Source organism: Columba livia, chromosome 2 (genome assembly GCF_036013475.1).
Source record: "Columba livia isolate bColLiv1 breed racing homer chromosome 2, bColLiv1.pat.W.v2, whole genome shotgun sequence".
NCBI lineage: Eukaryota > Metazoa > Chordata > Aves > Columbiformes > Columbidae > Columba > Columba livia.
Genome location: NC_088603.1, coordinates 71,278,222 through 71,350,310, shown reverse-complemented (window position 1 = coordinate 71,350,310; position 72,089 = coordinate 71,278,222). Strand labels below are relative to the sequence as shown.

At 37.8% G+C, this 72,089-nt stretch overlaps 1 protein-coding gene across 15 annotated transcripts; it reads right to left on the bottom strand.

The window, feature by feature from the left end:
• Positions 1-29,088: 29,088 nt before the first annotated feature.
• SLC35B3 (solute carrier family 35 member B3) lies at positions 29,089-54,846 on the bottom strand. Of its 15 annotated transcripts, none has more exons than XR_010470276.1 (13): positions 54,667-54,784; positions 53,267-53,366; positions 49,496-49,774; positions 48,003-48,124; positions 45,921-46,075; positions 44,233-44,340; positions 39,357-39,454; positions 36,479-36,571; positions 35,945-36,056; positions 33,583-33,701; positions 31,981-32,075; positions 31,526-31,595; positions 29,678-30,416 (listed from the first exon to the last, which is right to left on the bottom strand). XR_010470276.1 is itself a non-coding variant. In XM_065052439.1 (11 exons), the coding sequence occupies exons 2-11, from the start codon at positions 53,279-53,281 to the stop codon at positions 30,266-30,268; spliced, it is 1,203 nt and encodes a 400-aa protein (XP_064908511.1). In that variant the 5' UTR covers positions 53,282-53,366; positions 54,667-54,776; the 3' UTR covers positions 29,089-30,265. The 15 variants fall into 15 exon arrangements, 9 of the variants coding, with proteins under 9 accessions (XP_064908511.1, XP_064908510.1, XP_064908512.1 ...); XR_010470275.1 differs by lacking the exon at positions 29,678-30,416 and adding an exon at positions 32,790-32,871 and having other exon boundaries at positions 31,525-31,595; positions 54,667-54,785; XR_010470278.1 differs by lacking the exon at positions 33,583-33,701 and having other exon boundaries at positions 29,745-30,416; positions 53,267-53,460; positions 54,667-54,781.
• Positions 54,847-72,089: the final 17,243 nt, after the last annotated feature.

The following is a 72,089-nucleotide window of genomic DNA, read 5'->3' as shown; positions in this document are numbered from 1 at the left end:
TTGTTGAGAAATGAATATTTCTCTTACTTATACTTTGGGTTTTATTCTGATAACAGATAAAATGAGAACAGATTTTGTAAACCATAGTAGTGTCCTGCTGTGATACACATAAAATTAATGAGAAAAAGAATCGTTAATCTAGTTCAGTTCTGTTTTCTCTCTGCCTCTGGATCCCAGCCTCCATTTTCAAAGAACCTTCTTTTGGTCCATAAACCAAAAAGAAATTGGACAAATTACACCACACTGGAAAAAGTCTTTGTCACAAAGAGGTGTTTAAAGCACAGTGGGGTGACAAATACGTTACAACTGGTATATCCAATGTGTCCATGTGCATTCCTGAGATATATATCTATAGAGTTTTTATTATTAATACTAAAAAAGGCAGGGCATGGGTGCAGCAGGCCTTAGTTTCTGTCTTTGGGGACTTTCATCTTTAATATAGTCTCTTAAAAATACATGCATTGCTACATTTTTCATTACCCTTAATTTTTTCATCAATCACGTTAATTTATACAGGGGGCACTTAATAATAGCTAATTAACACTTATGACTTTTTAAATTAAAAGACCTTTGGAGAGATTACTGCTGATTGCGAAAAGGTTTTTGTTCCTCCCATTAAAATGAGAAAGAAAGAGAGACTGAAGACCTGGCTCGGCCATATGAGGGGAACTTCTCTCTTGCTTCACCAATCACACAACAAATGAAAACAGCAAAGGCCTGCACAAAGGCAATACTGCTATTAGCCTACACTCCTGAAAGGTGCCATTATTTTAACTGATTATTAAGCAGCATATATATTATTCAGAGTGACCTTTAAATAGCTGAAAATTAAATTATAATTTACTGGGGAGATATCTAAAACCATGTAGCTATTATTACTAAAAAAAGGACCATGAGCTAGTACAATTGCCTGAAAATATATTTTTATTATTATGAAATGCAGTGCAAAAAAATAAAAAGCATTTTATTCTGACAGTAAGAGGGCTTTCATGGAGGTAAATAATAATTTTTAATAAAAGCTTTATTCTTACAGTGACAAGTCGCCCATGTTTAATTTTTGAATGTGTAAACTTTTGGATTTATCAGGGAGATGTTCGGATTCACAGCACTTTCACTCTCTAATGACAATATGATGTCTTCTTTAAAAAAGTGGATTTCTCATCATTGAGTACCTATGCTAAACACTTTCAGTGTTTGCTAAATCTGTATGATCTGGCCATATAACTTTGTTTTAAAGCAACAGTAAGGGTTGGTTTGTTTTTTTTTTTCTTTTTTTTTGGTGGTTGTTGATATCACTATTACAATAATTATTACTAGAATAATTTTTAATAAGAATAACTAGATGATGATGATGATGGTGATGATGATATCATCTCACCAGCAGATGTCTCCATTTCCTGACAGACTCCACAGAAAATACTCAGCATCCGTAACACCCGCAAGTTCTTACATCAGGCTGGAATCCAGTTTAGAGGGACAATATTCCACACCTGAAATAGCCTCTAACCAATTCCCTTGTGTGTTGCCTCCCTTCAGCTGCTCACGGGCTTGAGGCAACCTGTCCAACCTTTCCAACGCTTCGACCCACATTCACTCAAGGACACGATGCTTCCGCTCTTTAACAATAAGAATATCTTTTCTAGATAATATGAAGTCAAGCTCATGTGGTATAAAAAGACCAACATCACTCCTGTTTCAGAGCTGCTGACTCTTTTTAGGTACACAGCAATGTGCCACCTTGGCAGCAGCATTTTGTAGTCCATATCTCACATTATGCCCTGTGTTTTGCAGGGTTTCCCTATCATGAATTTAAATTATACAGGATAGTTTTCTGCTACACATAATAAAAATTGAGTCGACAAACATACTGATGGGATGGATTAAAAACCCCACATGCATTAAAGAAGTTGATTAAACTTAACCGTCTGTGCTTAATAACCATCTGTGAGTTGTTTTGGGGCATTTTGGTATCATTTCAGCAGTCAGGTACAACTGCACAAGACCATAAACTAAGCAAAGTCCACAGCTAGAGTCAATCTACAGTATTGACAATCACTATTGGCAGAAACAATTAAGAAAATAAAAAATGCACTCATCTTGGACATACAGGTCTTTCTCCACAAAACTAGTAAAAGAGTGATCTTTTTAACTGCAAATGTGAGAACCAACTGAATTTCAAGCTGAAATTGTTTTTTCACTCAGGACATACCTACTTTTACTTTCAAATGAGCACATTGTTTCTATGTAAGAGACTTGTCTTCTGAAAGACCACAGTAGGATGTTTGAACATAGCTTAAATAGCCAATATTGAATCTTAGAGTAATTTACACTGTATTTCATTAAATTATGTAGCAAATTCTGTAACGAAAATCCTAAAAACAAATGGGATAACAGAGAGAATAGTTTCTTTTTCATTGTCTTCCAATCTACAATCATCATTAAACATGGAAATGATCTCACTGATTCTGTAGGACTATTCATGGGTTTAAACTAAAAGTACAGCAAGGGCTAAGTTTATCTCTAATTCTTGAAGAACACATAGCCTTTAAAAGTCGAGTTGTCTGGCTCATAAAGAAGAAAGAGCTGAAACAAGCAGTGGTATATTTTGTTGATGAAATACAATTTATAATTACATTATAAATATAGGTTATATATATGCACATTCTGAAAGAATTCATAGATACAACATTTCAAATAAATTATGTTTTTAATGAGTTCTTTACCCATTTAGAACAAAAGGGTTGACTCTAAAAGCACAATGAACAGGACTCATCTCAAGAGGCACCTTCAAACAATACTAGAATCTTTATAATAAGCGATACTGCTGTATAGCTTCCCCTTTCTCTGAAGCCCGTAGAACTCAGTTTGCATGTAGTGGTCATTTTTCTATCACAAGACTAATGGCTCTTCCAGATGCCTGTGATTTTGGCCAAAGAAGCAAAGTGATGTTAATCTTTGTAATCTTCTGAATACATGGTCAAAATTAAAGAGCATGTCATATTGCATGAGAGCCATACAGGTGAAGTTGAGTAGGTTTGCAATGACTGATGAAGAAGTTGGTAAGTTTTTGTTCTGCCACTGTTTTTCTATTGGCTCCAGAGAACTTTAGATGAGGTCCTACGGGCTGACCATGCCAGCTAACCATGCTAGGTGTGATAGTCACTGCTTACCAGGTACAACTAACAATTGTACTTCTAAGCCCTTTGTGAGGACTTTCTTTCTGCGTCTCTCTTAACTCTTGCAGTTCAAGGTGATGTCTCAGCTCTCTGACAGCTCCAAACTGGAGAAAGAAGGCAGCCCACAGGGGTGCTGGTTCTGAATCTTGCATGCCTATTCTGCCCTTTCAGCTAAGATTTTCTGCAGTAAAGAAATACTGAACCCCTAAACCACACATAGGAAAACTGGTCTCAGAAGTCTAAACAGCCTTAGACAGCAGGAGTTAGGAGCAGTTTTATCGGAGGCTGTATTTGCCAGCATGGCTGTGTGATGGGACTTGAAAAGTAGTGAGGGCATTTGCTCACCTCTCATCAGAGGGAGCAGGCTGGCTCATGTCAGGAATCAAAGCAGTGTTAACAGAAGAAACTCCTTCAAGTGGGTAGAAAGACAGTGTAGTAAGGCTTTGAAATTGCTTAACATCCTGATGAACTGGAGCAGGATTTACATATAAATGATGTCATAAGAGTATATTCTCCATAATGCGCTGCCAGTAAGCACCTCAGTAGTATTCATTTTGATATCACCCCACACTGTGAAAACATGCATGAACCAATAGAGTTTTACTGTGTTCTACAGGGTAGAAAAATAATTATAAATAGAAATAAAAAGGAAATACTCATTATTATATATTGTCAATTTACTTGATAATGACCCACATAGTTACAACCAACATCCCTCATGTCAGAATTTCATGCTACAAGTGCCTCCACAGTTTAAAATAAAACTGCTGTGGTATGCTGTGCTGAATTACCAAATATCTGAATAATAATAATTTTAAGGGCATTTGAAAAAAATAAGCTTCAATTTTCAATGATTTTCAATCAAATATATAAATTCTTAAATCTTCGTCACTCTACAATCCACATTTCCAGAAGGCTCTTGATTTTTTATCTCCCTACCAGCAAACATTTTCACTTTATTACCAGTAACAGCACCAGTGATTCACACTTACTTTGCTTTCTCAGAAGACTCCAAATGCTCTGGAGATTGTAGTATGTGAAATACTGATCCTGCAAATAACAACAGGCAGTGGAAACAGCAGCTCTAAAGATCAGAAAGAGGGGCCCATATTTAATCCCTTGATTTTCTGCTGTGAGAAAGGTCACAGCAATACTTCACATAATTTGAGACAATAAAACTGCAAGGGAAGTTGGAGTTCATGGGAGGAGGTAGTGTTGTATCAGAGAAGAGATTTTTCTCTATAGTATTTTTATAAGTAAACAGCAGAATCATTTTACTAGCTAATTAATCTCCCTGCATATCTATTCAACAATTTTCAATCATCATCCACTGTTTTTCAGATGAAAGAAAGAGAAACTATGAAAGCCCTGGTGGATTTCAGTAAGTCTTTGGCAAGCCTTCCCTTTTTGGGATTTAATGTCTTCTTTGGTTCTTTTGGGAAAGTGGGTGGACATTTAAGGCTCAGAGCGGTAGACAGTTAAGATTCAGAGACTTAAACTGTGCGTATAACTTGAAGTGGAGTTTCTCAGGAGGCTTGACTGTTTTCCCTGGAGACTTCACATCTGTTTGATCTCTACTGGAAGACTGCCCCACTGTGAGATCCCCTTAGTTGAAGATGTCCTCAGCATTTATATGCTACTTCTGGGACTTTGTGAACTGCCTTTTCCCCAGGGAGCACTGCTATCATAGCAGTGCATAAATCAGAACTGGAACTTTGATGTAAATGGTGCTGAATTCACTAATTGCTTTAAAAGTCTTGGTGATTTGCATTGTCCCAGAGGACATGGAGTTATAGTGGTTCAAAGATCATACCATGCTTTGATGTTGCCAGGGCTGGATTCATTATTGCTTGAAACTGTAAGAACAAAGCTTTATGTGGACAGTGGAAATTAGCTGGGAGCCAGCACAGGGGTATGATCTATGCGATTTTCTTCTCCAAGCTTAATAAGCCTTAGAAAACCCCAGTGTTTTCTTGGTTTAGAGAGTTTGTTTTTGGCAGGTGGGGTTGCAATGCTTTGAATGATACCTGAGCTCAGCTGGAGCCAGCTGCTTCATCCTGAAGGTGGCTTCTTGGAGATGTTAGGACATTTCACAAATGCTGAGCTTGAGTATTGCTAGCAGTTTGTCTGTGGAAAAATTGCACATGGCTGCTGTTCTGGTCAAATGACTTCCCAAGCTTAGCAGGCACTACTAGGTATCAAAATTATAGAGGTTCATATTATAATGTCAAGCTCTGTGTCCCACAGGAAAACAGTATTGGACACAGGCCTTCTTGCACTGTTTTGGTTATTGTTATCTGCTGCTTTTCTGGACCATCGGCAACCCGGTTTGTGATGTACCAGGCTAACAGCCACTGCATGAGTCTGTCTTACTGCACACGTGAGGTAGCCTCTCTGTACATCCATCAGTTGTCTCTCTGGAACTGTCAAAGTCTCCATTCAGCTCTTTGGTTGGGGTTTCCAAAATCTTGAGACAGCTTTGGTCATGGAGAGATCCTTGCAACTTCAGAGCTCAAGCCCGTTTATTCAGAAATTACACTCCGACTTCAGAGGACGAAGTTGTAGGGTATGTGCAAATTTTAGTCTAGCTCTATGGATCAGGAAAACAAGTCTATTACCTTCCTAGGATGAAGTTCACTCATTATACTGGTTACAGAGCACACATAGGATGGAAAAATTGGTAACATAATAACAATAATGAGATCAGTAATAATAGTAATTAACAATTCCTTTCCCTTTTCCAGTCCAGGCGAGGAAGAGTTAAAACAGTTTGTACCAATTATTGACTACAAGATCTGCAAATGATTGCATAAAATTTCCAAAATATGCCTGCAAGCTTCTATTATTGATGTTGTGCCCCAGGACATGCACATATGGATTTAATTGTCTAAAGTGTTTTATTAATTAAATTGCTATGATTTACCTCTCCCATGTTAGCATTTACAGTTTATGAAACAGCTCATAATTAGGAAATGACTATACTGATGTTGCTTGTTTACTTTGCAAGCAATACATAACAGTGCCACACTCCTCTTTTAAACCCACCCTCCCAGGCTACCTTTTTTCTAACCCGATTAATAGGCAACTGCTGCTGGTGCGTTAAATTGCTTTTTAGATATGTGTTGGGGGGAAGATAACTGCTAGGGTTACTGCTGCTGATAAAGTGCACAGCAGCATCCTTCTTCCTAGACAAGAAGCTTCATCCAGAGCTCACTGAAGTTAATGGACATCTTCTTACTTGCCTTAGTGTTTTTGTTCTGTCCCAACAAGCAAAAATTAGGATTTTTTTCCCTAAATATAGTATCATGTTGAATGAGGATCCCCCAAAATACCCTAACCAGGCAAATGCTATTTTATTTTCATATACAAGGGTTTGAGTTTTCTTTCCTGACTCTCAGAAAGATTTTCTAGAACACTTATGAATAAATGCCCTGAAGTTGTGCACAACTGGTTTTATTCAAATGAAATAAAGTGTGTAAGTTTTACGCAGAGGAATATTCACCAATGAGTAGACAGCTATTACTGCATCAAAAGGTTACTTAACCCATCTTAATGATAATTCCTCTCTGTCTGAAAGCATTATTAAATCTATAGTTAATCTCCATAGTCCAAATTTTGTACACTTACTTGCTTATTTGGAGAATGTAGACACCATGTAAATAAGTCATACATATATGTGGAGGAAGAGAGAGAAGAAAGGAGTGTTATTACACATGATAGATTTTAAGACTAGAATGGAAGAGTATGATCTCTTGAGTGAAATATGGCACAAAATGTCACTCAGTCATTCCTATAAATATTCTTAATTCCATTCTGCAGCTTTTCACTCTGGGATAAGACCTTACATAGGCACAGCATCTTGCACTCCTACAAATTCCAAGGAGTTTTACAATCTTTGATGATGCCCATCACGTTGGTACTCTGCTCTCCCCAGCTTCTTACTGAGTTCAGTAAGAGTTGGGATGGGCACAGTGCAATCGATGGCAGTGACTCTGCTACTGTCCGTGCTGGCTTGTTTGTGAGGCAGGCTAAAACCTACCTGCCACTTTGGTTGAAAGCTGCATTTTAAAAAACCCAAGTTTTGCAGAGGAAAGCCAATGATATGTGGGATGAGAATCAGGACTTAAGATGTTCACACGGCAACTGGCATTTTCTTCTGAAAGACTGAATTTATTCTTTCCTATGAAACAAAAATTTTGCCCAGCTTAAGACTTGGTTTTGCTGTTCTAGCAACATAGGAAATGTCTGGATAAGTGCCACATCTTACGTTCCTCTGCTTACGCAATGTTTAATAGAGGCCTTTCACTAGACAACAGAAGATAAAGCAATCTTTGGGCTACTACTGTAATTGGTCTTAGCAGCCCTGGACTGTTTTAGTGGTTTTGGTGAAACATAAAGTTGTCTTACAAATCATTCTTGCCCCTGTGGCTTATTGAGAAGTCGTTGCATAGTGAGCTATACTTCAAAGAGGAAAATTAATAATGGATCTCTCTACATGTAAAAGTTCTTTGGGGAGAGATCATTACATGGGATTTACTGACACTGTTGTATTGACTTTGATTCTATTTGATGAATGCGTGAGGTCACATCCATCTTCAGTCTGGTTGATAAGTTGATTTCTTTCTTCTTTTTTGCTTTCTCTGTGCAATAGGAACAGAAAATTTCTGCAAGGTAGAAGTGCACTGTGAGACAGCTAAAATCAATTAAAAGGGAGCTTTCAGATAGGATTCCAGAGCCTTATTTAATGCTTTTAAACAGCTCTCTAGTTTTCCAAAACGTTCATCAAAGCAGTTCTGCTTAGTCCTGTGAAGCCTGCTAGGCAGGCAGCACCTTTGGGTCCTTTCTGCAGGTGCAAAAATATGACCACCTGTAAATGCTAACCAAAACATCATTTTCCCCTCAGAGGCACATTCTCATGTGACACAAGTATTCGTTATCCCAGGCCGAGGTTTTCAAACATAAATACCTTTGGCTTATACTGGTTTACTACTGTAAGTACACTAGTACTTTTATTACTACACTCACACTTATGGAAATAAAGAGTAATTTCATAGGAGTCAGGATAGTTCCGTTTGCATAAAACCAGTGAAAGTGATAAAGAAAAAAAAAGCCTATCCATTTCTACCATTTCCAAAGACACAGTGGACTAAGAGCCTGTACACACCCTGGACTTGTCTCTCCTGAGGAAGTATAACACACTGGCTACCATTCTTCTAATACACTTTCAGGAGTATCCAAGCCACACTGATTAACATTCATCTGTTGTGACCTTTCTTCCTCTTTGATTGACGGAGGGTAACCAGAAGGCAATTTGGAGGAGAAGCCAGATCTGGGTCTAGGTCTTGCTCTGGAGCCCTGGAAAACATCCTGAGCTGGGTAATGGCCACGCTCCATGCCAGCTCTTAACTTCATGGCTTGGTGAAAATCAGCTGCACACCTCTACTTGGTGCTTCAGTTTTCCTAAGAGGGAAACGGGAATGAAGGCAAAGAGAGCCCTGTCACATCTCACAGAGGTCTTTCCATATTGCCACCGCTGCCCCTTGGAGGAAAGATATATTGGAAACATCAGCTTCCCATTCCCGGAGTGGCAAAATTCACTTTCCCTGCAGATGAGAAACTTTGAGTGGCCACTGCCCAAACCACGCCACAGGCTGTAGTCTTTGTGAATGCTAATGGACGAAGGAACTTTCTTTGCCATCATGTGCGTGCTTCAGGCAGCCTGCACCTTCGGAAGGTGATTTCATTAGGATTCCAATTAAAAGCCCCTGAAGAAATATCTCTGTTGCTCTTTTCATGTAAATATTTTAAGTTTTGTTTGCTACTGGAGTTTAGAAGCTGGTATCTGTACAATTAAAATACCAATTATACTGCTTTTCAGTTTCATTTTGTCATTCACTCCTCTACAAACTCCCTCACTATACCTAATAAAACAACAACAACAACAAAACCAAAACAAAAGACAAAAAAAAAAAAAAACAAAACCCAAAAAACACCACACCTAATGAGAAAAAAAAAAAGGAAAAAGAAATGCATGAAATCCTCAAAGATACAATCTTACATTTATAGGACTCAGAAAACCACTCAGTATCAGCACCTGGTGTAATGTTTAGCTCCATGACAGCAATAGCAGTATATCTACTATAATAATGGTTTTGCCTCTTCATAATATTAATTGATTGAATTTAAAATGGCAACATCAGTGTCAGCATGCTGTCTTTAGATCCCTGCCATGATTTTCAGTGTGTGTATGAGGGTTTCTGGCTGGAGCAGCAGGTGGACAGCCCCTGGCTGGTGCAGAGCTCTGTTGGATCGCTGCGCTTGGCTGCAGTAAGCCCTGAAGTGTTTTCCCCTTATGGAACAACTCACCTTTGCTATCATGGACAATGCAACAAGCAGCCAGCACTGAATATGGGTAATGCCGCTGTGCACTCCAGTGCCCTGCTGCGGCTGTTGGCTTCTAAACTAAAAATGACAGAGGAAAATTGATGTAGTATGTATAAAAAGAAGACGGTTTTTAAAGGCATGCATACAAATCTTGCCACCAAACAATGCTCTTCAAGAATAAAATTTAATTTCCTAACTGAGACCTTGGTCCAAGGCCCAACAGAAACAAGAAGAATGTTTTCTGCTGAATTCTTCGGGCTATGGATAAAGTCCTTTGGGCAAAATTCTCTTCTCTCACCCACAATTCATGTAAGTGGGCTGTAGAATTCCTGATTAAAACAATATCCCTTAAGCTGTGCTTTGTAAGAAATAAGGACCATGACTGTTTCCTATGCCTTTTCACAGCTGGAATATACCCAAAGCAGTGAAGTACTGCATGTTGCTGTGGCCCTAAGTGTAAAAAAAGCCCATCTGTTTGAAGGGTCAGATTTTCAGAACCGCTCATCTTGCACAGAAGGACCAAACTGAATATTCAGAGCCATGAGATGAGTCCTCAGACGACATCAATCCTAGCAGTTCTCTGGTGGCGTTAGGGCAGGACACGGTGGCTGTGGATCCATCCCGTGGCTTCCAGTGGCCATCACCACATTAGTCCATATTGACTTAGGGTTCTTTTCTAGGTCACAGCAAAAGGTGGTCATTTCAGGTGCCCAGAAAGTGAAGCTGAAGCCTTCTAGTGAGCCCTCACTTAAAAATTTGACCCCATGGATGCCTCTGTCAAGTTGCTGCAAATGAATACTACGTTAATAGTAAGACTGCAGTACATGTGGAAGCCACACTTTTTCACCCATGAAAAGATAAATTTATGTCATTTTCCTCTTCTATTTTATCTCTTGCAACAGTATTAATCGGCCCCAAGTGACATATTTTATGATGGCCTTTTTTTATTAAGTGCTAAGCAAAACCTGTATTTCTCCAGAGCACTCAGGGGCCACTAGTGTGAATTTGTCATTAACATGCTAAAGAGTTCTGCTCCAAGAATAGTGTGACCTGTTCGTTTGTATGTTAATAGAGCTCGTGTCTAGAAAGATTGGAAGGCAGTCTTCCACTAGGCACAGGCTACTCCGGAGAACAATGCAAAGGGCTCCTATGAAATAATAAATGATAATGATAATAATAATAATAATTTAAAAAATAAAATACTTTTCCACTTCCATAGTGCTTTTCATTCAAACAGCTCCAAGCACCCTGCAAGCTAATCAGGCCTCACAGCAATTCTGGGAAGTAGTATCTCCTACCAATTTGTTGTAGGAACTGAGAAGGTGTAAATGGGAAAAGAGTGGGATTTGCCCTAGACTTCATGTGAAGTCAATGGGAGAGCTGTGGATAGAAGCTGGAGTCCTGATCCATGATATTCTGCAGCCTTAATGTAAGGCAACATTGCTTCAAACAGTGCAAAGAAGCACAGCGGATTTAGAAGATCAAGAAACTTCTCAGTAATAAAATATTAGTATCAGACATTATTTTTTTTTCAGCCTGAGTTCCTGAAATCAGCTTCTGTATAAACAAAGAAATAAAAGTGCCCTGCTTTTCAGTGACACTGAGCATACACAGCTAAATCTTAGTTTAAATCTAGGCATCTTAGTATGCATTTAGATAACTCTGAAACATCTGGTCTTCAACCTGCTGGCAGTTCAGCACCACAGGTAATAGAAAACGTGTATCTGGCTGTTATTTGGTGTAGACTTGATCTGTTTGTGACATGTTTGTGTTACGGCTAACGTGTAACATATCATTGTTAGAATAATAGAATTGTCTCATAGGATGATGTTACATTGCAAAGATATACTGCTGACAGAGAGACAGACTGATAAGAGGAGCTCCTCATCTCATGCAGCTTGAGAGGTGTCACCTGTCACCTGAGCACAGGAGTGACAAAGGTCCACAGAAGCACTTGGAAGTTTTCCTCACACCGACCCAGGAACCCGAATCCTTCTGTAAGCAAAGACTCATGCCCGCAATGTGTGGTAGGAACATCTCTCCCATCCAGCTCAGCCGCTACGGGATTTAAATGGATATATAAATGCATTCCTGACAGTTCTATTAAGTACTTTTGAAATAAATTCAAAAGGCTCACTGGAGAGAATGGAAAAGGTTGTGTCTGCCTTTTACTCTGTCAGTTTCTTCATTACCCAGGTAGAATTAAGGGGAAGGATGCAAAAGTCATTTGCTTCTTCTTGCTGGGTCCAGATTTAAAATACAGTTTCCCAAGAGAGCTGTGAATTGCATGTTCTCGGCTCATTACTTATTCTGGGCAGGTTTTCACATCACACAAACAGTGTAAATAGCCAGAATTAAATTTAGTAGGGCAGGGCAGGATAGCAAAGTTCAACTTGTAGTTTTCCTCTGTCCCTAGATTTGCAGGTTTTGCAGATGAAGATATCCTTAATTCCCCTTGTCAGCCATTCATGTGAACTGATAAATAGGGCAAAGCAGGTGCATGTGTATGGTAGAAACGGTTACATCTTTGATCAGAGTGAGGGTGTTTGGCTCAAATCTGTACCTGCGTTTATTTGTGTATTTACCATTGTGCTCAGAGTGGATGTAGAGCAGACCAGGAAACCAACAGTATCTTTGCCGTGAGGAACATTTAATCTGAGGGTCAAGGCGAAACAATAAAACATTTATATATATATATATATATATATATATATATATATAAAACTATTTTGCCATAAGAATAAGACAGGTTTATCTGGCCAATTGCAAGGAGACTTATTTAAAGGAATAATTTAGGGGAAGAAAACTAACTGCTTTAATGAAATAATGGCAGGTACCTGGCAAGAAATGCATAAAAAGATTAAAAATTATTCAGTAGGCAGGAATCAGAAGAGACCACAAACATGATCCAGGAATTTTCTAACTGCATTCAGATGAAGCCAGAAGTTGGCACTGTGTGTTTACAAGGGTTTTTTTTCCTGTTCTGTTTTGTTTGTTTGTTTTTTAGTTCGTTGGTTTGGTTTGTTTGTTTTTAATTCAGATGGAAAGACAGTAAGTGTTTAAAACTGTTGCATACTCTGCACTTCTGGACCTCATCTAAGCCACAGTTTAGCCATGCTACGTAGAAGTTCTTCCTGTTTTTCTTCAAGGATTTTGTATTTTATGCTAAGGATTAATGTTGTCTGCCACTCAACAATATATCAAATTATGTATTTTACCCAGCAAGGTAAACATCAGACAATGTCCAGAGATATCACTTGATAAACTATCAGAGAGTCAAATAATAGGGGGATTTATGCTAAATAAAAAATTACAAGGAGAAGAATAGAAGGAATACTCAGCAATTTCCCTTGATTCAAGGAATGGGTTGGAGTTTACTTGAATTCAAGGAAGTAAAATTAACCAAATCATACTCTGTGTGGACTGGAAACCATGATGTCTAGCAATAGGGGGAAAGTGTTGAAAACCCAAGAGACATAAAAGAGAAAAGATGCGTAAAAATTTATATTTCTTTTAAAGTAGAATGGAGGAGATCCAAAAGTGAAAACTGGGAGAGAACACATATATTTTGGAGAAGGCTTTGTATAAACGATTTTTTTTGGCATCTTTACTTCCGTATATTTTCATGGGATACAAACTTCATCCAGCCTAAGGACCATGCTCACTGTTGCAACCCAGCTGTAAACAACTGTAACCCAGGATATTTTTAAAGCTCATTTTACTAATTACAATAGTCAGAGTTTCCCATCAGCCACACAAGGCAATGCAACTTTAGGCCATTTGATGTATCTCAGCATAATTGTAAAACTAGAAATCTAATATACTTAACTGATAGAGTCACGTCAAAATCAGCAATGCACTGTTAATTTCAATAACCCAATTTAGAAGTGACGGATCAGCTAAGGAAAGTTAGAATCAGCTCACAAAAGCACTTATGACCTCCTTCCAAAGGCCACCAACAGAGAATTTTGGTAAAAGAATTAATATAAGTTAGATTAGGGTTGCACATCACTCTGGGAATTACCTGTCAGCTAGAAGTAAAAGAGATGATGTCTATCTTACTAAAGTCCAGAGATTAAAATTTTGTTGCAGGTTGCATAAAACTGTTTCTCTAGGTATTTTTTTTTCCTGAGAAACAAATACATTTTTACATTATCTAGATAGCATGTCATTAATTAGCCAGGTTATTGTTTAAAAGGGGAAAAAACACTCCAAATCCCCCTGCCTGTTGTGCTCTCCAGGCTCAGAGGGTGACACAGGAGCACAGTATGTAGAAAAAAAGGGAGAAACAGAGAATGTTTAACATTCAGAATTTGTCCACGGCTGATAATTTATTGGAACTCATCTGTAACAAGGCCTGGCACTGATTTATAAGTTGATCTGAAAAATAAATAAAAGTGATAGAAACCTGCATTCGGTTTTAATGATAGACTGTTGCAGCGTGAAAAGTAAGGATATGAAACATTGCAAGGAAATTAGATATTATGCCCTGAAGACAACTGCAGCTACCAGCCCATTAATTGTTAGATATTTATTATTAAAAATTTCTTTTCATGAGTGACTACAGAATATTTGCACCCTTAAAGTTGTTGAGTTCTGACATGAATGAATCATATGAAGCGCATTTTTACTTCCCTCTGTGTGTGCGTGTGTATGTGTTTGTGGAGCTGACAAGGTAGCTGACCCAAAAATGCGATGAATCTTTCTTGTACATACACAAACACACAAGTGCTGCCTCTGAATCGACCCTGAATAGGATAATTAATGTTGGGAAGTTTGTTACTGTTCTGAATTTCAATAGCAAGGGGCTTGAGGATGCTGGGAAACAAGTTCCTCTGGAATCAAGAGGACCCAGCTCTGTTTCCACTGAGATGAAGAGCATCTCCAAAGAGCTCTGACAATTTGCACAGACATCCTGCAAAGCTGCCAGAGCTTCACTGATTATACACCAAGCGCTGCAGAAAGGAGGAGACAGGTAACTAGTAAAAACCAGCAGTGTATATTTGACAAACCAAAAAGAAAGGAAGTATTATTTTAAGAAGTGCTCTAAAGCTCTTGGCAAATTGAGGCATTATATCATGCCTTAAAAATTCAGAGGAAATTCAACTGAATAAATTCTGAAACAAAAAGAGTTCACAGAAAGGCAAGGCCACCTAACACATCCTCCTGCTTCTCCACTCAGCTTACAAAATAGGCAGAACTGCTGATCTTTGGAGGCAGCAATACCCAAGGGAAAGACCATGCACAGGACCAATGCATGTGAGGCACAGCATGGGGAGCTGTGTGGCTGTGTGTTTATTGCCACATCATTGACTTGCTGAGTGACTGTGTCTGCTGACCTGCCTGTAGAAATACAGCTAATAAAATGTCCTTTCTTTTAAAAACACTTTGAGGACTACTGATGGAAATGGGAAAGAGACTGGAAGATAAAAATATAATGTTTTATTATTACATGGTCATTATATTGCAGTAGTATGTAGAGTTATGAGACATTGCGCAAACACATCAAGAGAAATGGTCCCTATCTCAACCAGCCTATGAAACACCTGTCTCAGATTTTGCTATTAGTTATTAATAGCAGTTATAATAATAAAGTATGAAAATAATGTGGCTACAGAAACTTAATGGAGGCAGATCAGATGTAAAATCCTCACTACTTGGATTGTCTGAGGCAAACGTTACCATCATGAGCTTGCACAGTGTTCGGATCATCAGAGGCAACTCTTGACTCCCCCCTGTCTGGACACCTTCCTGTGTAACCTCATCTAGGTGTTCCTGCTCCAGCAGGGGGATTGGACTAGATGATCTTTCGAGGCCCCTTTCAATCCCTCACATTCTGTGATTCGGTGATTCTGTGACTCTACTACAAGCAAAACAATATCTGCAACCTTGTTCCTCTTTTCCTTTCCAAGTTGTATAAGGCTTGTTTTCCCCAGTTCTCCATCTTCATTTCTCTTAGAAAACCATATCTCTAAGGCAACATGTGCTGTACAAACAAGGTTTTCAAAAGCAGGGATATGTTCAGCTCACAGTAAAAAGTGTCTGGTACTTCATCTGTCCTTGGGATATGAACATTTCTTCCTCCATAATGAAATATAACTTACAGTCTACATTACTGTTATTTCCTTGTAGGTATTAATTTTGTCCTTCTAACAAAGATAAAATCTGTGAGGCCACATACTTTCTTTTCAGAACACAGATTTACAAAGGAAGAACATTTTATGCAGTACAAAGAAGACAGGCAGCTATTAAAGAAGATTCATAGTTATAGGCAAATATATTAATGGTGGGGTTAGCTCCTGAAATGAGAATTTATAACATGCCTTAACCTAATCCCTCATTAAGATAATTTATTCCCACCCTCAAGGTCTCACATCACAGCTAGCACTAGGCAAATAATTAGTAACAAACAATTCATTTGATCAATTTCAACTCCTCTTTTCTAATGAATTGTCAGCCAACGCAGTACAATTTTCTCAAATATATTTATAATTCAACATTATTTGCCAATTTTCGTGACAAATTTGTAGCCTGTTGTTTATCCAGGAGGAGCTGGTAGCAAGTCAAGGAATTTTGAGTTGATGTACGGATCGAGTTTGCTTTGTGAATACTCAGGCTTTCAAGTTTTGAACATTATTTGCCCTAAATAAAGTTGAGCACATGAACATTTTAATCCGTAACACACAGGTGAGGGTGGGAGTTCTTTGCTTTGGGGTTGCTTTGCCAAAGAGCCTCCCAGCTCCCTTTGTACCTTGGTGGGAAAGGGACCTACTTCCGTTTTGCTGCTGTGAGCGAGCATCCTGTCAGAGAGAAGGTTGCAAGCCTGTGTGCTAATTAAGGTCACCTTAGGAAGTTACAGCATCAGGAGCATTTCCTGATGAATCTCCAGCAAGTACCCAAACACTTGCTGAAGTACTGACTAAGCTCTTTGCTCAGCTGCCCTTCTGCCTGCTGAGGGGAAACCTGAGGGAGTCTACTTAGTAAATGCGGCGTCCAGGGGACTGAAAGGCTAGGAAATGAATTGGGGTCTTTGACACAGCCCTATCTGGGCCACCACAGCAGCCCTGGAAGGTATTTTCAAACTACATTTTTAATGTTAGATGAGCCAGAATGAGAGCAGTTATCAAGCTGATGAAATTCTTACTTCTCTGTCAGGTGATGGGAGTAAAGCCACATGATACTGTATCCTGAAACAGCGGCATAAAGCCACTGTCCAAAAGTGCCACCTATAAAACAAAGGAAGAGAAATACAGCAGTTAAGGTACAAGGGCACCACGCTGGGATCCAGCAGGCCCATGCTAAGAGTCTCCCTGCACAGCATGCCTGTGTCAGCCCTCCTCTTGTCTTTTTCTGTGAAACGGGGAGAAAAATTTTGTCACTTTTGACGTGCGGCTGACTGTGTGTTGATTCTGTTCACTTTCCATGAGGAGGATGAACCTCGTACTGCAGGGCTGTTTGGGAGCCAGCAAGGCAGAGCTGGGCAGGCGTCACCCCAACACAAACAGCAATAGCCGGGCAGTTCAAATACTCTCTCTAAACCAAGCACTGTAAATCCAGAAAATTCAATTAAGGTTACACTTACAAGAAAACACAGAACAAAGCAGAGAACATAATTCAAGCTCCCAAACTCACCTGAGCCCTGAAGAGACACAAAACTCTAACGAATCCATGACAGAGAGGCATTTTAGCTCCTCAAAATTAAGCACCTTTAAAACAATGCTACACAGTTTCCTCCAACATTTTATCGCTTGCATGCCTGGATGGAAAGCAGAGAGAAGGTTGATCTGTTGAGGCAGGGAGGGCAAAGTGGCAAACTATGCTGTTCTGGCTGGGGATAGTTACAATTTCCCCATAGAATGTACATTCTGTGCATTATCACACTATCAAAACCTGAACTTATTTTTAATTTAGCTTAAGACTTTCCTTAGAATAAACTATTACAAATATGCCATTACATGAATACCAATTTAGAAACTCAAAGTACTAGCACTCAATATTCCTAATGAAGACACAACTAAAAAATAAAAGCCCATGGTCATGTAGGCCCTTACTCCAAAAAAGTCTCGAGCAAGAGCAAAGATAAGCAAGATAGTATTTTGACATTTTTTCCCCTTTACTTGCTGTTTTAGAGGACCTTCAGAGTGGCCAGATCTCTAAAGGATGGGTCAAACAGACCCCAGTATTTCTCCACATCAAGAATGCACTCTTGACCTCCTGCTAAATGGCCATCTCAGCCTCTCTTTGGAGGAGCAACAGAGATGTAAGGAACAGATTCTCAGGTATTGATGCTCCAGCTACAATACTAGGGAAATATAAAAAATAAAATTGAACAGAATCATTTGTAAATGTGCTGATTCAATTTCATCCCGTAAAACCGGTAAGATACAATGTGGTAAGATACAGAAAAACTATATAGAAGACCTAATTCTATTATTTCACTTCTCTACTGGCTACAAAAATGTCAGTTGTTGTACAATGCCATATGTTGTACAATGCGGTGGGACAGTGTCCCTCCATCTTTCCATCCTCATATTTGAACCTACTCTATTAATTAGCATGATCTCTGGCAACATTACAGCCTTCTCAAGAAAAAGAGAGTGAAAGAGACTCCATTAGCCAAGGCAACTGTTCTAGCTCTTCATTTCTTTTGGCTTTTTAATGGTGTCATTAACTAAAAATGTAACATCTCAGAGTTTTCCATTAAGTGCAAACTGTTGTTCCTTGGCTTTTGTTTTTCTGGAGAAACCTCTGCCTCTCCTACCACCAAAATATTTTCCCTAATGATTAAATCTACCCTCATCCCAAGCCAAGTATTATACACTCAATTGCTTCAGTTTGGCTGTTGAGTTTGAATAAGTTTAAACTGCTGAAACTCAGTCCCAGGGGGGAGCTAGTCAATCTCCTTTTGCAGCAAACTGCATGCTTTTGCTTTTTATGTATTTCTAGAAAACGTATTTTTACCCACAATTTTATTTAAAATTCATCAATTGTTGTTATTCTGCATAAACCCCTAATTTCATACATACTAAACATATGAGTTCAGAGTAGTGCCCTGTCCTTCATTCACAAGGAAAGGTCTCAAATACTTTATTTTTCTTCAGGAAAGATGTTTGGGTTTTGTGGGGTTATTTGTTTGTTGGTTAGTTGGTTTTTTTTTTGGCAGATTAGGAGCACTAGCTCCTCTGTTTCAGCAAGAAATCCCAAAGACATGAGATTCTGCTTTTCTGAGGTTTCTGCTCTCCTCTGAAATGTAAGTAGCAGTTACAGTCTTCTTGCAGTGAAATAACAATACATCTGCAGTCCATGCTGCACATATGTGTCAACAGGCTTTATGGTACATTGTGCAATGCACTGCATTCAATCGAATTTGTATGTATTTGTAGTTATTGCACTATCTATAGATTTTAATAGACAACTGTGTAGAAAAAGGGAGACATGACTGAACAGCACTTTATTAATCCATTGTTTAAAAAATAATCTGCAGTAGTGTCAGCCACAGACTTCTGAGTAACAAATGTTTTTGGATACCAGCATTTCAGAGGCAAAGAGACTAAATTAAGTTAGAGCCATAAGCATCATTTATTCCACACAGTCAAAACGAATCATCAATTGACTACACACATTCATTGAGAGCTAAGGGAGTCAGGATGCAGCTCAAGCATTGAGATGAAATTACACTTGTTAGAGAAATGTGTTGTTTTTATTTATTAGTGTGGTAATATAACAAATATAAACTCACACTTGATATTAAGTGGTTTAGCAGAGAGAGGGTATGTTGACCCCTACGACAGTGTGCAACTCACATGCTACTGGTGTTTTGGTAGTTGGATATTAATAGACTCCACAAGCAATGGGACTTTCCTATGATTTTTCTCCATCTTTTCTTGTAAAGAGAGTTCTGAGGTTCTGAGGTTAAATGTGTATTCAAGGAAGTACGGCTGCATTCCCCTGCTCAGTCCCAGATTTAATCCAGCTTCTTGCAAAATGTAATGGAGTTCATATCACAGACACATGAAACTTAATGCAAGATAGGGAAGAATGTGATCTTACACTCTCAGCTATTCCACAGTAACAACCTATATGCTCAATACATATGAGATAATGTGTGGGTTTTTTTCAGTGAGAAGTATGCGCACATGGGCAGTCTCTGCTGAATGTAGTGTGTGGCAGCTTTCTGAGTCTCACATCACAGAAATTTGTGGGCACAAAACTCTTAGGTGTCTATCATCCATTCAAAGGAGCAAAAGTTTTACATATTTTGGGGGATCTGGTCTTCAATATTTCCAATAATTCAAGACCTTCTTTGAATAAAGAAATACTACACATACCCTTAGGTCAAAAGGATAACAAAAGACTAATCCTGTGAACACTCAATAAGGTCATAGTTGTCAGGGTGAAAGGAATGCAAAATAATAGAAAAATTACTTGAATTATATAAAACTAGTAACTAGGATGCCACGTTTTTAACTGGTATTCTCCAATTAGACTACAGGAATGAAAAAAACCCCAAAACAAGAAACACAAACCCAAAAAGGGTGAGGGCAGAGAAGCAACTACAGAGATAAAACCGTAGGCAATCCACTGTGGATTGCTCTTCTGAACAAAAAGGAACAACCTTCTCCTGAAGGCCCATGTCCTGGTGTATCTGCCTCAACTTTCTTTCTGTTGCTGCCCTACAACATCCACAGGCAGCAAAACTAAGCTTTTCGTGAGAAATAACAGAAGTAATGGATGCACTGCCAGTCCTCCCTGCTGTAGCAATTTGGAGAGGATGATGTGTTATGCACCATCTTATTTGCTGTTGTGATAAGCTTCAGACATGTACCATTATTTACTACATGAGGCTGAGAAAACAACAGAGGTTACCAATTCTGTTGAAGAGAGATTAGAAAAATAGAAAGGAACACAGGGAAGAAGATATGCAGACAGCTCTCACTGTGAGTCTCAATAAATAAACTGCACAAAGAGGACAAAAGGTCAATATTGAAAATTACTTCTGAAGAATCCTCTGTGCCACAGAATATTAATTAGGAAAAATATAAAGAAAACAAAATCAACCGGAACCTCCCCAAGCTGTGCAAAACACAAGTGTCCGCACTTTGAAAAATACACATTTTGATACTAGTCATTACCCAAGAGAGGACAGTGAAAGTGATCCAACAGTCACAGACCTGGGAGAAGAAACCTACCAGACTGAAGAATCACACACTGAATCCCATACAGCTCCCTTCAGCCACCTGCAGATCTGCCAAATGTGGTTTGCTCATTTTCAGTTCGACACAGATGTTCCCAGCTGCAAAGGACCTGCAACAAAGATGACTGACTGAAGCCATCCCATTTCTGACCATGAAGTCTCAGCATAACTAAAAAGAATCGAGGTACACATCTATGATCAGTCTCCACAGTGGATCTCCACAGACAGCAAGGGAAGTTTTGCACAGAGAGAGGCAGCCTGGTGCTCTTCTGTGGTGACTGAATTTGGTGTTTTCAGAACAGTAAAGCAGTTAAGGCTCAACAGGATTTCAACTGTCTTCCATTACTTTGAAAAAATCCCTGTCCTGATTCTTAGTCTGATTACTGAAACCTGCTTCGTATCTGTTGCATCCAACGCTATGTAATGGAAAAACAGGATAGCGAAAAATTAACGCTATTGCTTTTCCGCATGTCTTAATTTCTTTCCTTTATTGACGTCCTTTCCTCGTCCTACCACAGTGCACAGTGCAAAAATACAATCTGATAAAAGACACCACATTGCACATTTCCAATGCATAGCTCCACCTCTTCTCAACACAAACTCTTGGTATGAAAAAATCCAGCTCTCCCAACTAGTGATGTTCCTATTTAGAAGCCAAACATGTATCATTTGTACATAGCCTATGCTTCAACTTCTTGGAAAAAATGAGCTTTTATCTGAGAAAGAATATATTATATCAAAGCTGCCTTGCAATGCAAAATTTACCAAGTCTAAGATGGTCAATTCAAGCTGCCTTTACCTTTGTGCCTGGAGATCCAAAAGCTTTAGGCAATAACTGGTCTCATTCCTGGCAAGTGTGCAAGCGCAATTGCTTAATCTCAGGCTGCTTTAATCCCAAGAAAGACAGAGTTTGCAAACCAAGATTGTACAACCAGGCATGACTTGTTTATTAAGGAGTCCAGGGAAATCAGGTATGACTCCTGCTAAGGATTAGCTACTTTTATAGCAGTTCTTACCTATGTAGTTATGTAGAATTTATTTTCTTTTCTTAAAATGAAGGATGGTGATATCACCAAACAGCAAGGGTACAGTCCTCATCTGAGGAGACCAAGCACTCACATTCAAATGTTACTATTAGCTGCACTGCACAGGATGGTGTAAACTAGGGATAGAAAACCGCCATTAACCTGAACTGCTTATTAAGGTCATTTTTTCATGTATTTCTTACTAAAATGATTTTCCAGTACCAAAATTTGGATAGTACACAAAATAAATAATCCTAACTTTAGGCTAGAACAACAAAAGATTAAAGGCATGTTAAAGCCTAAAGAGCTTAAATTTTGCTTAGTTGCTGCATGAAGCCTATATGAACTCTGCTTTATGCATCAAAGCCTTTTAGGGGCCTCAAATCCTCTTTGTGGACGTGTCCATGCTTGTCCAAATCCTGTGGCTGCAGTGTCTATCTCAAACTGAAACACCCATCAAGTTCAAAATAAATAGCTATACCTTTACCTGTTTGTAAGCATAAGCAGATTTACTGGATTAGGCGTGAGAGCATTAACATAGCAGGCTATGATTTTAGACGCGGTGAGCAGAGAAGCCGTTTCTATCTTTAAACAGCAGTGTTCACCCTTGGATGATGTGGCTCTTCCCTCCCCAGCCACAGCAGTCAGAGCCACGTCTCCCCCTCAGTGCTAGTCTGAAGGGGTACTTTTAACTTTTGAACTACAGGTCCTGAAAGACAAGATGGGGCATTTCCAGTTCCTATCGCTATCACTTTTTTGCTCATGAGGAACAACTATTTAGCTGGACCTGACCATTCAAATTAAGGCTGAGATGAGTTTGAATAACTCATCTACCTGCAAATATGAGTGTCTCAACTTTCTATAGATAGCCTATCACATAATCTGCCCTCCAAGCATTTCTTGTAGCACCCTTAATTTTTTGTGCTGAGGGCTCTTTACCTATAATGTGTAGTCTTGCAAAGCATTGTGATAGTTCTTATGTAACAAAATTAGCACGAGGGCTCACAGCTTTTGAAGTCACAGAGAAGCACGCAATGAGGATACACCTCTGCATTTGGCAGCCAACAATATCACATCATACACAAGAGTGGGCCATGGAGCTTTCACAATGTTTCATCACCGAGATGTCACTGCTGCCTCATTCCTGTTCCTCAGTTGTGGACAATAGTGTGAAAAAGACTTTTAAGAGGTTTGATTATATCCATATTTATGTTAGGACTGAGTGCCAATAGTTACTGCAATGCTGTGGAAACATAAAGGAGTCCAGGAACTCCGAATGAGGCAAAAGTGAAAAAAACAGGAACTGTAGCTTGTCAGGAAAGAGTCAGTCTTCTACAAGTGGTACCAGTAAATGGATCCTATAAATGCGTCTGAATTCCCAATGATTGTTTTAGTGGCCTACTGAACCATGCACCAACTACTTCACAGACTATAACTGAAGCTACAGCCTCTCTTGTGTAATAACACTGTATTTGTCCTTTCCCAGGGAGGGTACCCTGTTCCACAATCTAAAAAACACCTTTCATTTTCTTATGAATGCTGGAGACTTCTGAGATGTCTAAATTTCCATGAGACTTCACAGGCAGGAAGCACAAAAGCTCTTCTGAAACTATGTGTAAGATTTGATTTGGTAAATCCAGTTTACTGCTGGTGCTACCTAGAAAACTCAGTAAGCTGAGTAAGGCTTGCTGTTTTGCCACAGAGCAAAGCAGACCTGCTGGCAGCACAGAACCAACCAGATTTAAGCCATAGCCAAAGCCTGATGTTCTACAGCCCTTGTCCAGGCCTGACAGGATATTTCGTTCAGAACACATCACTCAGTCCATACCAGGAGACAGTTGGCAGCAGAAGCCAAACTTGAAACACTCTGTATTCAGATGCACCATACTAACAGAAGCCCATGGAATATTTATTTCATCTGTTTTCCCTTTACTGTTGCAGTTATAGATAAACAGCATATTACCATGTGGCAGATTGTACGATGGTTACAGCAGCATTTATTGTGCATGTGTGTTCCAGAACTTTTGGGGTTCAAGTGTTCAACCTGAGATGGCAATTTTGCTTCAGTTTGATATGGAACTAGGACTGTTGCATGACAGAGATTTTTGCATAGATAATGCTCGCATAAATGCCTGATACTACACAACTCTATTTATACCTGGGCTTCGAACAACTAGGATGGCATCCACCACAGCTGACCATGTTCATGAAAAATGCTGAAAACCAACAGGCAGTGAGCAGTGTAGCAACACTTTGAACAGCCACCTGCAGACCAGATGCTGTACCAACACTCAAGAGCATGGTTAAGAGCTAAACGTAGAAAATCAAGAGCAACTTTGAACTCCTTCATGAATAACTCAAATAGTTCTCTGTTGAGAGAATCAATTTACTCTAACAGTCTCTTGCTCTAAGAGATTCACATACTCTCACTTTGCATTGAGAAGCAGTTACCACATGAAGGTCTCTCTCTCAAAGGGGTTGTGCTCTGAAGCCAGAATCACACCATCAGGTGTTGTCACCATAGCTGCTTCAGTGGAATTACTGCAGCCAACCCGAACAGAGACAATAAACATACTTAAAACAAGTAGCACTTTGGAAACAGGAGAAGAAGTGTAAGCATTAGAATCTGGACACAAAGATTGTAAGATTTATGATCACAGAATGATTGAGATTGGAAGTCATTTGGTCCACCCCATCCCGCTCAAGCAGGGCCATCTACAGCTGGTTGTCTAGGACCGTGTTCAGATGTCTTCTAAGTATCTCCAAGGATGCAGACTCCACAACCTCTACTGGCAACCTGTGACAGTGGCTGGCCACTTGGTCCTCAGCAAAAAAGTACTTCCTGATGTTCAGAGGGAACCTGTTGTTATAGTTTGTGCCCACTGCCTCTGGTCCTGTTACCAGGCACCACTGAGAAGAGCCTAGCTACATCCTCTTTGCAGCCATCCTTCAAGTATTTAAGCACATTGAAAGTATATAAACACATTGATGAGATCCCCTGAGCCTTCTCTTCTCCAGGTTGAACAGCCCCAGCTCCCTCAGCCTCTTCTCATATGTGAGATGTCCCAGGCCCTCATCATCTTCATGTTCCTTTGCTGGACTCTCTCCTGTAGCCCTGTATCTCTCTTGTGCTGGGGAGCCCAGAACTGGACACAGTACTACAGGTGCTGTGAAGATTACAAGGTAAAACTTGACACTTAAAATAAAGGACCAAGAGAAGAAGCAGCATAAAACTGAGAAATCTGACAAAGTAAAAATCTTTAAATACACGAAAGCAAAGAGAAGCAATATGTTACTATCATACCTCAAGAAAAACAAAGCAAAACACTAAAAAAGCAGAAATTGATCCAGGTGTAGAAAAGAAGCATTAAGTCAGCATTATATTCTAAGCTGAGCATTTGTGTTCAAATGTTCTTTATTGCGTTGCTGTCTTTGCTTCTCCATGAGTGAATGGCAAAAAGATACAGACCCAGCATGACATCACTATGTTCCTCAGGTTATGACAATTCCTCAGGTTACGACAATTCCTCGCAGTTTTCCAATAGTTGCAGCTTTTGACCAGTAGCGAGGTGGACTGAGTTCAGACCAGTCACCTGAAGGGGAAGGTCATGATGCTTTTCCTACAGCTGCTGCTTGCTCTGGCTTGTTTCCATAGCAGTGCTCACAGAAAGCAGATCAACAAAGACAACAACAATGCACACAATGCAAAGAAGCTTCAAACAAGCAGCAAGAAGCCTATTTTACAGCTGCCTTAGTTTCACTTTAAATTAAGCTAGTATAGAACAGAGAACAAAAATTATTTAAAAATATCTAATACCAGGGTAAAAGAAAACCGAGCTTACAATGCTACTGTTTTATTTCAGGTACAGAAAGGGTCTGTTGGACTTGGGGCATGGAATGACTGAGGGTATTAACATCTATTCCCTGACTTACTAAGGCAACTTTGGGCAAGTTGCCATCCCTGCTTCATCAGTGAAATGGAGACAGAATTTTTCTGCCTCATAGGCGAGACTAAAATTAATGTCTATAAACTGCCTGAATAGTCAGGAGTTTTATATTAAATATTAAAATTAATATAAGGATTTTGAAACAGGTAAAATGTAAAAGAAAAAACCCTTCTGCTAACAAATTCTGAGCTATTACCTAAACCATGTATAAAATCCCTCTAGAAAAAAAAAGTATGAATCCACTTAATTACTTCCTTAACTTGTGAAGTTTACTTATTATTTCCTGCCCTCCAGAGTATACATGCAATTCTATACATCTTTCCAGAACAGTAAACAACTCAAAAACTTTCCATGACTGAACAAGCAGTGGTCAAACACAAAAGAAAGGCTTGTTTGTGCCTGGGAGCATGGGAGGCGGAAAGAAAAGAAACAATTAAGACAAACCAGGTTAGTAAGGAAGGCACTTACTAAAGAAAAAAGAGCACCTGCAATAATTTATTTCCTCTTCCTTTAGTTCTCAAAGGCAAGCAAGGGAAAAGAGAGATTTTCTTGGAAGACGGAATGAGGTCAAGGAGTTAACTCATACATGTACTCATCAAGACCTTTCCAAAAATAATGGAAAGTATAAAAACTAAAGATTTTTTTTTTTTTTTTTTTTGGAGAAAAAAAGAATTTAACAGAATCATCCAGTCAGTCATAACTGATATGAAGCAGAAAATATGGAACGTGACCAATCTGTAACAGTATGATGTGAGCCCTTAAATGCAGGAAAAGAAACCTGAAACAATCCATAGCACATCAACAGAGCATGTTATAAAGGGAGTCAGCAGCCAGAAGTAAGAAAGACAAGGAAGGAAGACAAGTAGGAATCACATATACCTCAGTTTTAGCTTAAAATGTGTGGCAAGTTCAAAGCACACACGTGGTAAAACAAGAGCAAGAAAAACAGTATAATGCAGTTTCAAGAAACACTGTAGGTTTTAGGGGGGTTTTCAGAGCATTAGTTCTTCCACACTCATGTTCACATACAGTCACCTGAAAAAACAGCAGTTTGATGATACTGATGTACTGAAATACTGAACAAATCCACTGCATAGTCAATTATTTTGGTATTCAAGTGTGTGCAAAAAATGTAATATGAAAGCAACTGGAAATGCATACTAATTTAGGAAAACAGAGCTCCCTCAGTCCTCCCCAGGAGGCAGAAATGGAGGGTGTCACACAAGGCAGACTGGTGACATCAATGGAGACCTTGGGCAGCCTTACATTTCAGTGTGAACATTATAACAAATTATCATACCACAATTTTTCTATAGAGAGGAGAATGTTGTGTAGCACAAGAAGAAACTAATTTACATTATATTTAGATAATAAATTTTATAGTGACAGAATGAAAGCTTTTTTCCTGTGGTTTCATAATGCCTGCTGTAAAGAGTCCAGGAGCCAAATGCATATAAAATGCAAAAGTTATAATCAGCCTACATAGCAACATTAAGGAAGGGTTAACCAACACCCCAATATAAGTGCTCTTACACAAAAAATAAAGAATTTACAGTTACTTTGTGGACAAGCCCTTATTCATATTTCATAGACAACACAAAACCAACATACATATACAGTACAGAAGACCCTAAACCAAAATGCTGTAATAAGAACACTTGGAGGTTTATAAGGTTCTCTCACTTGCATGCACTATAAAGCTTGTTAAAACAAACAAACAGCAATTCACTGAAATGAAGCTTTTCTTAACATCTCAGTGACAGTATGAAACTGCACAGAGCACGACAGGTGGCAAATTGTGAACTACTCTCACTTGTGTGCGCATTTTCGCTAACACGCTTACATAGTGTTAATTAGCAAGTACGAGGCTCACATGTATGAAAATAAAATTCCAAGTCTTAAATGTATGCTATTGACACTAAGCCTACAATATTCGTCTATAAAAAACATTTTTAAAAGTACACCTGTAAAACAAAATGTGCATTTCTATGGTTTAAAAAAATGAATGAAAAATTACATCAAAACTTCCCCTAATGTGCACCATTAACTCAGCCTTGTATACAATAGAGAATAAATTAAAAGATAAATTATTGTGAACACGATGCTCTCCAAAGAGAGAAAACAGAGAGAAAACTGGATTATATAAACAGTTTGGCAACCTACATACTACATTTGAATTTTAGTCAAAAACTCTGGGAGTGACTTCTCATCTACTTATTTAAAACAGATGCCAAATGAATTATATTTACTATGACTTTCTGCATTTATGGTAGCTTTCACATAATTTGCTTTCCTGAAGTTCAATAACGTTTAGCAACAGACAGAATTTACAGATGGCAAAACTGAGGCTGCAAAATTGTCAAAACAGTGCTCAAATGCTAATTACCAAGTTCCACCAAGTTAGTGAACAGAGCAGTAAATGTTCCATAATTACTTTTCAGTTATTCAAAAACTGTCCCTCTTTTGAGTTGGATACGTAACTTACCCTCACTGGAAAGAGGAACTTAATTTAGTGAAAAGAACGCAAGTGAATATGAGTTGATAAATATTACTGGTAAAGGAATGTGTATCAAACCCCTTGACTTGGTCAAATGCACTCTTGCATCAAATCTGAAATTGTAACCCTTTTTCATATCTTGTCATAAAACTTTGGCTGCAACATGACAAAGGATGGCCACGACAGGCCATTCCTCTCTTTCAAGGTGTGTCTGCTCATCAAGCTCGCACCTTTCTACCTTATCCATGATGTAATCAATCATGCATCAGCTTGGAACTTAAAAAACAAAATCATCACATGCAATAAATCAGTGTAACTTGGCAATACTGGGTGAATAGGGGCTGAAAGGCTTTGCTGACACACCAGAGTAGGCTGAGTGCTGGAAACAGTGCAGTTACATTAGTGCAGGGCTCCACTCCACCTATTTGTCCCATGGTGCTAAGATGGCTCTGTTATTCCATGTTCTACAGGGTGTTTCAAAAAGTGGACCCAATCTGACATCAGTATATCTTTGAAATTGGGTCCATCTTTTTGAAACACCCTATATTTTGTAACAGACTTAATACAGCATATGCTAGCTACCAACTCAATTTAAGGCACATTTTGTGTCTGTGCTTTGATCACAATCTCCTTGAAACAGCAATTCTTCCTAAATGTCTGAAAAACATTTTGCACATTTTGAATACGTTCATAAGCTAGTATTTTGGCAGAAGGCAATCTTGTGAGATATTTCAATTCTCTGTACGTTCTTCCTCACTATATAATTACTTTTTCCTATTTACTTTTGTTTAAGTTGAAAGAACATACACAAAGATGCATCTAAGGGAGACAAGAAGAACAGAAAAAAAAATCATGACCACATGAGAACAATGAACTATAAAGTGATTCATATTTTTAAAGTGCTACTGTTAAATATATAAAATGAAAGAGATGACAAGTGATTCAAAAGCAAGTTGAGTATAAAAGTAAGACAGATAAATGGACTTAATCTTCCTAATTTCACAATGAAAAAGACAGACTGGTAGTATATTGTCTCCTTCTGTCATTAAATAAAGAAAATTGTAATCTGTACCCTAATCCTCTTAAGTTCATCACAGGACCACACAGACTGACACAATACCTATTCCAAGTACATTAGCAGATACTGTTATTTTTACTCCAATACTGAAAATGAGGAGTTTTGATTTGATGATACTGATTTAGAAGACTTCTATGTCTCTTTACACCACTATGATACAGAGGGCCACAAGCCACTAAAAATTTTGTATTTCACCAAAGACTCACCAAATAACAGCTTTTTATGCCACTGTTTCAATCACAACTTTTTCATTCTGTGATCTCACCCTGTTCAGGCCCAAAAGCCCATTCCCCCCTTCTAAAATCACAGGTGTTGGCTGCACAAACTCAACCTCATTTTTGTTACTTGCAAGCAATCATCAAAAAGAGTTACACGGTAAGATTTCCATATAAATTTCAATTATTACAATAAATACAAAATTCTGTGATGATCTAATCAATAACTTAAAAAAAACCACAACATTTTTATTTAAAATGAAAAAGAGTAACAACATATTCTAAACCTTTTACCTTTAAAATCACAATTTGGTCAACCAGTTGCTGATTAGGTTTCATTAAATGTTAATAGAGTATTACATTTAAATTACCCTGCCTAGACAATTAACAAAGACAAAGAACCACTAATCTCAGATCAGCCACATGGCCAATATTATTAAAATGCCCAAATCAGTCTTCCACTGTGTCCCACTTGGAGTGCAGCTTCTCAGCTGTTTGCCAGGAGCTGCTGTCCTTCATTGCTTGATAATGCCATCTGACAATGGCCTACAATACCTTTTACGATGAATTCAAGTGCTTTGAAGAAAGGGCTCACAAAAATGTGCATTTCTAGCAACCTGCAAACAGACAATATGCCTTCAGCTCCTTTGGTTTTAATAATGTTCCCTTTGGAAAGTGAATCAGTTAAAGACTGTTCCAACAAAACAGTAACGAGTAAGTCATAGTCTAGACAAGGCATAAACCACTGTCTATACAGTTTGTGACAACGTCCTTGTTTTTCTTTCTTCCACACTTTTTTTCCAAAGACCATGTAGTGAAGGCAGTTTGATTTTATCCATATTCTTACTGTAAACATTAAGAAATATGCCAAGGACAACCAGTAAACCTGACCACACGTACCTAAAGGGGAGGGAGAGGAGGAGAAAAAAGTTACTGTTAGTACTTTAACTGTAGTGATTACATACCAATATTTATGCATTAAATAAAAATAAAGCCCCTACACTAAGGACAAAAACTTTAAGGAAGAAAAAGCCAAAACAAAACGAAACACTAATTAGTGGACTCTGAGTAAGAATTTGCTTCAATATTTATTATTACTATCCTTCCACTTTTCTCATCCTGGCTGAAGAGCTTATTAAGGCGCATTTATAGTTAAATAATAACTAAACAGTAGATGTTCTTTTGCACATGAATAAAGTAGTCCCGAGGGGTTTTAATATTCTTTTCCTTTCTACAGTTACGAGAAATATAATCTCTATTACTAGTCCAAAACGTGTTCTCACTCAGTGCCTAATATCCATACTTCCCAATGTAAGCACATTTTTGTTTCCATTATTTTAAGCCTCAAGATTTTTTGCTGGAGTAAATTCCATTTGGGCAGGCGGCTGTAAGCTTTGTTCTCAAATCTCAAAGAAATTTATACATAGCAATAAAATGGAATACTATTGTGTTTCAAAACAGAAGCAATTAGGATCAATGTAACAACTTAGATGCATTTTTCAAAGTAAGTTCTTCCTTAAAATTAAAAAAAGGGAAGAAATCCAAGCTCAAAAATCCTGCAATTTAATATGTCAAGATAATAGAAACTTGCAGTTTTTTAAAAGGGAGAGTTAAGAACTCAAACCTGAGCTCATAAAAGGGGAAACAATATTGTAATGGAGAAAATGCTTTCCTTTAGCTGAATCTTTCTCTACAGAGAAAGTACCCAAACAATTTATTAAGTATCATAAGCACTAGAGTTTATATAAGATTTTTCTTAAAACTACTACTAATAAAAAGGCAACACATGGAATAACTTGTATTCCAGACCTTTAGAAAAAAAGGAAAATATTTTCTTTAGCATGATTAGCATCAAGACGCCAGTCAATGTTTACAGCAAATTGCCAATATTTGTAGAGGATATAAAATGAAAAGCATTTAAGCTTGTTGTTGTTATATTTCCATGATTCAGACGACTTTTTTTTTTTTATAAAATATATTAAAACCCATTTAAAATTATAAATACTTACTGGAATGTGAATGGCTTTGCAAAGAACAAAAAAGAAAGCACAATGGTCATTGCTTTTCTTCCTGTTGTTACTGCAGGGGAAAACAGATATTTACTTCTTTAAGAATGCAGTTACAGCAAAATGACAGAATATAGCCTTCAATATTAGTAGATAACCTCATTAAGTGATAAAGTATCTGGTTAAAACAATGACCATCCCGTGCAAACACGGACTGCAGATGCCCCAGTCCAGTGCAAAACAGCACTAGAACCAGACACTGTTTGAAACAAGCTCACCGCATCAGTGGTATCAGCTCCAGTCACAGTATCTGCAGCAGAGGAACTTCCAGGACAAGACTATTTAACTAATCAATTCACAATACCTTAAAGTAACAAACAATCCTTGCAAGTAACTAATGGTATAAGCTAATCTGTTAAAGCAGAAAGAAGTGGTATCAAATCTCTTGCCATTTTCACCTCATGTTGTGACAGTTCAGCTGTGTTTTGGGCTTCATTTTTAAGTGGAATGGGATCAGCATCTTGCCATTCTTTTGAAGTTACTGAAAATTTACCTAACAGTGCAGAGAAACACAATTTTAGTTGGAAACCTAAGAAAGCAAGGATGTCCCACTTCAATGATTATGCATTAGGAAGTTTTCATCAAAACCATTAAGAGAAATTCTTCTACGTGTGTTCTTACCACTAGAAAGAATCGAGGTAATGAGGAGCATTGAGAACACAATCTGGTTACCTAGATGGAAGTAAACTATCTATTTGGGTTACTCTCCAGTTGACTACAGCTCCAACAATTATTTGAACAATTTCAATGCTACCTTCTACAAACAAGAATACAGGGTTGCTAGCAAATTGTGTACTGGGAAACCTTTATAGCTTATCACTGAAACAAAAAGGAGTAGAAGTTACAGAAAATGTTTTTTTTAAAAAAGTAACAATGCAGTCAGGCGCACATGTTCAGCTATAAAGGTTAAGGGCCTGAGAAGGTGCTTACATGATAGCGCAGGCTTCTCGCTTAAGAAAGACCCCAGTACAATTGTGTGCACCTAAAGAAAACTATGCTTTTTATTAAGAGAAAATAATTTTGCTTACCATGAAATACTTTTTACTATATCATACTGGAAAGCCTTACTTGTACAACTACGCCCACATTAGTCTTACTGCAATATACTGACAAAAGGAACCGATGACTACAGATGTATTTTCATGCTGTCATGGCTAGTAAAGCAAGCTTCATTCTCCCCAACCCTGCTGCACAAACATGTATTTACCTAAATGCATGTTTTGTAGTGGAATAAATAGGCTTCACCGTTGCTTCAACTGCCTCAATCTCAACTTCTTAGTAATAATTTTCTTTACATTTTTAGAAATTTATGTGCATCAAGTAAAATGATTTTCCATTACATGAAAAATTAAAGGAGAATGAAAAAGAAAATTGAGTTTTAATTAGAAAACAGTTTACAGATGAATAATTTAAAAAATGCTTAAATTACTTCAGTTGTTCTAATTACGATTATTTCTGTTCTTTCAAATCAGTTATTAATTAAAATATTTATGTAACCATTTCCTTCTAAATTAAGTGCCTTTTCTTCTTTTTCCCAATTAAGTCTGATAATTTCTCATTCTGCTAATAGAAATACAATTTTCATTAAACTCTTTCACCCCACTCCCCCCGCAAGAAGGGAGAGGATGGATGGGGGGTGGGAGGGACAGTAATGAATGTGGTGTTCTGCCAAGGCACAATAAACATTTTCACATTGCTACAGGCAAGACAGAAAGGGCTCCAGTGTTAGGACTGTCAAGGTCACGCATAACAAAACCTGGAAAAGGTTTGCTATTCCACAACAATTTTAAACATCTTTAAGCTACTGTAGTACATGAACCAACCCTCTCATCTGGGCCAATTTCCATTCAGGAGACATACTGAACTTTGTTGAAAACAACCACGAAACAGAAGTGCTGCACAGATAATAATTTATAGGAAAGCAGAGCATGCAATCCTCAGGTCAGAAAACAACTGTCTGTATTTTCCTCTTCACTACTGTGAATGAAGTAGAGCATCACCTGAGAGAAACCAGCTTTTAGGGGTAGAGGGAAGAGAGGAAAGTAGCTCCATGGCATCTTGCTACACATTTCCCCTGGGGTTCTTGCGACTACCATTTGTAGATTTAAGAAAGGATAACCTGAGGAAGGAACAAGCCTGGTATAACTGTTCTTGATAAACTACTGTAACAGCTATAGAAAGGGTAGAGGAAGCTAAGCAGGCAGTGACTGACTTATGAAAAATGCACTTGAGTTACATTTTATGCTTGGAAGCAACAATTTTCTACAGATAAACAATTTTATGTTCTACAGTAGTTGCATATAGTGAAGAGTAATAATTTAAGGCACAGCCTGAAAACAGGTGTATAGGAAGATGATGAAAAATGACCAAGCGTCAGACTTTTCCTTTAGTGTTAGATACATAAAAAATGTTAACATTACAATTAACTGCTGTTAAAAGGAACTGCGGGGTCATTTCCCCTTGTTCCAACAGTTGAGGATATTCTGATCTGTAAACACTCCAGTCATTTGGCTGTTTTAGGAACTCATAATAATACAGGTTAAAAGCATTCGCTTGTCTCACAAATACAGATGCAAGCCACAGTAAACTAGTACAAATAATTTCTGGGCCCCAATTTCTGTCTTACTAGTGATTCCTTTGATTTAACCATATACTGCTTTTTCCATTAAGGATCCTCAGCAAACTATCAACAGGATCTGAACATACTTCCTTCTCTGAAGCTGTACAGTTGCCCTTCCACCCAGAATTTGTTCAGTTTTAACAGTTTTCATTGTTAAGGCACACATCAGCCAATCTGTTACTAGAGATCAAGCCTAACCAGATGACATTACTTCCCAGAGCAGTGCTGAGACTCATTGTGTTCAGTGGCTTCCTCATTCAGAGAGGGCCAATATCAGTAGGATTTCAATCTGTCCACTTGATTTTTCCAGATGACTGATTTCTCAACATGAAGAATATGGCCAGTTGCACAAGGGATGAGAGCCAAGTCTGATATTCTATAAAGGTTGAAAATCTACAATGGTTGTGACTGGCTCTTGATTCATGTCCTCCTCTTCTTTATCAATCTGGATACATACCTGGAACGTGTCAGTGAAGACAGGTCTGACTGCATTTACTGCTAGGAAATTATTATATTATTAGGTGAGAACAACTAATCACAGAAACTTTTTATTTGTACATGAACTATCACAGGAGGAGACCAGATGGCATTTAGTGATTTTCTTAGCCTGGAGAGGATTCCAGTAACTTTTGACATACTTTAGGGACTTATAGTTTGGGTTGGAAAGGACCTTCAGAGGTCATCTAGTCTAACCCCCCTGCCATGAGCAGGGACATCTTCAACTACATACTCAGAGACTCATGCAGCCCGGCCTTGACTGTTTCCAGGGATGGGGCGTCTAGCACCTCTTTGGAGGACCCTGTGCCAGTGTATTACCACCCTCATTGTAAAACATTTCTTCCTCATGTCCAGTCTGAATCTCCCCTCCTTTAGTTTAAAGCCATCACCCCTTATCCTATTGCAACAGGCTATGCTAAAAAGTCTGTCCCCATCTTCCTTATAGGCCCATTTTATTGTTCCACATTCATGTCTGGCTAGCAGACACATCAGTGAGTGGCCCAAATCTTTTCAACATATTACTGATCAGAGTTCTTTACATTTGTTTCCTTTGACAAGGCGGATACAGCCATATGCTGTACTAAGCATTTAACAGAAAGCATGACTGTTTCAATTTTTTGTCAGACAATTACGTCAGAAATCAGGAACAAATGAAAGACTATATAGTCTCCTTCTGTCATTGATAGGCTTGTATCACTCCTGTGAATATAAAAGTTGCACTTTAGAGATAATCCAGCAGCTGTTACAAAGCCCATCAGAAGTTTGTTTAGTTCAAATCCTGACTTCCAAAACTAATGCACATTCCTTATTCTCTTCAGTTCAATAAAAAGAACTGATGAGACCATCACAAAAGTTAGAATTTGTTCCATTTGAGTTTATTCTGAACCAAGCCTGGAGTGTACATTTAACATTGCTACAACAGCATTCCACCAAGAGCATATGGACATGCAGAAGCTTTAGGAGAGTTCTTCATAGTTTTTCTAGTAATACCATTTGTTGGAAATCTCCAGAAATTCTGTGCTTAGAGGTTTTTCAAAGTTGAAACTGTGGCACAGCAAGGATCAGGAAGCTCTCAAACACATACTACTGGAGAAGATGCATGCTACACAAACCACAATCAGGCAGCACAACCAACAGAAAAAAGCCAGAGTAAGAACAATTCTCCAGGGCTCTGTCCTAAATAATAAAATAGGATTACTTCATGTTTTTATACCAAAAACAGTAAAGATATCATTTGTTCATACCTGTTACAGCCAGAAGGGCACCAAAGATTTTAATCAATGCTAGAACGAAGGATATGCCAAAATACCCAGTCAGAGAGAAAAGGAATGCATAACCATAAGTCTGAACTGGATGCTGCAACAACAACAAAAAAAAGCCTGTTAAGAAAATGTAAAACAAACCCTGAGGTACTGTAAAATGACATAAAAACACAGACTTTAATCAATTGCTTGAGCAATAATAAGCTGTTCAACAACGCATCCATGCAAAGATCCTTATTTAATTTTAGTTAAATAATGGAAAAATAGTAATGAAATTATAAGCTCATAAGTCTGGTCCTGTGATTTTGGTCTGTTTTTTAAAACACCACCCTATTAAAACGTCACCCTATCTTATACATCAAAGACTGTAACAACTTGCTTAATGTATGAATTATACACGTCAACCAGTTTACACGATGAAAATAACTTCAGAGAAGTGGTGGGATTTTCTAAACCACACAGCACAATGTTTTCCAATGAGGTTTTTCATAAAACAAAGGAAATCTTTACACATACCTTTGAGCAAAATGTTACTGCAGGGCTTAATCCACTAGTGCACATTAATCCAAATAAAATATAAGCAAAACCTATTGAATAGGAATATAAAACCTAGAATAGTTTAAGAGAAAATAATTACCAGGTGATATTACACAGAAGGACAAAATTAAATGCTTTCAAATGTTTGGCCCTATTAACAGGTTCAACTTCTCAGAGCTGAATTTGCAGTGTTTAAATATATTTCCACTAGGCTTTCTGTAGTAGCTGATGTGCAGTAAAAAAGTGCCCAAGTGTTTGAGACATCCTGCCTACCCACAGCTACATTAAGAAAAAAAAAAAGTTTTGTAAGCTAGTCCGTTAATAATATCCTGAGGCCAACATTGACTGTGGTAAATCCTTCAAATTCAGGATTTCACAGCCTAAATAAAACTTCATGCAACTATATAATTAAATTGCTTGAATAATACACTAAACATATTTTGTTTTCTGCTACTCATCCTGAACAATAAAGATCCACATTATATTAAATGTGCAAAGGGTTAGCACATAATCACTATGCACTGCCAGAAAAAGTGTCAAAGAACTTTCATCTGTGCCACTTCACATACATGGCCCACCTGCGTTATGGTTATAGAACACAAGATTTTCATATATGGACAGCTCTGACCTAGTTCAGTACTCAGAACAGACTAAACGCAGCAAACAGGTAAGCTCTTAATTTTGTCTGTACCCTTATATAACTCATAGCTTCATACAAAAGCAACATAAGAATTTCATCCTATCTTTCCCCATGCAGAGGCAACATCAGAAGCTGGAACTGCCCATCCATTCATTCATCCTCCCATGCAGTAGGAGGCATTCAGCTGTTTGGGCAACTTTTAGTGGCCTTTTCTTGTGAAAAAAAGGGAGACAGTGAACAATTCTACAGATTACCAGCTAGAACACGCTGATTTACTACACTTTCAAAACTTGATGTTAATTACACGCATACATCTTTTCACATGAGTTTCATGAATTCTTTTATTGTTATACTATCTCAGCTATTTGTAATAATAAATCTATAAACAATCAATAACAATGCCATAAGACAAAAGAACCGTATCACTGCTCTGCAATACTGGAGTATGGATACACATTTCAAGAGCAGAACTGCTTTCAACCACTTGAAAAACAATTATCTGATCTCCAGAGCACTTATTTTACAGTGTTTATACACACAAAAGTTAGTCTCTAATTCTTGATTTGCATCTCCCAAACTACCCAAAGACCTCACTTTTCACAACCGGGAACAAGCACCATGTTGCTAGTTCCCCGTTAGGCAGAAAGATATAAGTCACTTCCTTAGAATCACACACAAGGCAAAGTCAGGTATAACTTTACAGAGCAGTGGTTACTATTTCAGCTACAATACATCCTTTCTCTTTTTATAACTGCTTAATCCAAGGCAAGCTCCAAATTTGGCCACAAAATAGAGAACCTGTGGTGACAGGTTCCTTTACTATTCAACTTGCTTTCCAGATCACTGTTAACATCATCTCCAATTCAGAAGACCTCTTAAATTTTCATGCATGGTCTCAGGTTGAGAAAAGTTATTTCTGAAATTCTGCTTGTATTCTGCACTGAATTCTCCAAAACAAAATCTTGGAGTGTCATCTCTAGGCCTCAAACAAAACCTTTATATCCTTAATCACTAGACCAATTCTCTACAAGTAGTATGAGTATACAATATGAAGACCAACATTTGTCAGACTAAAGCAGAATAAAAGGCAAAATTCTGTAGACAACACATGCATTGCAGGTAAGGCACTTAACAACTGTCAGCTGGCAAGATGCAAAGTGGGCAAGAAAAGTTACAGACTGTACTTTGTTTTGGATTTCAGAGACTACAGCTATAGAAGGTTGCGCTGGGTTACGTGAGGTCCATCTAGCTGAGATCTCTGCCTCTGGCAGCAGTCAGCAGTGAATACTACGAAAAAGTACAAAAATCAAAGCCAAGAATACAGTGACCCTTTTCAGGTATATTCTTCCACTTGCCAGAAACCTACAACTCAAACTTCTTCTGCCAACCTAAATCCCTTTCAGCCAAAAATGAAGCTTCTTTATAACTGATTTTCTCTCTATTTATAAAGCTCATAAATGAGAAACTAGATTTTCTAGTTAAATGTCAAATATATGCCAAATATGCAAATCAAATTTCAATAGTTTTTTTACTTGTGTCATATTCAGATGTCTGTTATAACAAAAATATTTTATTGTATTTACTCAATTTTAGAGAAGAAGATGCCAAGGCCAAACTCGAGTTTTGTCTAAAAAGAGAAAATGTCAGACCATACAAACAGCTAATCCACATTCCAAACGAGTATATAAAAAATACTGAGCAAGACTTTTTCAAAATCATGTATTTCACTGAATCAAGAACACACATATTCACCCATTCTGAAAGCCAGTTTTACTGTTTTCAGATGCCTCTCACATGCTAGCACACTCCAGAATCAGAGGTCTAGCAAAGTAAGAATAGCCATGCCTTCCATGTAATACATGCTTATATATACCAGAAGAACAGTATATATTTTTCAGAGATTAAGTGCATAATCATACAGAAAACACTCTGTTGATTTCAGGTCTGCAGGGTAGACACTGTTGCTAGAAATAAGTGGTTTTGTAGCTGCAAAATGCATTTGAAGTTGCACACAGAAAGTAGCAGCACAAAAGGTTGAAAAACAAAACAAAAAAAAGCCACCAAAAGCTCCCAAAGAAACAGAAAACCCCAAGCATAGTACACCAAGAGCCTTTCTTTACATATGCAAGAGAAAAGCAGATTAAGTCTCATGTTTTGCCATTGTGTACCTTGTCTAAAAATAATGTGTTCTTTTAAAATTGCAAATCTGGTATTTACCATTTCTGAATTAGAACCATTGTGCAACTTCATAGCTTTTTCCTGTACATTTCCTATAACTGCATCTGCGCAGAGGGCAAGGGATATTAGGACCACACCTAATATAAGAAAACAAACAAACAAAAACCTGTTCAGAATATTTATCAACAAAGCAGAGTAGTGACGAAAACCACTCTGTACTTATCCTGAAAAAAATTAAAAATCTCAGGAATAGAAAAATAATATTAAAACCCCCTCTATATCATATTCTAAACGTCAGAAAGAGTTATTTCATTATGCCACTATAAAGCATTGACCACACCCACTCCCTCCACCAGTCAAGCGCCAAGCTCTGCGTGTCTCTAGGCTTGACAGGAGCATCTGGACATTGCTATAAAGAAGCTCGCTGGACTTTTGTAGTAACAAGAGTGAAACAATGTCAATTGCATTTACTGAGGTATTTTTAATGAAGATAAATAACCAGAGAACATACTCTTTTGAGTAGTTAATCTTATTTTTCCTGACAGAGGCAAATAGAAATGTCAGCTGTAATTACAAAACAAATGCAAGAGGATTCGCAGTGGAAATATTCCATTGTTGAAATACTAATTTCAAAGAACTATAGTTCAGGTACAAAGCCCATGATTTCAGGTTACCATATTTGTTCACTACACTGTCAATAATGTAATCAGCTTTCCAATAACAAAAGTTACTAACTCTTTATCCATGCCAGTTACAATTCATTTACCAACCTCCAAACTCCGATTCTTTCATGACTGTAGCAACTGTTGTATTTAATGTTGCAAAAGGTAAAAATTAATGACTCACACAGGTTGAAATACCAGTTTTCCTAAGTATATAACATTACAGATGATATCAGTCATCAAAATCGTATTTACTGCCTGCTCTATTCTTGGCTCCTTGAAACATCCTAAGTTTCAGGGAAGAATGAGGAATGGAAGACTAGAAACAAGCAGTGTTATATTTTCTTAATGTTATGTTCTTACTATCAGAGGCCTCAAAATAGGCATTCTGACAGGCCAAATGGAGTATAACCTTCTGACAGAGAAAAAAAATCCCAGCTCCTAGGATTTTCAGAATGGAAAGATTTAACATTTTTAAGACCAATGAAGTTTAAGGTGGCATCTCCTTGGCCAGCTTCTGGATATATGGAAACTTCCAAACCAGCGTCTTTAGTTTGGGAACCATTTCCTTTCCCAGGCTAGGGAAGGGAACAAAAAAAAAGGTTCTTCATTATTCAAAGATATCAGGCATAGGAAAAGGTGGGAGTCAATGGAAATGATATGATAACCTGAATAATATTGGTTATGCTATGAACTACAGTAGATAAATTAGCTCCATGGATTCAGCTCTGGTCCAAAAGTATAATAACACCTCCAGCTCAGCAACAGCCTTGCTGCAGATCACTTCTGTAAAGTGACTGAGTGCATCTTCACCTGCATTCTTAATCATGCTGGAACACCAGCAGCACTCAATGGCCCAGGCACACCACTGGACAGATACATGGGCTCAGCACTAGATGGAGATGAAAAGGTTACCTGCAATCTAAGCATGCATGGAAAGTAGAAATGTATGGACTAAACACATTAATATTACATACACACACAGTTCGGAGTATGAGTAGAATTGTTCCACTCACTGTTACAGCACTGCACCTGCCAAGCAGCAGCAGCAAAACAATGAACAAGGCCAGTAATGTTATGTAGTATGTAAAGCATGAGTAATAATGATTGGAAGAACTGGTCCTAAATTAGTTCTGAAAGAAATTAAATCTAGAGGTCTTGCACCAGCAGACTTGATTGAAACACTACATTATAATGTATTTTACGCTATTAATGTGATGCTTGAAGTCATTAAAATATTAACACTACTTACACATTTATAAGCTATTGGATATTTACGCAAGTTCCTCAACAATACATTCTCACATTTGCAATCCCCACCATGCAAATGTGTTAAACTACTGAGTCGTTTGGAGTTTACCTGCCCATCAAGACCTCTTTAATACTCCACATGGTGTGAACTGTGGAGTTGTCCTATGCAGGGACAGAAGTTGGACTTGATGATCCTTGTGGGTCCCTTCCAACTCAGAACATTCTATGATTTTAAAATCATTCCATACATAAGATTAGAAGACACAGTAGAGGCAGCTAATGAAGTTTTATAATATCATCTTAATAATACTGAAGCTAAGAACAAAACACCTCAGCCTGCAAAAGTCTAAACTGCACCTGTACAAACATTCTGGGGTGGTGGATTTTTCATAGAATTGATACTTTCACTGTGTCCTCACTGAAAATAGTTAATTCCCACTTACACCTGTAATGCCAGAGCAGTGGAAGCTCCTGTACCACCAATATTTCAAGACTGTCTCCTTCTGGTTTCTCTTTTGGAAGTCCTGTATCTAGTACTCACAGCTGTTTAGGATATCTACTACTACCTCTCCAATTTGATAACACTAGGAGATACTCAGAGCTCTTGGCACCAACTCCATCTTGAAGAGTATACCTCTTCCTTAATTACAAATATGTACCTGTTCTGGCAGAAGAGTTCTGTTTTCTTGGCTGACCTCTTTCATGTGTAAACAAAATCTGGGTAGGTTCCTTTTTTGGCCAAGTAACACTGAGATTAGATTTCAATAGCAGGGAAGAAAAAACAAAAACCAACAAACAAACAAAAGAAATAAAAGGACTTGTAAAACTGTTCATCCAGATAATATTTCACGTCTGCTCATGCTCCATTTTCAGTATTAGCATCAGACAACAAAGATTATGTGTTTTGTTTAACTTCACAGCACAGTTTCACTCACAAGAGTGAAATGTAAACAGCTTGTTCTTAACAAGTTAGTAGAAGCTCTATGACTTTATGCTACAATCATACTAGCTTGCGTAGCAACAATTCAGCATAAAAGTTCATAAACAGTGGAACAAAACCAGTAATTTAGGGTGCAGTAAGTAGGCAGTAACATAAAACTGCAACTTTAGAAAACAGTAATTTACTTTGCTGTTTACGTTTTTGAAAGTTTTAGTATCCTTAAATACTTTGTCATTATTTGAAGATACTCTATGAAATTCAAAATTAAATTCTGCCTCCCTGCTTTCAGTTCTTATTATGTGATTTACATCATGAAGCATAATTATTCAAAAGAATATGCCATTTTGCATTTTGCCATTCTTATAACTGCTTTTTCACTTCAGCAGCTACACCTTTTTGTGACACCAGAAATCACTAGATTTCTTGAAGGAAGGGACCATCTGCCTCCATAATTCATCCAAGAAAAGAAAAAACTCCACCTTTCCCATTATAAAAACTTTCTTCTGGTTAAATTAAGTGACATGGGAATAACACACAACAGGTAATAGGGAACAGAAAAATATTGAAAGAACCTTCTCAGGTGAGCAAGATAATTTTGAATCACCTTCCTAAAGGCAAATCCAGACTTGATCCAGATTTGAATTCTAGTTCTATATTCTATTTTCACATAACTAAATTCCTCCAAATGGTAGTGCTCTACTCATCAATATATACAGACTTGAAGTGTTCAAAATAAATTAACAATGAAAGACAATCTTGTTTATTCTCTAAAGACATTTAAAGTTTTTTATCTTGTGTCTTGCACATCTTTGAGGGCATCAGGACTTTGCTACACTTGCTGCACTTTACCTTACCCCATTCAGGTGATCAATCAACTTTCCAAATCTTTTCAGAACCAAGTCACAGCACATATTTAAAACAATTCAATTTTTATAAAAGGAATATATTAACATCTGAATGCACTTACAGGCCATAGTAAAAAATAGCTGTAAAGGTAAGACATATCCATCTATCAGAATTACAAGCATATAAACATTAGACTGTACTCAAAATACATTTATTTTCAAGTAGCCACTCACACCACACATGAAGACATTAAATGCACAGCAGGTTATAGAATTCGCAAACATTTGTAATTTCTCCCACTACCATTAGCACTAAAATTACATTAAAAGGCATAAGAATTAATTTATGAGCAAAAGATACATACAGTTTAGACAACATCACAAACTGACCACTACTAACACTAGATGAAATAATATTTAGTAAGGACAAGAAGTCTTCTCCTTAAAACCAAGAATTTATTATTTTTAGGAACCAAAGCTATAAATCCGTGCCTCCACTATTAAGAAATAAAGATTTCACACAGAACCTCTGTCATAACAATTGTTGTAACTCATCTCAGAATTTCAAAAGCAGAATACACTAAAAGTTGAATATTCAAAAGTTTCAATGTTCAGTATTAATCCAAACATCGGCCAAGTAAATAACATGGGTTTTATGAATAAGCAATTCTTACTTTTCATTGAGAAAGAAATTCAACCAAGTTTTTAAACCCAAGCAGGTTAAAATCTTTTCTTTGCTTCTGATTTTACACAGTGTAGAACAGTTAGAAGGTGGGCATTCCAACTAAGAACTACAGCAAATCTGAGTGAGACCATCCATTATTATAAAGTAAATGGTTCAGAAATGGAAAAAAAGACTTAAAGGTTTAACTAGAAAAGACAACTAAACTTTTGAAGTTTTCAAATATTCAAACTGAATTTTATATTCATTTAAATATATCTACTGGGAACCAAGTATTTCTTGAGAACAAGCATGAGACATTTCAAGCTAAAGGATGGAATTTCCAGAAATTTTAAGAACCTAAAAACTAACACTTAGAAGAAAAGACCTCTTCTGCCACAGATATAGTTCTGTCAGTGCAAAGCTACAATGAAACCTGCATTATCTGTATGATACCTGAAGGCAGTTCACCAAGAACTCTCAGAACTTCTATGGAACCCTTATTGCAGGAAAAAACAAGCATTTTGTTAAACTCTAAAATATAGTATTTCTTTACCTGTCAAGTTGAAGTTTGGTGCAACTGTGCTGTCAGCTAAAGTAAACCAGATCAATCCAAGACTCATACATAGGGCAGCAGACACATCGGCAATATTATAACGTTTTCCTACAAAAGCGATGCAAAGAACACGAACAGACTGTTAACACTCTCAGAATTCCATGTTTATCCTGCTTAGCAAACTAGAAGGCAAAGGAAAAAACAGTTCCAACATCATTCCTTTACTTCAGTAGGAGACTTAATTCTCTGGCCTTTCAATGATTGGAGTATTTTCTTCTACAACAGCAGTTCCTGACATGGAAAAGGACCTTAACAGATACTGATGTGATTCTTGTGGTCAGTTTTAGGGTTACTCCTAATGACATAAAGCACATTTTCGATGCCATGAAGCACATCTGCCCCGACAAAGCACCATCTCAACAACTTCAGGACAGCTTAGATGTTTTCTTAAGATTTTCCTCTCATGCAAAACATTTTGGCTGCCTTTATTGATTAGAGAGAAGTCATTTCCAAACACTTACAGGTGATTTGGGTCCTTTTAGAACCCTGCATTGTCCCTTAGTTTGGGAGAGACGAAACATAGAGGTGGGTGGAGAAAGAAATATTAATAGAGTAGGGAAATGAAAAGGCAGGAGTTACTGTATCTTGTTTGAAATAACATACTCCTTTCCCAGAAGCTATACGTCCAATATAAGCTTCCAAGGCAACATTTCTTAACTGAAAATTTTAACTGAAAATTTTTAAAAATAATAAAAAACAAGAATCACAGTTTCTGAGAATACAATACTACTATGACACAATATAAAGTTTCATAAAGTTTTAAGTTAATGCCAGTCTCTCAGTATTAAAATGATACAAAATGACTCTGAATAAAAGGTACATACTGTGCACGCATGGCCATATGTAAACCTGTAACCTCTAAATCTTCAGCTTCATGTTAGAACTAGAAAGCCAGAATTAACCACAGGTACAGAAATATATAATTCTAGATTCTACTTCATAGCACTTGCCCACGTGGAGCTTTACTGATTTAATGAATCCTTGTGTATTCAACAAAGAGAAACTTTTATAATATAGATAGGTCTTCCAAATCCAGAAATACTGAAGCATGTTTATTCACCTAACTATAGTCTTTACACATTGTCCTCCAGATCCCTTTTTCTGTCCTTGGAATTTGAACTATGATCTTTAGGACAAACCAAAGACATGTAAAACCAAGTGTATTTCTGACTGATCATTCAATAAAAATTTTGGAATTTTAATTAGGAATTTAGGAATCAAGCTTTTCAAGCAAGGAAAGTAAGGGATTTCTTCATGAGTCATGGCTGGATTTTTTTTCCCCATTTCAAGTTTTCCATTTCAGTATTGAAAATGTTTCATTCATGAAGTGATTTTGTTTAGAAAACAAAGTTGCATTACTTAAAAATTTAGAAAGCCTGCATAAAAATGAAGTTTGCAAGTGAGCTGTATAGCTTATTTTTCCCCACATTTTCTGTTCATCTAGTTGCATTTGTACATTTTCAGAGAAGCTGCTTCAGAAATTCATGTTTTTCCTTCTATTGGAAAAATACTACCTATCCCTCTCTATCCAAGAACTTCAGTGGAATTTAACAAATACAGGATTCCATACATGACTGTTTCCCAAAGAAACGACAGAAAAATCATCTAATAGCAGGACTAACACTTACCTTGTATAAAAACCCCACCTATCATAACTGGAATCAGCTTACAGCACTTGAAGATGACTTGAGTAGGGTAATTCAGGTATCCTAAAGAGGTATTTGACAAACCCATAGTTCCCACTGTTAAAAACGCTATTATCATGTAGGTTTTGCCAGGAATTCTGAAAAATATAAGTGTACAAATCTTGGTATTACAGATTCATCTAGAGGAGATTTAGCTTGAAAAGTTTAGAAAAAGGAGTATGTTTGTAATACAACTTGACCATCTTTCCTACTGAATTTCATTCCATAAGAGAAATTTTAAAACGTACATAAATGACTGATTCCAAATTTCACGTATTTCAAATTCTGCTAATAAACAGCATTCAAATATAAGACAATAAAAACTTCATGGCTCATGAAGTATTCAAGCAGTAATGCTTTAACCTCCTTCTGAGAAGGTATATTATTTACAGAAGAATCAAGACAAAGGCTTCAGATAATTTGTCAAAAGAAACACTGAAGCTTGGTATACCAAAATATCCTGAATCTTAGTCCTGTCATGGTCATTGTGTCAATTTTTTTGGTGAAGTTTTCACAGAAGCGTTGATATTTTTAGAATGAAGAAAGCTGAAAGAAGGACCATTGTTTTATAAAACTCAACACAACTAAGAAAGAAGCGATTCAGGTATCATGAACGGAGGGGACTGCTGAACATTTTCAGATGTACTTTTTGCAAGTTGACGAAATTATCATCTGACAACAGATGATCTAACAGTAATTTTTAGCAACTGTTGAGCTCACTTTGTGGGTTTTTTTACAGTTATTGTTGTGCATATGTTCAGGTATTTTTATGCATACTCAGAGCCAAATTAAGCAACATAAGGAGATGTTTTGTTGTAACCCTGTCTTATCCGTAACTCATTAAGTGATGTAGGCATATCTGAGGCATGCATGAGAAATTTAAGAAACAGAGAATTCAGCATAAAAATTAAGAAATAAATTTTTGGCATCCACAAGAAGATGCCTAGGTTATCAAAAGTAAAATTTCAAATATATTTGAGATCTAGATTTCCAACATAGCTTACCTACAGAGTCATGCTCTGTAAGCATTAGCAACTATTTGGTAATCAAAACCTAAATATTAGTTACAGAACACTCAAAAGGTAACTACGCAATATTATCTGATGTATAATGACTCAAAAAGTCAGATAACTTGAAATACAAGCTGTCAATGTTTAAAATAGAAAAGATTAATTTATCAAAGTTACATTGTTTGGCTACAAAATAATTCTATTACCTAAAATCAGCATATGCAAAATCAGCCAAGATTGACTACAGGTAAGGAAAACTAGTTACGCTCAACTAGGACAGAATGCTGTAAAGCAATTTTAAAATTCATGTACAACATGACAGCCTCTATCCAAGCTTCCAGAGAAACTCAGTATGCAGTTTGCAGAGGCTATAGTTGGGCAAAATGCCACAGAATGGCCACATCAAGTAATATCAACTGTCCCATACCCATAGGATTCAAGACAGCAAGAATCTCCTTGGTCAACTGCAATGAAAACACAGAATAATTCTGTGGCAGGGTGTTACAAGTGCTATCTTAAATGAAAAAATGCAGAACATAAGCACATCCTTTGAAGCAAACCTACACAGTCGCATGGCAGACAGCAGACCTCTGACACTCTCCAAGATGCACAGGGTGTCAAAGGAACCTCTTAGTGAGGAGGTGCCAAGGTTCAAAGAAAAAGGTATTCAGTGGCAGACGGCTTCACATGCTGTGAAATGCTGTTGGCCCCATTCTAGACATGATAATCCCAAGCAACACATACATGAGTCAGTCTGTATCGGTTACCTTAATGGTAGAATATGCTCTCTAAGTGAGACAAAGTGACAGTAGAGACAAGAAGACTACTGAAATCTAAGTGGGTGCTTATAAAACATTTTCTAACATTGCCCACTAAATTCACCTTATTTTAACTACAGAACTGCTACCAATGCTTCACAGTAGTCATGTTTAAACAACGCAGGTTAAATTTATCATAAGTATTAAAAGCTTCTAACTTGATGGGCAGTATGTAAAATGCTTGGAAAAATACATACCTTCTCCTCTTGTCCTGAATCAACTGCAATTCTATTAGTCCAAAAATAGAATAAAATCCAAATTGCACTAAAGTGAGGTACCAACCAAAAGGTTTAAAACCTTCCACTGAAAATATCAATTCCTATAAAAACAAAAAACCACCAAGGTCACATAAAGACACTGAAATATTGAATCAAACCAAAATCAAGGGGTTTTTTTCTTCACGTACATGCAAATCTAGCCTTTGCAGCTGCTGCATATTAAGTAGAATTTACCTGCCATGCATAACTTGCAAAGTATTGAAAAAGAGAATTTAGGTTCTCTAAAATGCAATGAGAAAATTTACTGTTGGTGTAAATCCATTGAAATTAATGGAACAATTCATCAGGAGGAATACCTTTGATCCATTAGTCTTTATCTCAAATTATAGATCGTTTCCTGTCTGCTTTTCAGTTGGTTTTCAGTTCCTTTACTTCAGTAGACAGTTTTTATCCAAAATTTATAAATAGCTCACAATAAATTTAATACAAACTTTCTCTAAAAGACACATTTACTGTTAATTTTAATCTCTTAGGAATGTGCACCTAATATTTTGATTGTCCATATTAAATGGCACTTGTGAGCTTGTAAATTTGCAGGCTGTAAGAAAATTTAAAGCCAGAGCAATTCATTATGGAAAATACATGCACTGCATAAAGAATAAGGCAAATGTGTCAGTTATAGAAACAAAAGGCTGACTCATATTTTGCTTTTTGAGATTCTGCATTCAATTACTGATAACTGTCTAACTCTTTGGAAGTAACTTTATTTTAACAAAGTTCTCAGCTGGTTTTGAAAACTGCATTGGAAACATGGTGATTTTCAATTACCAATGTTTAAAATCACTGCTTTATTGAGAAGAGTCCCTGAACTTAAACAAACAAACAAACCAACCAACCCCAAACAATGTCACAGAAATGAAGCTGCTCAAGATAAAAGAGAAAAGGCTAGGAGGAAGAGAAATGTTTGACTAAACCGGCATAGATATTATGCTTCTGATTAACAAGCAACCATAGTTCATGTTTCAGCTCTGTCCTGAAGGGAGAGCAGAGAGAACAGTAGACTACTATTACTGCACAGCACTCATGGAACTCAAGGAGATCTAAAGGTTTCAACATCAATGAAGACTGAAGAACAGTCTGTACAGTTCTACAATTTGTGTGTTTTCAGAAGACTATGAAATCACATTTAAAAAATACACATTCAAAACAATATTGAAAGATATATCTTGCACACAGATGTAAAAGATCCAGTTATTAAAGTCCAACTGAATCAAACCCTGTAGGCACTTGAACTCTAACAGAATCTTGCATTACATAATTACTTACTGCTCCTCAATTCTGAAAACTTGACTTTGCAATCAATATCTGATTTAAACATCTATACATATTAAAATACATACTATATTACTATGCTTTTGAAAAAGACAAGGGGTAGGAAGAACTGGCCTAAGACCTAAGTTCATAGCATTTACCTGTAAATATCCATAGATTAGATAAAACATAAAAACTCCAGAAACACAGATGAAAAACTGAGTAGGTTTGCTAAACTTGCTGAGATTCATGCCAAGAACTACAACATCATCTACTGATTTGATATGAGGTGACATAGTTTGAGATTTGGAAGGTACACTGATGGAAATGTATTTTCTTGATGAAGTGAATTTCAGATCCATGATTCCTAGTTTGCTGCATTCGGTGTTACTGTTATCTTCTTTCTGCTCTTCTCTTTCTGTGTGTCCTCTATCTGAAAGCTGAAAGAAATGCTAAAGTCAGATATGACATAACATACACACTTCCAACAATAACAGTAACCAAGTGATGTTTGTACGGAAAATATAAAGGTTTAAGAGTTTTCTTGGATTGTTTTTATTAGTAAATTTTATGTATCTTTTCTGATGTTCAAAGTTAACATCACTTTATATCAAAGGCAAACAACATTTTATGAACGCGCTTTTGCTTCATGTGGGAGGTAGTATTCCTACGCTCTACAAAACAGCCAAACAAACAAACCCCAAAACACCAGCCACTGAAAACCAGCTTCAGTTTGACAACAGCTCAAAGTAGCCCTCTTCTGCTAGTACTCAAAGGAGTGACGGTCTGGAAGAGAAGTGATCCCCATGATAAATCACAGTAAAAGAACTGGCATTGAAGCACTGTGGTTCTGTCTATACTTCATTTTCACAGTGAAATATACAAGACTAGTCCATTACAGGGGAAGCCTTGCTAAAAAGGACAGATTTGAGCCTACAACTGGTTACAAGTATTGAACTGGAAGAAGTTATGCCCTCATTCTCACATTCATTCACTACTTCTCACACACTTCTGAGGAAAAGAACATGAAGATGGAAACAAGACTAAGAAGCCAGTCTCAGAAATTAGATTGATTATCTGAGGAGATCTATGGTATGGCAATCCCTTTAATATTAGCCACATGCAGCCACTTCCACATGTAATAGAAAACAAAATTGGATAACTGAAGGCTGGAGAAGGAATTTAGCAGCTTAATACAATGACAAGCAAATAATTCTTTTCTCCAGCTCAGCACAGAATACGATGTTTGATGCTTTTATTTTTTTTTTTTTTTCCTTTTCTCTTTTTAGCCTGAAGATAAACACACTGGTCAGTCAGTTGTCCCACGATTTTTAAGTGTAGGTCAGTCAGCAGTCAGTAATTAAATTCTATTTGTCTCAACTACTTAGTGGTTTGTTTTCCCTAACTCAAAAATACTTATCACACATGTATGAAAAATGCTTTTCCCACTGTCTTTAAATGGAAAATATGCTAGTATATAAAAGCTACATCATGGCATAAATGTAGTAATCTACAGGGAAATTGGTAATTTACTATACAATATAAGAAATGACAAGTTTAGCTGAAAAAAGAAGGATTAGCATAAATCTTGCCATGTGGTTATGTCTCCTTTTTTGATACAACATAGTGTCAGGTTGGAACTAGATTCTTATTAAAGTCCTGAAAGGACAGCTTGGGAACTATAATAGTAGTTTAGGGACTATATCAACTATTTGTGTTTAAATTCAGAGTTTGTCAGTTGAAAACCAAAAAGCGAGAGATAGAAAGTTTACCCTTGTGGATCGTTAGTTAATCCTCAAATCAGGTAGCCACAAAAATGGAAAAATACAAAGTTTAAGTAGTCTCTTTTCAGTAAAACCAGAAAAGTACCAACGTCATGCAATGACGCATTCGTGAGCTTTCATGTACAGTACGCGCAGAGTTCTGATCATCCTCAAAGACAGATTTGAAGAACAACTGTATAAAAGGTATGAGGATGGAAGAAGAGATTGTTTATCTTACGAACTGAAATGAGACGGAAGTCTAACTTGTTCAGCATAGCAAAACCCTGACGAAAAGAAAACAGACTTGCTTTCAATAAAAGTATCACAGCAATTGCCATTAAGGAACAAAAACAATTATAATTTTAAGGACAGTTGCATGGGAGCAAATGGACACAAAGTGATCATGAACCAACTTTACCAGGAGCTACCTTTTCATCCCTAGACTACCTGTATTCTAAGCAGCCTAAAAAAAAAGGAAAGAAGGAACAACTGAACTGTTTTTAAGGTGAAGTTTATGAAAGCAATTATGTAAAGCTGTTAAGACTGAATGCGATGATTGCGCAGTCCCCTTCAGTCCTGCCTTTACAGCATTCCTCCATCAGGTAAGAAGAGTAAAGGTGCCTGCAGAAGATACTCAGTGATCGTTATTTGGCCACTAAACCAGGATATGAATTACTACTCTCCTCACAAGAACTGCATGCAAAGTTAGCATGCTCATCCTCAAGCCTAAGAAGCAAATCACCATGAAGGAACAACAGTGTATTTAGAAATCAATCCAACACTGACATCTTAGCTGAACTTGTATTTTCACTGGTGCCTGTTCAGATCTTTCCTGTCCAGTGTGCACTTCCTCTTGCTGGGCAGACAGCATTTGTTAATGTCACACTTTCTCAGCAGGAACAAGAGTTGCAGAAATGACCTGAGCCTCATTTTTCACCTAAGCTGAAACACAGAGAATGACATATGCCCAGCAGAAGACACAGCCACGTACTGTCACGTGTGCTTCCAGAGCCCAAAAATGAAGTGAATTGCATAATGCATAGTTTTGTACCTACAATTTCCACTCTATCCACTAATTTAGATATTATTTGTGTACCATCTGTGTAAGGATCAGAAGAAGTAGAGGGAAGAAGAAACAGTAACAAGTGTATTGAGTCTGGCTGGGATGGAGTTAATTTCTTTCACAGCAGCTTGTATGGTGCTGTGTTTTACATTTGTGACAAGAACAATGCGAAAAACATGTACTAATGTTTTAGTTATTGATGAGCAGAGGTTGTACAGCATCAAGGCCTTTTCTGTTTCTCCCTCTGCTCTCCCCTGCCTGCAGTGAACAGATCTGGGTGTGTGCAGAGGGGTGGGAAGGGGCAGGAGCAGACATATGACCTTACCTAACCTGAGATATTATATGCAATAAAGCATCATGCTCAGCAATAAAAAGCAAGAGGAGGGGCTCTAGGGAGGTTAGCGATCTTTTGCTCAGGAACTGGCTGGGCATCGGTCTACCTATGGGAGGAGTGATTGCTTCTACATCACCTGTTTTGTTTTCTGCCTCTCTTTTTCTACTTTTTTCTACTTCTGCTCCACTTCTTAAACATTTTTTATCTCAAGCTGTAAGCCTTCTTGCTTTTACTCTTCCTTACCCCTCATCCCTCCTGGGGCAGGGGGAAAGCGAGCAAGCAGCTTTGTAGTCCTGAGCTGCCTATCAACATTAACCCACACCATAATTAACACAATTTTCCAATTTTCAACTATTCATATTCAAAATATTTCCTCAGGAACACCACCAGTTTCTACAATCTGTCCATTTAATGTCTTGCAGATTACTGAGTTTACTACGAAAGTAGTAAGAAACAACACTGATATCTCTATTCACACTCAAGGCCATCCATAAGAAGATAATGCCTAATAATTGTTTTTTCTCTATTACCTTCTAAAGGAAACAAAAAAAAAAATTACCACATTCAAGAAACATTTCAAGGAATATTATTTAAAAACTGAAGAAACTGTAAATGTATGCATTCATTTGAAGCACTCTTCATCAAGTAATTTCATTACCAACAGTGACAGAATTCTTCTGAAGTCCACTGTGACTTCTCAAACTTTTATTTTTTCTAACTATCAAAAATGTTATTTATCCTCTCACCAAAATCTCTCAAGCAACTGATTCACCTTTTGAACAAACATGCAGCAAAAATGTTTTATGAAGAGTCAGGCGGATTAAGAGCTGTCTTGATGTGTATCAAATAGCATATTCCCCTTCTTTTTTTTCCTGTGTAAAAATGCAAACAATACATTCTTCAGATCAAAGACCTTTTTGCTCCTTCTCCTTTGAAAAAAAATCCCATGCAGAGCAAGATTTTAACCTAGAGCACAAGTAAAATAGAGTGGTTATTACATGAAAAAGAATCAAATGAACAACTAACTAGAAAAGCAAAATTTCTTCAACCTCCAAAAAGCTCATGGCTTGTATCAGTCATGGAAGAAACACTATGGAAGTGCTGGAACTTCTTTATTTAACCCTGAAGAACATCTTTAAAGGCATCAGTATGGCAGAAACTAGCATATCAGCACCCTCGTGAGCCATGCAAGGCAAGTTCCATGTTAGCCCTTGCCAAGATTCATTTCCTTCAGAGCTGATACTACAAACATCTGGCAGCAGGACAGCAGCTGGCACAATAACAGGGATACTCTGAGTTACAAGGACGCAAAACTACATCTGTCAGAGACCGGAGCATATCCTTTGCTTGTTGGTACCTGGTTCCTGCCCCAAAAGCAAAAGAGAATCATAGAATGTCCTGAGTTGAAAGGGACTCACTAGGATCGAGTCCAACTCCTGTCACAGAAGCACAGAATCGTTTCAGTTGGAAGAGACCCTCAGGATCATCAAGTCCAACCATACCCTAACTCCAGCACTAAACCACGTCCCTAAGAACCTCGTCTAAATGCCTTTTAAACACCTCCAGGGATGGTGACTCAATCACTTCTCTGGGTAGCATACGACAACCTGTCCCTGCATCTGACAACCCCACAGTTCACACCATGTGTCTGACGGCATTGTATAGTTGCTTCTTGAATACTGTCAGGCTTATAAATCATAAATTACAAATATAATTATTAAAAGTAATGATAAAATTGTAAATAATAATAGGGAAGGAAGGCAGGGACCAGCGCGACCCTTGAAGCTTCCTTACCGCCTCTTCACCTGCGCCCAGGCCTCTGCCACCCGAGCTGCCGGGGGCTGGCCCACGCCACACCCCGAGGCCATGGCAGACGTGGCTCTGCCTAAGCCAGCTGCCCCGGCCAGGTCTGGGACAGAGGCTCCGGAGCCGCGACAGGCCGCCCTTCTCCACCCCTCTCCCCGGGAAATGAACCGTCTCGCTGCTCAGTGGCCCCGAGCGCCCATCGCGGCGAGGCGGCGCCTCCTCCGCGCCCCGGCCCCCTGCGCTCCTCACCGTGGCGGCCATAACCCCCAGTTGCGGGGTGACGCTTCGCAGGAAGCGACCGCGACCCCGCCCTCCCCCCCCCCACCCGACCCGGTGCGCGGGGGAGGAGCGGCCCCGCCCCCGTACCTGTTCGGTGGAGGGAGAGGGGAGGGGCACGGCGGCAGCGGCCAACCGGCCTCCTCCACCAACCGCCGCTGCGCCCCGCCAGCTCTCTCCAGCCGGAAGTGGCGGCGAGGATGCCAGGGCTCGGCGCGAGCACCGAGCGCATCGAGAGAGCGCCGCTTACGCTCGGCATTCCGCTACTCGGCCTCGAGGCGGGTGACGGCGTCTTCGAGCTCCCGCCTCTGCCTGGCGCCGCGGGTGGGGGCGGGGCCTCTTCATTGGGAACCGCCCGCCGCTCCGTGAGCGGCCCGAGCGCTGCGGGAGGGGGTCGGGTCTGAGGCTTCCCGGGGGATTCTCAGCAGGTGCTTGGAGGCGGGGCGGAGATAACCCCGCTATTTGCTCTCCTCCCCCTCCGGAACACAGCCGGGGTGCTAGTGTCCCGCTGTGGGGAAGGACGGGGAACTGCTGGAGAGAGTCCAGCGTAGGGCAACAAAGATGATGAAGGGAGTGGAGCATCTCTCTTACTAGAGAAGGCTGAGGGAGCTGGGTCTCTTTAGCTTGGAGGAGACTGCGGGTGACCTTATTAACGTTTACAAATATGTATAGGGTGAGTGTCACAAGGATGGAGCCAGGCTCTTCTCGGTGACAACCAACGATAGGACAAGCGGTAATGGGTTCAAGCTGGAATACAATACTTAAAAATGAGAAGAAACTTCTCAGTAAGGGTAACAGAGCACTGGAACAGGCTGCCCAGGGAGGTTGTGGAGTCTCCTTCTCTGGAGACATTCAAAACCCGCCTGGACGCCTTCCTGTGTAACCTCACCTAGGCGTTCCTGCTCCGGCAGGGGGATTGGACTAGATGATCTTTTGAGGTCCCTTCCAGTCACTCACATTCTGTGATTCTGTGTGTCCCGGGCGGCAGGAGCCGCAGTCCCCCCGCTCGAGGTGCGCTGCTGAGGGAGCAGCGGGACAGGGGCGGGGCTAACGGCCGCCCGCTAACGGCCGCCCCGCGGGCAGGTGTGAGGGTGTGTCCGCCCCCGGCACGTGGGCAGCTGAGGGTCGGTCAGGCGGTGGGCCCCCTCATGCTCTGGGAAAGCCCTAGGGGCGCACAGTTGCGTTTCACCTCGTGGTGAAACCGAAGTAGTTGGGAGTCCCTGAGAAGAGGTTCTGTTCCCAGGTTTGGCTAATGCTCTGCTAGTTTAACGTGAGTAGTAAATCACCCACGTGAAGCTGCTGCCGTCATGAAGATCGCAAAAATGTGTTTTACTCTATAGGGAGGCTTTTTTTTTTTTTTTTTGGTGGTCTATGTGAGGCTGCGGGAAGAAAATAATAAAAATATTTAATAACGACAAGAGAAAAGGTAAATGAGAGCAATAATGGCAAAATACATAGAGAACCTAATGGCCAAAAGAATCGGGTAAAATGCTTAGAAGTAGCTAAAGGCATTTTTGGGAAAATGCATGAATTAAATGTAACTTGAAAATACATAAAATCTAGTTATTAATCCTATTAGGCTATAAAATGGAAGTGCTGTGTTTCTGATAACAATGTGCAGAAGTTTTTAACATTATACATGAATATATATTGTTCTGTAGCACTTGGAAAATTTGAGGTTGTATGTTTGCAGTGTTTTAAAAGTTTTCCTTTATCTTTTCAAATGCTAGTGTAGTAAATCAGTATGTATTCTGGACAGTAGCAATGAGTGCACTAGCATTTAAAATAATATTTTTTAAAGCATATTTGTTAAGTGACAAATGCCAAAAAGAAAGTGTGTGCTTGGAGTTGACATAAAAAACCTTGACTTCCCCCCCCCCCCCCAAACCTTTTAGCAAAATAGCTGTTTCTGAAAAGGAGGCTCAGTGAGTGCTGAGGAGGAGCACACTGGCATATATGATTGTGATATTCCCTAATATTTGAGACTTTGCCATCGTATTGCTGTCTTATAATAACTCATCATCATTATTATTATTATTAAGAAATGTAGAAATTAAACTGCTTGTTTTCATCTCAGAGGGTCTCCTACCTATTTGTAAAAGAACATGCGTTTTGCCATTTGCAATGCATTTTCCTATTAACCACATTCCACCGTTCAAACTGGAGAAAGTTTAGAGCAGGGTGTATGCTGGAGATTGTTCTCTTTCAATAAAGCAGAAGAATGAACCACGAGTAGCATGTTTATTATTGATCTCACAGATGTTTTTGTAGTCTGCAATATGAACGCGTATGGATTACTGGTAAAGCTGGAAAGCAAATTACATTTTCTTTTATCGTTTTTAAAAATGAAGTTAGGGCTTATGAAAGGTACTGGATCCGGGCTCTGGGGACTCCACTTCTCTTTTTATCTGGGAAACAGATATTGTACATCACAAGCAGGGGCAGTGGAAGTATTAAGGATCTCAAAGCTTTCTTGTGCTGCCTGTCTCTACTTCTCCTTGACCAGCTCAGGCTACCAATAGGGAAGCTTACTCTGTATGCGGATTTAATCCTATGTCTTCTGGAATATATATGTGAAGATACACAATATGCTGTTGGCTGTAGTTTTATTGACAAGAACTTTTGTTCACTACAATCTAATGTAGAAATACCATCTTCATATTAGGTTTTCTCAGCTTTGCTGTCTAGCCTAGGTTGTTTTCCAGCTTTTTGAATATGAGGATTTCTAATTTTTCAACTGTAAAATGATATGCCTGTGTCCATGGCCTATATAGTGGGCTGGGAATTAACCAGGACAAAGGTGTCATGCATTTCTTGTTTGTGAAGTGGAACACAAATATTGAATATTTTTAAGAGGTACACATCTTACTTTTTGCTACTGGATTGTGGACAGTAATATCTTTGTGGCGTAGTGTGTGTTCCTGTTAAGAATTTAAAAGGGGTAAAAATATTTTCTATGTGTGCAAAAACTAAATAATACAGGTGTGTTTCCCCATGAAACACATAAATAGATATACCATTAGTGACACAAGTATCTAAAACATTTTCACTTGGCTGATAAATAAAAAGAAGTTAACAAAATAATGAGAGTTTTTTGTTATATTTCAGCATGAAAGGCAAATTAATACCACTTTCAAAAGCTTGAACCCACCTCAGAGCTGTGTGGTTTTTAGCTTTGTATAAATAATTTTAGAATCTGTGATGTTGACTAAACCATGGTATATGCAAATTAGGAAGTTTGTGAGGCTTGACACAGCTAAAACTAATTTACTGGTTTATTGTCTTTACCAAAAATGGTGGTGAATCACAGGCAGTCACCTGTTTTTCTGTTAACTGTGCTTTAGGGTTTGCATTCAAGACAGCTGAGTATTATGCAAAAGTAAGTATTTTGTTTAGATGAAATTGCATTTTGGCTGTCAAAGCTTTTCATCCATTGAGTTTGTGGGAGTTAGGTGAACCTAGAAACTTGTCTGAAAAAAGGAAGAGAAGCTGTTTATCTCTGAGGCAGGGAGAAAAGTAATAAATAGATTTCTTCTCTTGTCGACAAATACAATGGTGTTACTGATAACTTAATACCGTATATTTCACAACAAGATTTTTCTGCCAGCTTTGTAATTTTTATTGCTGTTGCTCTGAAATGCTGTGGAATGAGAACAAAATAAATAAGGTGCATGTAAAAGACAGACTTGATGGGCTTTTTCCTGGAAATATCTTTAACACTAGGAATAAGTGCCCATCCAAACTGGGGATGGGTAGCTAAGTATCACAATATCAGTGCAATTTTAAAAAGCATGTATTTGACCTTAAAACCTATATGTTATTTAGGCTTTTCTAATAAATGTTTTCTGAATCCTTTCCCAGAATTTTCTGTGCTTAAATTCCAGCTGCATTGATTTTTCTTAGCCAATTTAGAAAAATATTTTCTAATGTATTCCTTGTACTTTCTGTGCCTTACTCCCTCAGAAACTAAATCGCAGTTTTAACAGTAACAAAAAAGCCTTAATGATTATAGAATACCCGGTTTGAAGTGCGTGATGCATCACTTCATAGTCAAGGGTTGTATCTGGAACTATAAAGCTAAATTAAGGTTCTGTGTCTGACATTACAAAGTACTGTAATACTGATTTTTAAATTTTTAAATTGCACTTAAAACATGGAACATATGACCAGACAGATAATCTATCAAGTGTTGATAACTGTCTAGGTACAACTTCATTATTTCTGTCTTGTCACTGGTGCATATGCATGCTAGTACTTGGAAATGCAAACAGTAAGTACTTTTTTCAGAGAGAGTGGGTATATATTCTACAACTTATTTGGAATAAAATTGTAAGGAATTTTGCAGTCATAACTGGTTGATATAAGAAATATTGTGTATGAGCCAGAATGTATTAAATTATTTTGCACTTTTTGATCTGAGGAGTTTAAAGTAACTTTGCCCGTCAGTTTAGGTGACAAGCAGCTGTCTTTAGAATAAGTTATTTTGATTCATAAGTAGTTCTGAACAGCTGTATGATCCAAAATTGGGAGCGTTACACTGATGACACTCTAGGGCATGCAAGTAAAAGGTGTCTCACTTGTGCCTGCAGGTCTTTTGTTACACTGGAGACAATGGCAGAATAAGTGCTAGTGTGGCAGTTTGATTGATAGAATGTTTTCCATAAAAAAATTTCTCACTGTCCTATTGAATGATTGTTATAATAGTTTAGGACCTTCCAGACTGTAAATAATAGGGTGTGTCATGGCTGTGCAAAGATTGAATTCAGGGCCTGCTTCTGACAATTTAAGATGTGATGGATACCCTTTCTTCAAGTGTAAGATTTGGTAAGTTTGCTGAGTAAGGACGTGACTCTTTATTAATCCTGAAGCTATGTGAAATGTTGAAGGATATCTGGGCTTGAGACCTAACTTAAAAACTATTGGGTCAGATCAAAGGTCTGTTTATTCACTTGCTGCTGGAGTTTAGAGAGGAGTGTAGAAGCTGTGTATACACTAAGCAGTCCTTCTGATAGCATAGCCCCCTGGCTTGTGCCAGTGACTTGTGTGAAGATTGTGTCTAGAGTGTTTAATGGCCACTAATAAACATCCCATTCACCTTCTGTCTTGCTTTGAAGCCACTTAAGTTGTTGGCCTTCAAAGTTCAGCTAAGGAGCTGCTGTAGAGAGCTTTTGCAGTTTCTCAACGTGGATATGTCTGGGACTGAAGAACACTATAAAGATCGTGGAACACATAAGTGGAGACATTATACAGTAGTTTGAGATACATGAACTTGGAAAGTAGGTGTTTGACAAGCAAGGAATGTTCCTGGAAGACAAAACAAACTGTTTTGTTGGTGTTGAGTGGGTACTGGAAAGAAAGGACTGATATCTCTCAGAAGAAGGAAAGGAGAATACAAGGTCTGTTTTATGCTTCTGATTGATGGCTTTAGGGATAGAATAGGTTTAGACAAACTGGACTGGAGGATGATAGTTTTAGACAAGCATCAAAATATTTTATATTGTGTTGTGATAAATTTGAATAAAAAGTCCTGAGTTTCCGAAGTTCATTCATCATTACATCTTAATTTCTCTTAAAGCAGGGTTGAAGTATTACTTAGATTTCAGTGATTGCTTCTGCTGAATTATTTAATAATATTAGTTAACAGCTTGAGTCAAAGAACTCTGTATGGTTTGCTGATGTGCTAGAAAAATATGGTCAGCTGGGAATTAGCTACAATTGCAGTTAAAAGCAAAACACTGTATTACTAAAAACTTGGTATGATACATAATGGATTTTATATGTATTCTCAAATTTTCTGAAGGCAAGAAAGATTGTGAAAATCTCCATAACATAATTTAATCTGAAGAAACTAACATGGTATGCATGGGAAGGTTTTGAAATTAATTTTCACATCACTTATTTTGTACTCATGGGTGTTTTTATGATATCTTATAGTGTCTTATGAGTATCTTGCAAATATGATACAACAGTACTCCTGTAAAGTAATTTTGTCACTGTTTTATGGGCATCAAAACTAGTACGCTACTTCTGACCAGGGGAGTTTATGATTTGGAATAACCCAGGGAAAACAGAAATAAATACTAATTCATATCGTCTACAACCCATTTGGTATAATACACATTCTGTGGGGTCACTTTTTATTTGGGTGCGAGCATATCATATGTAGCTTTCCAGACATGTGATGAGCTTTCTGAAAGGTATGGAAGTGTTGATCTCCATTATTCCTCAGAACAGCATGATTCTTAGTTAGTCAAGTGTCTCTTCTGACTCTTCAAGTTTCTTGTTAGACTTTTGTACTGTGTCTTATTGAGCTCTTGAGTTATTATGATTACTATTTCAGCAGTTTCACTTTAGTTTGTGTTTTTCCTTTCCTGTGTGGCTATAGTTTACATAGTCTTTCACAACAGAAGTAAATCCAAATAAACACTACACAATGTACTGCTTAAAACCTCATCTTGACTCACAGATATCTGAGCCCATGGGCTGTGGATTACACCGGGAATTTTATTGTTTCTGGTAATACCCAGTTAAGAAGTGTGGTTAGATCTAAAGCATTGTGTATTGGCTTTTTGAAAAAGGGTAAGAAACAGTGTATCCAGAGTCTGTCTGAAACACTTGAATAGAAAAATATTTTGTGGCATAATGCAGCTGACAAAGATAAATTGATATCTAGAAAGTTATCTTCAGTGTCCTAAAAATTCTCATGTCATATGTGACTTTATTGCCTTCTGGAAATCCCTGTGAATGTGACGGACACTGAACTACACAGGGATGATGCCCAACTTTGGGCTTAATTTACTATGTAAACATTCAGGAGAGGACAGTATAAAAACTGGTTTAAGTTCCAGAAGATAGCGAGACATTGGAAAAACCACAGTAGAGTCATAAAAATACTTGGATATTATTTACATTAATTTCTGAATGCTCTATTTTATAATTTCATTTGGATCACTTTTATAGCAACTGAGTTACTCCTGCAGGCATTACGTAATTAAAAAAGCATTACGTTGCTTATTGAGTAATCATAGGTACTTGATTTTTTTTTTTTCATTTTTATTAACAACTCATGCACTAAATAGAAGGGAAAAGTTTACTAATTTTGTAGGAAATTGCTAATTCCACAGTGTGTGAGTACCCATTGCACCATGAAGCAAAGAAACCAATTCTTTTCAGTCTTCTACAAAAATGATTATCTTACTTTTTCAAAAAATCACAACTTTTTCCCCTTATTTTTAACTGGAAATAGTAATTGCAATAAACTAGCATACTGTCTCCAATATGCTGAAATGTCAGACTCTTTACTGCCATAGTAGAGGTGTATGAAGAAACTAGTTTTGCTTTACTGAGTAAACAACCAAGAACATTTTGATTATGAATATGTAAGCATCATTTATATGTGGGGTGACTGACTTTTTCCTATGTGTCAAATCTATACAGATTAAGAGTCTGATGTAAATGTCAATATGAATCCAGGTATGACAGCTCTATTTATTTCTAAACATGATATACAGTGCAGTGCCTGTTTCTGTAACCAAGTGTGCCTGAAAATTAAGTGTCATATGCATTCATTTAAAGAAACAGCCTACAGTCTGCTAAAGACATCATGTGAAGAAAAATATCCTTTTCAAAAAAGGTATTTGTTACTCGGCTATTTTAATGTGAATTGTTTCTTCTTTGCAGCATGTGTACTATGTCTTTAGTAGCCAACCTGATTACCCCATATCATAAAAATTTAGTACCTTTCTACTGCAGTAGTTACTGGGTTATTGTTCATTTTGAAGGTATAATCAAGTCCATAAATTGCTAACTCTGCTGCTGAACTTAGGCCAATAATCTAAAGTCTCTTCCCCTCCCCTCAATGATCCAAGCTTTTTTCGTTTGCTAAACAGTTTAAACTGATATTTACAAATAAGTAGCATTATAACATGGTAATTATTCTCTGTTTATTACAGTTGTGTTCCAATTGCTTGGTTATGTTGAAGGTGATGGGTTTTGGTTTTTGTGTGGTGTGTTGTTGTTGGGGTGGGTTGGTTTGTTTGTTTTTCTCTCCCCGTGAATCTACACAGCATTGTTATTTGTGGTAATTCGGCCAGTTTTGCCAAGGCCTTCAGCATGTTCTTTATAGACCCAAATCTCTTTGCAACATGGCTGGGTTGCAGTGTAGTTTGGCTCCATTAATTATATTGTTTAGTGATACCTGGAGCAGTAGCATTATTAATGGTACACGAGAAAGACGAAAATTACTTGGAGCACAAAAGCTCATGGCAAAAAATCCTTCTGTGAGCAAGAACCAGCAGGGTTCACTGTAAAGGATTAAAGGTATTGTTGAACAATTTTTGTTTAGATAGAAACTAGTGGCCTTTATTTCGAATGTACACAATGCATTTAATCTTGAAGATTAATCTTTTTTTTTTTTTTCATATTTACTGCAGGAGAGAAAAATAAGTTCAAGGGAAAAATAAATTTTGTCGATTTACTAAAATGAATAACTGTACTGCTATGGTATTGGCTGTGGCAAATGCTTTGACTGGTAAGCACGGTTAGTATTATTCTATGTGTTTGTGTGAGCGTTAATCCTGATTAGCCATTCTGAAAATGTGCTATACTACAGTTGTATTAGAAGAGTACCTGGTTGTATAAAAATATTAATTTCATGGTTCTTTGCTTGTAAGATATTATGCTTCAGCCATCTTAAAGGCCATTCCTTATGGGAAGTAGCTAGAACTCTGCTGGTTTTGAACCTCCCTATTAGGAACTAGTTGATAGTTCACTCACCAGCACAATTTCTCCTGGGCTCACTAACCAGAATCATTGCTTTTGGCTGAGGTATCTGGACATATTTCAGTGACTCTTCTAAAACCCATAGACAACTTTGTTTCAATCTGAAAAAAAAAAAAAAAAGTTCCTTTGTGTCATTTTCCCTGGGATTCTCCAGTCTCAATGTTCAGTGTTTCACATTCTGCTGTCCCCATGTGGATGTTTAAGTTCTGTGACTACAAAACCGAACGGAGTAGGAGTTCAGTTTAAAGTGATTGAGTCTGATGGTAGACATAACTTTAAGCAATGAACAGTGATGTTTCATGACTTAGACCGTCTATTTATAACATTTTCCACTACGAAAGAATGAAAACCATTCTGTTTGCTTGTTTCCTGAACTGAAAAGTCATCTGCATAGAAATGTGGTCTTTTAGTCCAGCCATTTATCTATAATACTTTGAACTAGTACGGTGTTTTATAATGTCTGAATCTGACATAAGCTCTCACAAATAGCCTCTCAACACCATGCTGTTTTTATTCTAGCTTCTTTTTATAGATAAGAAAACTGAAGTAGTGAGTGAAACATTCATAACACAGTGGGCAGTAGTTCTTGTACCCTTAGAGCTTGTTGATTCCTTCCACAGCCCAGTGGTCATTGTCCCAGAATGCTTCAGTTTAGAGGAGAGTTTGACTTTGTTTTGGAGACAGGGAGATTTGTCTTTGTTCTCAAAATTTTGCTGCCTCACTGCGTTTGTCACTTTTTTATTTACTCATATATGTACGTTTTTGTTCTGTGAACTTTTTTTTTTTTTTTAAATCTTTAGGCATGTAGTATAGTCACAGAAAAAGTTTCATCCAACCTGGGTTCAGTTCATTGAAAATCAGGAATTAATCAGGGTTAGGAAGGCTTCTTTGATCATGAACGTGAACAGTACTTTGGGTTAAGTAGTTTTTCCTCCTAGTAGTTTGTGGACTGAAGTGCCTGTTTCATAAATGGAAGTTGAAGCTTGTGGATTAAGGAATAAGCTTTGAGGAACAAAAATGCAACTGAACTACTAAACAAGCTTTTAATATAGGTGTCAATTTTTGTAATGTTTGCTGAGGAACAAAGTGTCTATTTCTCACCAAAGTGAGAGTCTGAAAAATTGATCTTTGGTCACGTGCTTTTTGTGGCCATGTGCTCAAATGCCATTAGGTTCAGCAAATATTGCCTCAACGTGATATTCTTTGGCGAAACTATTTTTCATTTCAAGCAATTGGATTAGCAGTGTGAGGTTACTAAAAATGATGAGGTGTTTTCACCTGATACTGAACTGGAAGTCTAGGTATAGGACAAATGGTTTCTGTATCCCTGCTGCACACAATGCTTGGCAGTCTATGCCTGGACTTCTGCTAGATTTAATTTTGCTGTATTTGGGCCTTGCTTGGCACTCACTGCTGCTCTGCAGACCTGGAGAAAGACTGTTTTGTTTTTTTTTTTTTGTGAAAGTGATTTTTAAATCTGCTCAGTGCTGCACAGTTTGATTCCATATTTTCATGGGTAATAGATTTGTATACATTATGTGTTGTCCTTCAGAGTTGAGAAGCAGCTAACCTAATTTCAGCTTTGAATGTATTCTCCAATATTCCTTGTTCGCTTACATGCTTTGGATATTTGGCTGGTTGAACAAAAGAGACAGATAAATTAGGGATGCATTTTTACATGCCCTGGAGAGATGCTCCTAGAAGAAGCTTTTGTATATTTTCTGGTGGTAACTAAAAGTGGATATAATACTGACAGACATTAGGTATTTTGCATATTTGTCATGAACATCTAAGAGAGTGTGGACAATCTTGAAGAAGCAGAGAAGGGTAACTCAAGGGTTATATTTACAATGTAATCTCTTTGTTATAAGCATATCCAAAGCTTTACAAACTCATTGAACTCCTGCTATTGTTGACCTGCTGAATGGAATTTGAGGAAGATATGTTCACCATAAGTAGTAAATATTTTCTGTTTACGAAATTGATTGTTTAATTTTATATCCCTTCCTACTGTTAGCAAATCATCTGCATGAGCATAAACACGGTTTCACAAAAGCTTGTCTAAGAAGTGCTCTTTACAAAAATGCAAAAATGTCGGTTGCTTTTTTTTTTTTTTCCTTAGAGGAAAGGGCGGACTGCAAGAGCTACAATAGTACTTATTCTAGGCCCTCTGAAAATTAGATATAACAGTAGATCTTAATAAACCTTCTTAGTTAAACAAAAACTGTGCTCACATTCTGAGAGTCAGAAGTGCAAGGGGCTGGACTGGGGAGATTGTAAGCCAAAAGCAAGTGGTATCCTCAGGATGGTGGCTGAACATGGCTATATTAAGAGAGATGACTTATACCGGGGGTCCTGTGCATTCCCTCTCAGGGCAATGGCTGTCCAGGAAAAATTCTCTTTTTGTCAAATTCTCTTGGCAGCAACAATGATAACTTGTATGCTTCCATTTCTTAGCCTGGTTGTGATCGCTAGATGGACTAAATTGTGCTGGAAGGGATGATAACAGAATTTTACTCACTAAAGTAAGAATACTTGGAGAGCCATAGTATATTTTAAAAACTTTGTTAAACTTGCATTTTGGTTTTGTAATTTGAGTTATTTCTAATAGGGTAAGGATTTGTTAGACCTTCTATAAAGGGTGCTTTTCTTGTACTCAGTTCATATAGTGATGCTCTGCAACCAGTTGCTTAGATGGCCTTTAGCACCCATCGTGCTGTTGTATGTTCTGCTTTGAGGTAATAGTGAACAATTTTTTTATAAGGAAGTCAGCCTTAATTAATAACAGGAAATACTTTTAAATATACAAAACATCAAGTGTGAGCCCACTCTGTGTGTAATTTATCTGTGCGGGTCACTTTAAGTGTGTTTGTCCATGCATGTTTTGTTGTTTTTTTTATACTGGATCTCACTGATGTCACATCTGATTGTGCATGATGTATATGTAAGAGGCTTGTGCCCAGTAGACAAAATGTACTCCTTGATTGTGTCCATCACTTCCATAAAGAGTGATCCAAGGAAAATCTATCTTGTGTAAGGAGGGGAAAAAAAAAATGTATACTCCTGCATGACAGAAGTATACTCTATGACTTTCACTGCCTCTTGCTTGGCTAGAGTGCTGCTAAAGACATTTAGGTCAAAGCAACCTTGTCAGACCTGATATGGATTATTTCCTTCTTGGTATAGTCCTCCCATATGGTTGTGTCAGTTCCAACAGTGCAAATTTCTGCAGCTTGTTATTTACTGGAAATGTTAGCATAGCTTCATAGGCAATTGACACCAAGGAAACCATATTAAACAATATGGTGTGGTGTAGACATACATATGAATGTAACATGGTATATAAGCCTTTCATCCCTTTTTTGAGTATTAATTGCCCCAGAAGACTGTGTGGTTAGCCAGCACCAGGACCCTAAGAAGTTACAAAGTATGAATAAATGTATTCCAATTACAGACTAATGCAGGTAATGGGTTTATGGTACTTAGAGGGCTGGATCTGCTCCCTGACAGCCTGCAGACATTAGGGGCCCCTCATGACCAGCGTGCAATGTAGGCATTATGGAGTGATTTTTACTTTACTGCCTTTTCCATCAGATCATCCCCTTTCTTTCACACACAAGGTTAATTCACTTCTTGATCACATTATTTCCTCGCTGCTCTTTGACAATATAAAAATTCTGAGTGGACAGCTCAATCCCTCTTCCATCTCAGATTTGATTGTTATGGTATTGCCTGGCGTCCCTCAGAGGCCTCCAGCAGCCTTTGCTGCACTTTATGACACTTAAATGGCTGGGCTACAATTTCTCCATCTATTCACGAAATGCTGTTAATAACTCATTTCCAAAGAGGCCCTTCTTTATGTCTTGGCATTAAGGGATTTTTTATTAGGTGCCAGGATAGGTGACACACAGCCCCAGTAACCAAAGAGTTAATTAATCTGTTGAAATTTATTGCCTTTTATACTGCACTCAGTGTGACAGTCCCTAAGAGAAACAGATACTATATTTACAACCAAGCTGAAATATTCAGTAATATAGTCTGCATACTGACCCACTCCATCAGTGTATGCCTTTTGCTGGAGTACCCATTAATCAACTAAGATGGATTTGTGTAATCTGTCTTCTTTCTTATTCTGAGATTCCAATAAATATTGAAATAATAATTTATTGATTACTCTGCAATATAAATGTGTAGTAAAGGTGCCCAAGATATTTGCATAGTAATGCATTTCAAAGCTTTTGGCATTCTGTAGGTATGAGGAAGAGAGAGATTGTAAGGGTGGTTAAAAGTGATGCAATTCCTTCAGAATGCAGAACACCAAGTTCAGTCTTAGCAGGATGTGGTGGTCCTCTAAGGTAATTTTTGAGATCGGTGAAGTGTAAACTGTGTAACAGGGTTATAGCTGTTCTCCAAAATCTGTGTATTAAGGGTAAGCCTGTGTTATGTTATTGGCCTCTAATTTGGGTAACAATAAATACAAGGCATTTGACTGTTTTATTTTGTAAACAAAAATACTTCAATTCTTTTCAAGTGAGGCATTTGTCAGAAGATATCGGCTTCGTTCTTTTGGGCTGCCCACTGTATTGAAGTCCTGCTGTAAAAGATGTGCAGTTCTATAATGTACATGACCCAGTGGGACAAATTATGTGATGCAACTCTCCTGAGAGGTGAAATACTGAAGGGTCTGTTGGGAGAGGGATTACGGCAGTTTCTGGCATAAATTGGAGAATTTCAGGGAACTGCTATAATTAATAGTAGCCTTTTTTTTTAGCCAGTGAGATGCAATATACCGTATATTTTCTGTAGCACTGAAATTCCACACACCTAACGATGCTCTGTACTAGGGCATGGCATGGAGTATAAGGTAGTTTTTGTTGATTCTATACTACCTCCTGTGGTAATTTCTCGCTACCTCCTTGTGGTTTACGCATGTCTTTATCACTTGAGTGGTGGATAAAAGGCCATGGCAGAAATCCTAAGCAGCTCTGCATAACTATTGAAACGTCATGTACAAGTAGAACAGTCTGCATTCATTTACAGAGCAAACCTCTTTGTTTTATATGACCTTGTACTGTACATGGAACTAAATAAGACTAAAACTGATCAGTTTGAATTCTGTTTTTAAAAACTGCTGCATCAAAAAGTTAAGGTGGACAATCTACTTGGAATATTGCTTGCTGAATATTGAATGACCTTTGTGAGACAGTCACAATTTGCTTCTTTGTTTTCTCTTCTCATTTTCTTAATTTCTTTCTGATGATGAGAGTAGGAAGCAGTAAGACTGTGGTATTTCTGCCAGGAAAAATCAGAAGAGAAAAGTCAAACAAGTTCTTGGAGAGGTGTTCTTTAATTCCATGTAGGATTTTTGTCCTTCCTTCATAAAGGCTTCTGCCTTTGCAGACAATGGAACAAGAATTAGATAAGGTGATTTCCTGGCTGCTGTCTAGGAAAAAGAGATCATTGTCCATTCTTTGAGAAAGCCTACAAGAAAAAAAATCTGCTCTGGCAAGTCTTTTTTCTGTAAGGAATTAGAAGAACCAATCAGTATGGCTGACAGCTTGCACTTCACTTTCTGGCATGCCCTATATTTGCTTTAAAATTTCAATAGCCCATTTATGAGACTCTAGTGTCTCAAAACCCAAGAAGGATCAATTATCATAGAATTAATAAAGTAGCATTCTTAAGAGATTACTTATGGTTATTAGCATGACTGTGTAGGGTATGAGGTATTTATTTTTGCTTATTTCTTACACTGAGGTTTTTCTCATGTATATGGATAACTACTCTATAAGACTTTCAATTTAACTATTATTCTGTAGGATAAACATGTTTATTTTGCACTGAAGGTTCAATGCAAAATGCCGTTGCTGCTTATTTTCCCCAAATAAGTTACCAAGTCTGGAATATCTGAGGTCTTTTACTTATGAAAAAACTTCAACCTGCTTCTGGGTGCTCTGAGCTCTGTTCTACCAATACCTTAGCATCTCTGTTCTACCAATGCCTTAGCATCGCCCAGTATTATCTATTTGTCTAGCATCTAATGTAGCATATTCTCACTTATGAAAACCATGATCATGAGTGGAGTTTTGGGGTATAATTTTTTTTCCCTGAAAGTGCAGGAACCCTTAGTTGAATTCAGTTACAAGTGGTTTATGCAGCACATTTCAAGTCTCCATAACAATTTTTCATAGTTTTGGGTAACTGCTTGTGATCAGAATAACTGAAGTATAGATAAAATTGTACTGCACAGGATTTGTTTTCTAGTGTCTTACTGATAAGGTTAAACAGATGGTGAAGTAGAATCATTGAGGCAGTACCATAGATCATCACAAAAAAAAGACAAAAATGGAGGAGGATGATGAATTTCCTGTTAGGTCGTACATAAATTGAAAAAGACTCAAAACCTACAGAAAACCAACCTTTAAAGAAAACAAGTGCCTTTCTTTTCTGTATTTGTGTCTATAGCACAATATCCCAAGAAATTCTAAACCTGTTGGTTGAACTTCTTTTTCTTTAGTGAAATTTCACCTATTATGAATTTTATATCAGTTTTCAGGAGTGAATATTCTGTCCCATAAATCATGATGTTAAGTATCTTACAATCAAACACAGGGGTTTAAAATAAAAAAACACTTAATATGATTTTTTTAATACCATGTTGCTTTGTGTGATCTAAGCTTAACTATTGTAGGAAGATCACAAAATTAAGCTGCTTTGCAGCATGATCTGGGTGTTAACCCACAATTGTATAATGTTATAAACAGGGACTTCAGTGAGAGAGATTCTAGTGATAACAAAAATGCCAGCATAGTCCTCTGGTATCTAGTGAGACCTCTCACTTTGAATATTAAGTCATCAGTTGTTTCTTTAGTCAACAGCATTCCCCAGGGCTTTCCAGTGGTTACACGGGTTTGATATAAAAACAATTGCAGCATGTAGCATAGCAAGATGCACATTGCTCAGTAACTGTGATCCATCAGTCCCAATTAAATTGTATATCACTTGACTGTACTGATTGGATATGATAGACTTTGGGTCTTATGGGGCATGTTGCTGCCTCTGCTCAGTATAGTGGGAATTTTGGTTCATTGAAGCACTTTTTGGAATGCAAGATCAGGTCTGGTATCACATATTTATTATTATGTTAAATATTCTGGGACTGGGGTTTGCAAGCTTTTCAGGGGTATGAACTTGGTTTTTACTGCAAGTTTGTATAGGAAATAAAACATTGCCTGACTGCTGTTGCAGTGCAAATGTTAAACACAATTAATGGAAACAAACTGTAGCAAACTGTTGCCTGTTCAAGAAGTTACGTGAGTTGGCTGTTAGGAGCGTGCAAGGATTTGACTTGAGGAGAAGAGTCATAGCAGAGGAGTTTGCAGGGGTGGGTAGGTGTGAGAATCATGCAGCTGCAGGTTGTCTTCCATTAGCAGATTGATAAATTAGATTGTCAAAGAATTTGTACAGGTTTTAGATTGGGTGATTTTTGAGGGTGTTAGTGTAGATGAAGGATTACTTATGCTTCTAGCCTCTCTTTGCATTTGATTTGCTGTTGGGTCAGAATCACAGCTATTAGAATGACTAAAAAGTTCTTTCAGCATTCTTAGGACATTGCAGGCAAAATCTTACTATGGACAAATGAATGGTCTGAGTTAAACTTAACCCTCTTTTATCAGGTCTGTTAGAAAAGTAATTTAGTTGAGCTTCTGTATGTTGCAGATGCTTATACGTTGAATAAGAATGCAAGTGTAACAACATGTTAATACCTGTCAGAAAACATGAGGAAGTACTGATCGATATACTACTGTTTCATGATGATTTCTAGAAGATGAATTATTTAAATTTCACAGATGATTGTATTTCTTGGAATATTTCCCCAGTTTATGCTCAACTAATTTCATTGTCTTCCCTACTCATATTGAAAATGTTATCCACTATAAATTCAGAAGTCTTTATATCTTCTAGTAGTTTCAGCAGTTGCTAAACTTGTGGCTTAAGAATAATTTTCTAAACAATTATTTTTGCACAAAATTTACTATTTCTATTTCCAGATGTGTCTCAATAGATGACATTTTAATTTTTATTTACTTTTAGAGAAATTACAGTGTAGTAAGAAGTATTCCAGGTGATTGAACCCATCATTTAGGCTCTGAAATAGCCTACATGTTCTGGAAAATATTCAGGAAAAAGCCATTCAATGGCTTAAAGGTGATTTCTATTTCACTCTACTTCAACTGTTTTCACAATAAACCTGAAATAAATGAAGGACATATATATGTGTCTTTACTGTTATGCCTGTGATTAACTCCAACATGAAGTTATTTTAAATGATAGTCTTTTGGGACCATGTACAACTATGGTGTAAGGAAGTGTTACACCATCCAAAGTCAATGACAGTCATGCCCTTATATGCCAGGCGTGACTATGGCCTCTGTCTGTTTAGCCAGACTGTATTAATATCATTTGGATATTCCCAGAGGTTATGTTTTCTTACAAGCTGCATATTACTGTTGGCAACTTGTGACAGGTTTGTTCTAATTCCCATATGTCTCATGCAAAACTGCAGGAAAATATATCTGTGCTTTTCACATCAATATGCCAAAATGTCAGGAGTCACCTCTCAGCATGAAGACCCTCAAAGATACAAAAGAAAAGTGCTTGGCATCATCCCTTGTAAATGTAGACCTGTTTGAGAAGTACATGTCAGTCATTGCAGTGTACTGTGTGTGAGG

Coding starts and splice junctions, on each gene's coding strand:
- SLC35B3 (XM_065052439.1), bottom strand. Junction 31,596..35,944: donor TGCCCTTCTGGCTGTAACAG/GTATGAACAAAT, acceptor TTTCCCCTGCAG/TAACAACAGGAAGAAAAGCA. Junction 30,417..31,525: donor GCAAAGCCATTCACATTCCA/GTAAGTATTTAT, acceptor CCTCCCCTTTAG/GTACGTGTGGTCAGGTTTAC.